Source organism: Pagrus pagrus, assembly GCF_965226575.1.
Source record: "Pagrus pagrus genome assembly, chromosome: 18".
NCBI classification, from domain to species: domain Eukaryota; kingdom Metazoa; phylum Chordata; class Actinopteri; order Spariformes; family Sparidae; genus Pagrus; species Pagrus pagrus.
The window spans coordinates 4,051,003-4,119,388 of NC_140202.1; the positions used below are offsets into that span (position 1 = coordinate 4,051,003).

General features: G+C 40.9%; 5 protein-coding genes across 5 annotated transcripts in view; 3 read left to right on the top strand and 2 right to left on the bottom strand.

Annotated features, from left to right (window-relative positions):
- Positions 1-1,754, bottom strand: part of mtres1 (mitochondrial transcription rescue factor 1) — a 2,455-nt gene extending 701 nt beyond the window's left edge. The window contains exons 1-2 of the mRNA XM_084381575.1: positions 1,602-1,754; positions 158-614 (exon numbers count right to left, since the gene is read on the bottom strand). Of these exons, the coding sequence (XP_084237701.1) occupies positions 158-614; positions 1,602-1,620 (476 nt within the window). The 5' untranslated portion in view covers positions 1,621-1,754. The remainder of the gene's footprint in view (positions 1-157; positions 615-1,601) is intronic.
- Positions 1,755-2,853: 1,099 nt separating this feature from the next.
- On the bottom strand, positions 2,854-8,017 carry LOC311273701 (transmembrane protein 151B-like). The gene is made up of 2 exons (XM_084380905.1): positions 7,471-8,017; positions 2,854-6,913 (listed from the first exon to the last, which is right to left on the bottom strand). The coding sequence occupies exons 1-2, from the start codon at positions 7,546-7,548 to the stop codon at positions 5,504-5,506; spliced, it is 1,488 nt and encodes a 495-aa protein (XP_084237031.1). The 5' UTR covers positions 7,549-8,017; the 3' UTR covers positions 2,854-5,503.
- A 7,269-nt stretch (positions 8,018-15,286) lies between these two features.
- Positions 15,287-22,802, top strand: utp25 (UTP25 small subunit processor component). Its single transcript, XM_084380499.1, has 12 exons — positions 15,287-15,468; positions 16,861-16,900; positions 17,009-17,192; positions 17,279-17,518; positions 17,686-17,774; positions 17,885-18,295; positions 18,724-18,940; positions 19,027-19,229; positions 19,488-19,670; positions 19,976-20,085; positions 20,924-21,169; positions 22,041-22,802. The coding sequence occupies exons 1-12, from the start codon at positions 15,368-15,370 to the stop codon at positions 22,294-22,296; spliced, it is 2,280 nt and encodes a 759-aa protein (XP_084236625.1). The 5' UTR covers positions 15,287-15,367; the 3' UTR covers positions 22,297-22,802.
- A 434-nt stretch (positions 22,803-23,236) lies between these two features.
- Positions 23,237-39,490, top strand: LOC311273718 (b(0,+)-type amino acid transporter 1-like; the record flags this gene model as incomplete). The annotated part of the gene is made up of 6 exons (XM_084380927.1): positions 23,237-23,935; positions 33,524-33,657; positions 38,420-38,549; positions 38,643-38,767; positions 38,881-38,968; positions 39,069-39,490. 6 exons carry the CDS (start codon positions 23,237-23,239, stop codon positions 39,297-39,299), a joined length of 1,407 nt encoding a protein of 468 aa, XP_084237053.1. The 3' UTR covers positions 39,300-39,490.
- Positions 39,491-44,403: 4,913 nt separating this feature from the next.
- On the top strand, positions 44,404-59,306 carry LOC311273716 (b(0,+)-type amino acid transporter 1-like; the record flags this gene model as incomplete). The annotated part of the gene is made up of 6 exons (XM_084380925.1): positions 44,404-45,120; positions 46,027-46,160; positions 58,384-58,513; positions 58,607-58,731; positions 58,848-58,935; positions 59,035-59,306. The coding sequence occupies 6 exons, from the start codon at positions 44,404-44,406 to the stop codon at positions 59,263-59,265; spliced, it is 1,425 nt and encodes a 474-aa protein (XP_084237051.1). The 3' UTR covers positions 59,266-59,306.
- Between the last annotated feature and the right edge of the window lie 9,080 nt (positions 59,307-68,386).

Genomic DNA, 68,386 nt, shown 5'->3' on the forward strand with positions numbered 1-68,386 from the left:
TGCATCCTGTTCAGCTTGGACAGCATTTACTGGATGATATCTTAAGTTGTTTTGACTGGGAATTAAAACATCTAGCCCTTGTTTCTTTCTGTTAAGCCAGCTATAAAGATATGACAGGGTTCAAATCTGTGAGAGCAGCCATCAGACAGTGACTTACTTGCGGGCAATGTCCAGGCCAGCTTTCATAATGACATCATAGCGAAATGACTGCACATATTTCTCCATGTCTTTATAATCCTTTGGTAGATTTGGGTTCTCATCCACCTCATCTTCATAATCACTGTCCTCAGGGTCTTTTTCGTCTTCATCTTCTTCCTCTTCCTCCTGTGCTGTTCTAGCAGCACCTTTCTTCTTCTTGTTGCTTTTAAACCTCAGATGATGGACAGACCATCCCCTGACAGCATCTCTGCCATGAAAAGCAGGCCTGTGACAGCCAAGTGTGGGGAACGCTGTGCAGCCCCACAGCTGCCGTGTGTGGATGGCCCTGGGACACCATTCAGTCTGCCCCAGTCCATATCCAGCAGCCAGCAGGTGGCGGGGGTTCAACCTTCCTAGTTGCCTCATGGCAAGTGCCTGCACCACCAAACTCTGCATGTTGGTGCTCAACCCAGTCACTAGAAAAACATGAATAATGGGGAATCAGTATGCTAAATTACTGATGTTGTTTTGAAAAATGTAAGTATAAAAGACAGTGTGTTGAAAGTATTGTGGTTTCAACAATATCAGTACCCAGATTAAAATAATTAATATGAATACATCATCAAAATTCAAGACTTCAGAATTACTGACAGAGCTATTGCCATCAGGTGTCTGTTGTAAATCACCTCGTAAAATTATTTGTCAGCGTCTGTTTACAAGAATAAACTGTCAAGCTCAATATTTTAGACTTGCTGTCACATAATGCCCTATTTTGCCATATAACTTCACGATTTATACCACTAATTAACTTATTAAATTAGATACATGTGATTTCTGTTCATTGATTGCTTTGTTAGGTTAAGACTATTTGCATTATAAATTCTGCAACACTTTCCAACAAATCAAAATATGCCAATTTCAAAATAAAAGCCTGGCTTTATTTTATAGCCACGAATTGTGTCGCCAATGCAGTAGCTTTTAACATGAATGTTGAACTAATTATTCTTTAGAATGAAAAGAAAGAAATGACAGAAAGAGAACTACAAACTGGAGCTCTACTGTTAAATGTTAAATTGCGTTTTTTGATTTTCCGGAAGTGATGTGTTTATGTCTGCACTTGAGCAACAAACATTTATGCTAGGATAAGGCCTCCCAGTTGAGGAATATCGTACTTTTTCTTTTAATGTTAGCTGCTGTATACCTTTCGTCTTAATTTAATGTAATGGCTGTCTCTGCTTGACTGCCATTGACATTTTAGAGGCTTAAGTTGAAACCGAGCTGAAGCAGAGACAGCAGCTAGCTTAACTTTTCTCCTGTCAACTCGTTGGCTCATTATTTCGATCCACTTGCGACCTACCACGAGCTTGCTAACACACAAACACAGTATGCGCAGCCTCAGTTCGCTGCTAAATGCTAAATATTAAGTTGTTAACATGCTAAATATTATTCTGCAGTCCACTCACCTATGGAATAACCTCGCATTGCTTCTTACTGTACTTCTTCGCCACTTCTGGGTCACTTTTGTACCAGCGTGATTGTGCTGCCATCTACCGTCCTGGAGGAGATTGACATTATTTGGCCAAGCTGATGAGATAGCAGTAAACCACAGTTGTTTTTTGTGCGTTAATGTAAAACATTAACCAGGATATTCTTTTAAAATTGACTAACTCCACTACGAATTATTAGTACATTACAAAGGACATACTGCCCTGCATGTTTTGAATGTTTCCCTGCTCCAACTCACCTGATTCAAATGAGCTCACCATCAAGCTCTGCTGAAGCCTGATAACGACCCATTCACTTTCATCAGGTGTGTTGGGGCAGGGACATAGGGCAGGGGGCCCCCCACGAACAGGACTGAAAAACACTGCTTTATACTATGGATTGACTGGTTATTGGATCTGATATTCATAATTTTTCTGATTATAGGCATCTGTGTTTTTATCTGATTGTTGATCAAATAAATATTTTTTATTCTGATTCAGCAGCAATCTGCAAAGTAACTAGTAACTTCAACTAAATGCATTGGAGTAAAAAGTACAATATTTGCCTCCAGAATGTAGTGGAGTAAAGTATAAAGTAAATAAATACAGTAAGTGACTGTATAAACATAAATATAAATATAAATATAAATACAAGTAAAGTACAAGTACTAACACAAAATAGAACTTAAGTACAATAATTGAGTAAATGTACTGTTTTTTTCCATACAGTGTAATCAGCTGTTTTTATAGTATGGAAAGACTAGAATTTGTTTTAATGTTAGCTGTCATCAAGGTAAATGGGTAAGCTTTTTGTAGTTTATTATTGTTATTATTGTGCCACTGTCAACATGATCATTTCCATTTCATTTCAAATATATTTTAACCAGTATTTTTAATATTTATCTGCAAGGGTTTTTGAAAAAGATTTTCAAGTAAAAGTGAGACACTGCAGAAAGATAAAATGAATATGGGCCTTTTCCATTGTAAACATTTTGACTTGAAAAACACAGGTGTTACTAATAAGATTGATAAATGGCTCTGTTCCACTCAGGTGTCCTAGTAATTTACATTTGCTTTTCCTACTGTGACATGCCAAAATGTCTGTGAAAAATATTCATTGGTGTCCATGAAGCTGCTCCTCCAGTAAACACACTCCTCACCCAGATTTTCCCAGCGACTCTGAGGATCAAAGCCAACAATGTGTTTCAAATATACAAATGTTTGCCCCAGACATTTATTGCAACTTTTATTCTTCCAGCATAAGATAAATGTAAATACATATTTTAAAAGGTAATCAAGTGATTTATACAGCCCATTTGATTATATTGATGACAAGAACATTTTAAACATTTTACAAGAAGCTTTCATTGGTCGTGTGTTGTTTTATGTCTGAGCAGTTAAGTAGTTGTCAATATATCAGTGTGAATACTTTATTACTTCAAGGGAAATTACATCAACATTCAGCTTCACTACAATTCATAATGTCTAGTGTCACTTCAAGTGCATAATACTGGTGTCACTAAGTCATCGAAAACAATGTAAAAACACAAGATGTTATTTGTCGGATGCATACAATAAGTTCCTGTTAGATGTTATAAAATAGTCAGCGTTATAAAATTTGTTTGATGTCCATGTGAAACCCTAAGTGCATTTACATCCTTGCATATACTGCCTTTAAACTCTACTCGAAAGAGTCAGAGATCCTCTACATACATCAAATGTCGACATCCAAAGTCTGTTCAGGAAACATGGTGACATGTTGTTATGTGCTGTGCTCTTTCACTCTGAGCATATATAGTACACACTGGACAGCAAAATCACCATTTTACAAATGAAAAATGGAGCATTACTCCTTTACCACAGACACATAATGGACATATACTACAGAATATCACATATGCTGGTGGTTTACATTCAGGTATGTTTCATGATTTTTAACACATTGTCTTAGCAGAAGGGACTCATGCAAATTTGAGTGTGGATTTAATGACCTTAGATCTGTTTGCAGTTATAATGGTTGTGACTGATGTCACATTCACCTGTTCAAATTATTTTATTGTAAACCTGTCCCAGTCTTTCCTGACCACGAGATTAATGTAATGACATGTATGTGCGTTGTTACCACAGTAGTTTGCAGGTTTGCAGTGGCAGTATAGAAAAAAGTCACATTCAAGACTAAATGTACTTAATTGATCATGGACATTACATTTTTCATAATGTGGCTAATACCACTAGACAGTGTTATTTGACAATTTCCAATATCTGGGTCAGTCAAGACAAACTGTGCATCAAGTGTTAAAGCAAAAACCTACAACAGTTTCATAATGGTAAGCAGAACAATGCTCTGATTCTGTTTAGCGGTTTGTAGTGCTGCAACGATTAATCGATGAATCATTAATTGATTTGTTTTCAGCCATTAAATTAATTGCCAGCAATTTTGATAATGGTTTAATTGATCTGAATACGTTTTTAAGATAAAAAAAAGTCAATATTCTCTTATGATTGAATATTTTCTCTTATTTTTTTTTACCACTCTATGAAAGTACATTGAAACCTTTTGGGTATTAGACAAAACAGGTCATTTGAGGACATGATTTTTCACCATTTCTGATGTTTTACAGACCAAAAACTACTCGGTTATTTGAAAACATAATCAACAGAATAATCAATAATGAAAGTAATAGTTAGTTGTAGCCCTAATGGTTTCTTATTTCCTTGTGGACCCCCAAAATATGAAGATGTGGCATCATATTGAGATAATTCCAACATGTTCAGTGAAGGTTTATAGGACAAAATGCTTTAAAAACATCAACTGTAAACATCAGGCTTAAGTGTCAGTCCATCAATATCCAAAAGAAAGGTGTGTTTCTCTCTGGAGCTGCCATATAGCACCAACAGTCAACAGTCGAACATGGAGATATCCATTGTAGAAGAAGCACATCATTAAACCACATTCTCCATCACATAGTTGCCTCAATAGACCAGAATGCAATGCAGCCAATACAGGTTTGTTACTATCTTTATGTCACTTTTCACCAAGACATAAAACCCACAGCTGAAAATAAGTTTATAGCTGTTTTTTTGCAATTGTCAAAGGCATTCTGGGAAATGCAGAAAGCCTCTAACTGAAGTAGAGATAGATTAGGCATGTTGATTTTAAAAAATGTAGGTACAAGAATGAAGTAAAATTACAACACTTCACATAAGTAATGAAAATGTTCAAACATCAAAAATTGGTATAACGGCAAGTGAGAGTATCTGAGAGTTCATTTGTTTCTCCTGGATCAGAGGTTTCCATATTGACCAGTGTAACATCGTGATATGCATAAGCACAACTGGATTGATATTCCTCCTTTTACTATTTCACTTGAGAAGATGGTACCTATTTTCACAGTTGTTGCAGTGATTAGAAGTAGGTTAATATTGTAAAAACCTTCTTGCCATTCCTTATGGTTAAACAAAATCTCCATCTTGGTCAGCTCTGATGTTTTTATGATTTCGAGATTTCACTGAATGAATGAGATGTTTCAACCTGCCCATCCTTTCCGTGGCCTCTGTAAAGGTCTTGTGAGGTAACTTCATTTTCAGTTTCATATGTACGATACATATGAAAGCTATGGCAATGACGTACAGTGTAACAGTCCTCGTCTGCTTGGTTTTCATTGTAAGCCAGACAGATACCAGTTTTGTGTCTGTTCATGAACAACTACTCTGCTCACATTAATCACTGTTATTGCTTTGGTGATTCACACATTCATTTGTTTCAGATAGTATGACAACACAGCATGAATCTCACATTAAGACTTGGTTACTTTGTTTCTGGTGTCCAAAGTGTTTGTATGCTACAGAATTGCCACTGTGTGCTGTCAGTGACTGCATAGTCATAAGGAAGTCTCCACACAGGAGCCGTTTCTGTGGAAAGACCTGTGGTTGTGGCAATTCTCGCTGCAGTGAACAATGAGCACTGGGTAGCAAAGTGCGTCCTCGTAGTCTGGGGGTCCCTCATCGTCTGTGGTGTGGCGCTCTGATAGGCAGCGGGTGTTCTCGCTGGGACTCTCCTGGTCATCCAAACTACCGCTCCTCCAGAAGCAGCTGCGCTGGGAGCCATAGCGTCGCGCCAAGGAGAACCGACTGCCGCTGAAGGGGATGCGGGAGCTGGCACCAGTACAGATGCTGAGGGCGCTCCTGGAGAACACCGAGGAGCAGCTGATGGCTCTGTGGCACCGCTCGCAATTCTGACGTAACCCGCTGAAGCTGGTGGGGCACTGGGCCAGGTCCATCAGGCCAGCCTCTGAGTAACTGGGCACCAGCTGCTGGTTGGAACGAATGTGCCACTCCAGTTCTGTACTGTCAATGGTGTTAACACGAGGGATACGGCGCCAATATGGCCGTTCATCACATGGGGTCACAGGGAGGTAATCATGCCCAAAGAGCTTCTCAACACGATAGTGGACATATGAAGTGTGATATTCTGTGAAGACTCTGAGAGGCCAGGAGAAAGTGAGGAATGAAGCAAACCAGAAGACATAGTGGGACAGATACCAGGGGTGGCGCTCTGGATCACACAGTACCATGACATACTCCTTCAGGTCAATGTTTTTCAGGTGCATGCCCTCCCTGGCTTCCATGTAGTCATCAAGACCCTCATTGTCAGTGAAAAACCGGGCTCGTTGTGTCAGGTAGGAATTCTCAGACTCAACGTTAGCAAAACTAAAGCACTTGGTGAACCGCATCTTTGTCAGAGCAGACTTCTCCAAGCCCAGCAGCTGTTTTGAAACATCTTTCACACCACAGTGACTGTAGTCAAATTCAGCTTCTGCCACATGGGTGTTGACACGTTCATGGTAAACCTGGGTACTGGTGTAAGCATCTCCATTGCGGTAACGTGTGACTTGTCGTGTTCGGCGAACATAGTGATAGCTGATGGCCTTCCACCAGATGCAGGGTTTAGCTTGCTGCATCCTTTGGATGCGCTCACAGATGCCCTCCACATCCACTTTGTGCTGCAGCTCATTCTTCACATGACAGTGCCAGCATTCCACAAGATAGACCAAATAGAGCATGCCCAACAGGGCCAGAGGGATGTAGATATAGCCATCAGTGCAGGGGCTTTCATGGTACATCATGGATTTCACTTTTGAGGCACTGTCAAAGGTGAAGCGGGTCACCTTGGTGACATGACACCAAACCATCACTCCCATGCAGCCATACATGAGAATGGACAGGAGCAGGCATTTCCAAAAGCTCTCCCGGCATAGGGACTTGCTCAGAGACTGCTTCAGGGGTCTTTGCTGTTGAGTCAAAGCACACACAAAACAAAAGAGGAAAAAATGTTACCACATCATTTATTACCTACTTGCTGGTTGCACGTCTGACTTATCACTGCAACATCTTCTGTACATTTAGAATTTTCAACAGTATTTAATGAATGGGTCATACAACCATAGTAGTAACACCCTCACATTAGGGTTAATCAGCCTGCAAGCAGTGGATTGAAACAAAAGTTCTATCAGCTCTTTGGACATGATTTATTTAACTGTTGGGGAGATATTAAAATGAAATCAGAGCTACTGGACCTCTACAGCAGATGATAAAAACAGGTGAAGATGCTAGCATTACCAAGCACGTGTCCAACCATCTTACTATGAAATATTAATGAAGGCTACAAGATCAAAAAAATGTGTGAACACAGGGAATCATTTGTAAGACCAAACCCTGGCTAATAATCCACCTGCAGTGTGTTACATCCTTCTCACTGTGCACATGGGTTCATTGAACCCTGCGTCAAGATATTACAAACACATCAGACCTCAAATGCATTTGCTCACATAAGGGATGGAAGTCATACCTCCTCCCTGGTGTCCTCCTCGAAGACGGTGGTCGTGCTGCTTTCACTGGCCGTCGCAGCGGATGCTGGAGGGGACATGGTGCTGGCCAGCGATTGATAATAATGACAGGGCGTGGAGTAGGAAGAGGAAGAGATTTCACTACCTCGCTCTGCAGAGTCCCTCAAGCGAGACGAGCTACTTGTCAGACGTGCAAAACATCTGTCCCCATTTAGAGCAACTCCACCCAAAGAAAAGCCCGAGACGAGTCGACGGAGGCATGTTCATCTGTGAAACCCGAACGAAGGGGATCCTTCCGGTGGCTGAAAATCCAAGAAAAAGACGGAGGGGGTGTCTAGTGGAAAGCCCGCATCCTGCCTTCTACGGTGTAGCTGTCAGTGCCGCAGTAACATGATCGTAGATTATTCTGTATTAGCCTGATAATTAGCCTGAAAATGAACGTGCCCTGCCCCGCGGGCCCCGCGGGGTGTTTATCAGGAGGTGATGGTGCGGTGAGCGCTCCACAGAGAGCTGGCGGGTCCGCTGTCCATGGTGCTGACTGAGGCAGGTGTACGGTGAGATGCTGTTGCATAAATCTGTCACTTAAAGGGAAAGTCCACCCAAAATCTGACGCTCAAAACAGTGCAGGTCAGGTGATGCTGTGGCAGTGAAGATCATATCTTCACAAATACAGACGAGTGTTTTGCTAAGATCAGGTCCATTAACACTGATTTATATGGTGATGACTGAACCTGTCTGCTGTCTCAGTGACATATTTTCTTACTGATGTGGCATGTAAAGTAATTTTACTGAATACAGAGTTCCTGGGTCGTTTAATCAGAAAATATGTTATGAAAAATCAACAGTGTTCAATGAGTTGCTTCAATGTAAAGGAAAAAAACGGTTTTTGATTTTGGGGTGGATTTTCTCTTTTAAACCTGACAAAACAAAATGCCCAACCCACTGAACACAGTAATGTTATCGTAATATTATAATGTGATGGTAACTTAAAGGATAAGTTCACCCAAAAATAAAAACATTTCTACTCACCCTCATGCCAATGGACAGTCAGGTGAAAAGAACATTTGTGGAGCTTCACAGCAAAACAGCATTGCAGCATTCTACACAACAACTAAAGTAGATGGGGACTTGTTTTAAAATGGGAAAAACAACTGATAGAAATACATATATAAGTCTCCTGAAGCCCTGATGTCTTTATTTACACCCATGACATGCGGTTGAGCTAGTGCACCCATTGCAGACAGGATGTGTGCTAATGCTTTTAGCTTAGCAGCTACCATGAAGATTTGGGCTTAAAGATGGGTGTAAGTAATTTATTTTCAAATCAATTTTGGATCTGAGGGCTTCCAGAGACTTGGATTATGCTGGGTGAGCTGTATGGAGCCTTTTTATTTAGAGTTTTTTGCTGTGAGGCTCCAGAAATGTTTTGTGAACTACGACACTTCACCCATATTTCCATCGGCAAGAGAGGGAAAAGACAAAGACTGCATTTTCATTTTTTGGATAAACTTATTTTTTAAACACATCAGAATCATCAAGACATTCGGTAATCATTGCTCCACTTCATGCTCAGAAATTAAGAGTAACCATAGTTTTGAGAAGTTCAGAAAATCAATGTTAAATGATACAAGTGTGCAGTGGTGGAGGATATCAGGTCAGGTAATAGCAATACCATAATGTGGAAATACTTAACTACAAGAGGTTCCTGCTTTCAAAGTGTTATATAAAAACACAGTAGAGCGGACCATTTGATAAAGGATTTTTAAGCACAAATTACCATGCTTCACAGCCTCTAAATTGTGGGATTTGCTGCTTGTCTTTGTCTTATAGTATAGTTTGTGTTTTGGACAGTTGGTTGGACGACCTTGGGCTTTAAGGAATTGTGATCAACATTTTTTAAAATGTCCTGATATTTTATAGACAAAACAATCAAACAATTAATGGGGGAAATAATAAAAATTTGAATCAATAATGAATGGCCCTAACCAGTACTCATTAAAGTCAGCATTGAAATGTTGTAGCCGGTGAAGGTGGAGCTAATTCTAACTTTTTCTGCATTGTACTTCATCCACTGATCATATGTTCTGTTTATATATCAACTCCAAATAACAAGGAAGTAAATGAATAATTGTAGGAGCGTAGTTTTACAGTTTGTAAAAACCATCATTAATAAATGGTGAATTTATAGTTAAGTAAACTTCAGTTAATAGTTTGGTGATGCTCTGAGAGCAGTGCTTCACCATTTTGGAAAAAAATACCTCAAGAAATTAAGTTTCTCATCACGTCATCTAATAAAGAGGTTGTTGAACAATCAAGAAAATAATTTCGCACCTCAGGATTGAAATCTTTATCATTATAAGGCATTTCTCTCTGGCAAAACCTCTATTTGAGTTCAACCCCGTCACAGACAACCTGTAGTCTGTTTGATCTGAAAAGATATGTAAAGAAATTCTTTAACGTTCTTATCATTTATATGTCCCTTGTTTTAGATCACCAATTCAAATTAGAAATAAGATTTTATAATCAATACTGAATGACAATGAATAAGATTTTTATTTTTGTTAACAATATATCCTGAACAATCGAGCATTTCACAGGGTTGAACACTGTGATGAGGTTGAACATGATAACAGAGTTGAAGGTCATTCAATATGACACCATCTATTATAATTCATTATTTAACAGTCAATAAAGGAAATGGACATTCAATTTAGTTGAAATTAGGTTTATTCAAACTGATAATGAGCTGTAGAAAACAAACCAAGTAAAAGTAAAGCGCTCATTTTGAATTTCATCATTAGAATTAGAAGAGCAGGCCAAAAGAAGCTGTTTGGTGTATACATTTTCAACACCATCCGGTGCCCCTTTGCATGACTGGCCTCAAAAAAATTCCGAGAACCTGCCTTGAAGCCTCTTTTCTCCAGCTCAGTGCTATAAAGGAAAAATACTGGGTACAAGGCCCATCACTGAAAAAGTGTTTCACAGAGACTTCTGGGTGTGTTGTTTGCAGGTGGTCCGGCACATGGTTCAGGTGTTCCCATATAGCTGCCTGACTTTTGTGCTTCGATGGAGATATCGTGCTGAAGCAGGTCGGCTATTGGTTCCCACCCACATACTGAACCCCTGTATGGAGTGTAGCCTGGACTCCAGAACCGTACTTGCAAGTAAACCTCTCTTCAAAATCTATGTGAATTAAGCACTCATCAGTCACCATACGTATGTTGACCGAATGCCCCTTTAACTTGCTTGGTTGAAGATTTTAGCTAACAGTAGCCATAACTCCACATTTAGCTAGCATTGTGGCACCACATGGCATCCAGCAGATCAGAGATCTCTTATATTAAGCAAAATTAATATTTATCATGGTGTCATGTTACTGGGTAATATTCAATGCAAAAGTGATGATGGTCAATGGGGACATTTGAAAAAGCTTGTATTATAAAGAAACACTACCCATTTTTATAAGAAATAAAATTGCATATTTTAATTTCTTTTGCAGTACATGAATGAATGAATGAATGAATGAATGAATGAATAGGATTAAAAAGCATTTTGGTGGTTTATTTAAATTGAAACTTTTAAGCGAGCCTCGGGGACTTAAAGGGCACCGACTTCAGAGAACCACCCAGTTATTTCACTATCACCAAACAATGAAATGCTTTATAAACAATTTATTAAGCAATTGTAAAACTTTATAAACTTTAAAATGACCATCCAAATAATGTTTATAAATGAACTAGACAGTATTTATTAACCATTTACAAAGTATTACAAACATCAGTTGCAATTTTACCATAAACTATTGATAAATTATTTATAAAGAATTTCATTGTTTTTAAGAGGAAAATAATTATTAACTTAATTAAGTTTAATTAACTATAAATTTACATGTTATTAATGTGGTAATAATCAAGTGTCTCCATATAAAGTAGAATAAAATGCAAATAAGTAAAGTACAAGTGCCTCAAATTAGCACTCAACTACTTGAGTAAATGTACTGAGTTACTTTTCACCAGTGTTAGTTGATTATTATGTAAAATCATATCCTTCACCGTCAGCAGCCCAAATTCTAACTTTACAGGCTCCAGGAGAGGCTTGATCAAGAGAACACTTTAAAATCACTTTACAAAGTGTTTGTGCCTGAATGAAGCCTTAAGCGACACCTCCAGCATAAGTATCACTTTCTCTCTATCTCTCTCTTTTCAGGTGAAATTAGCCCTTTTCATGTTAGGTGTTTGACAAAAACTGGAGTGAACTAGATAACAGCAGTGATCTACATTACTTTGTATTTGTTAATTTTCCCATGAAAAATCCTGGAAGCTGTGGACTGCAGTATTTCATGGAGAAAACAACCTTTCCATTACAGCTTTTGGAGTTAAATATGAATACCAACGCGTACATTAATAATGTTACACCATGTTAGACGGAATGTAAACTTTTTTCAAAAACTTTTCTTATTATTTAATACATGTAACAAACAAAGCAGCAACAGAAAGCAGTGAGCCTATAACAAACATAAAATATACTGCAATATAAGTATATGCACCTCTTTAAAGGAATGTTTAGGTAGTTACTATATACAGTATATATGTGGAATTATGGATAAGAAATATTATTCAGCACACTCAATCTAATACGAACATCTTTTTTTTTTTTTAAAAAGTACTTAGAAAAACATGCATGTTCACATAATTCAGCTATATGCCCACGAGAAACTACTAAATATCAAAATCATATGAAATTCTGGGTCACAATTATACTTATTTTAAAAAAAATACAAAAATCTTTGCAGAAACCCATTCAAAGTCTTAAAGTGAACTTACTTGTTTAGTTTTTTTGTTTAAGTTCCAACACCAGCCAAGTTAAGACACCAACCAAAGCATCATCTGCTATCTTTCTCCAGGAAGTTACATGTTGATGCTTTAACTGCTCTGTTACAGATTTAGATATGGTTCATATGAGATGTTTCAAATGTTGATAAATGTAGGAAATTTAAAAACAATTTTATTTGCTTACAATAACATTACACAGAGTTATATAATACATCCTCATCAGGGAGATGAATCTGAATCATATAACGTGAACAGACTGGACCACTGTTATTCAGTTAGGCTGTAGTCATTTTAAAGTAGTTGTAAAAGAAGACACAGCAGAGTTTCTTTTAACCATCAGTTGGTTCAGTTAAGTGAGTCCTGGAGTAGGCCAAATTGCAAGACAATCTTCAGCCACAGGGCTATATCGTCTTGTTGACCACAGTGTGTGAAACTGCTACATACAAACTGTTTACTCCTTTTCCCAGGGTCTCCTTTTCTGATGACGAAGGGAACCCTTAAAGGGAAAGAGAGTAAAGGTTATGACAAGACAAGCACCATGACCTCACCAAGGTCAGTTCTGTGTACAGAGTAGAGCTCGACAGATACTTGATTTCTGGAGCCGATCGCAATATTAGTGAATATATGTATATTTCAACCAAAATACATGCAATTTTGCAATGGTCCCTGAAATGTTGCCATTGAACACTTGTGACAAAGATATGTAACGTAGGCAGGATATTTTACAGTTTAACAATAATCCTTAATGTCTAAATGACACCATTGCACAGAAACAGTAAACTTAACTGGGAAATTGATCATCATGAATTATCCTAAGCATATTTTCTGCATTATAATATAAGAGAAATGTTGGCACATATCAGACAATATGCTGATACCAATATATCTGAGATAAGGTAATATTGGCCGAAAATATCGACAAACTGATATATATTAGTCGGGCTCAGTACAGAGATTCATAGTTCTTGATAATATTAAAATCTGAGATGGCCACTTGGACTAAAAAACAAAACACAACCAGAAAGATAACAAGATAAAATGTTGAGCTACTTACAGAGTACATGTTGGAGAGGTTGTTGAAAAGCACTTGGCCTGCGCTCACTTTGTTCCTCACTCCTCGTATGGTCCCATTCTTGCTGCAGATATTGATCCGTTTGTTGCTGAACAGCATCTCTCTCTTGGCACTGGCATACAAAAGCAGGTCATCAGGTTCACAGCCGTTCTCGTCCTGACCAGTTTCCACCAGTAGACCGTTCAGATGGCTGTTGGCCTCGCTGGTGGGAGTTGGGCTCCCCTGCTCTGCCTCTGGGCTGCTGGTGCAGTCTGAGTCCACAGAGTCCGACACAGAGCTGCACCAGGCCGTTTCATCCTTGAACACCTCCGCCAAGACCCGGCCGCTGTTGGCAGATGCTACTCTGAACCGGACTGTTTTCCCAGCCTTTTCTTTCTCCTGTTTCAGTTTTGGCCCCTCCATTGAAATACAAGAATGTCTTACATGTTTCACAGCCCATTCAGAAAAGCGAGACACGCTCTCTCAGCCTAAGCCATAGTGGTCTGCAATTATCAAACAATAATATCCCCATTGACGTGTCAAAATGAGCTGAAAATACCCTGAGTAGAAAAACTAGACACCCAAACTGTTAATAATAGATGAGCTTGTGCCATGGTAACAGCTAAAGCAGGCAAACAGTAAATTGATATTCCTATGTTCAATAATTGATCAAGGTTAGATTTCAAACAGCAGATAAACTAGAGACATGAGAAGCTACTGAGGAGCGAGCAAGGAGTCAATCAGGAATGGATTGCGAATAAATGAATCTTTAATGAGTAATTCCTGAATAACTGTGAATCGAGTACTAAAGATAATGATACGTTAATAACACTGGGAGATATTACATTGATAAAACATTTGCTAATGATTAGTTCATAAACATCTGTGAATCAACATACTGACCACTTTCTTCATGAGTGGTTCCTGGTTAGCAGGCCACTGATTGGCACAAACTTGTGACCACTCATTTATTACTAATTACTTTATCACAAGTTACTCTTTTTGTGCCCCATCAACTAAAGTGATATGTAAAACTGAGCAGTTACTAAGTCGTCCCTCATTATTTCATAATCATGACAAGTAGCTACTGAGGTTTTCCTGGAAGTTACAATTAGTTTCATAATAACAAACCAGAGAAGGCAGAATTCTTAAAAAATATTTGAATCATTTATCCAGACCACATAAACATTCACATCTATGTCATATTCTGTAGCATTAGTGCTGCTGAAAACTTAGAAATACACTTGGGACGGACCTCACTTTGACGAGTTTTCACGAGTTTGTGCCACATTACATACATTATCTAACGTCTTCTGCATAAAGGAACCCATGGGATTCCTATGCCCCGACAAACTCTTGAACTGCTCCTGCATTTCAGCAAACAGAGCAGATGTTTTACTTTGTTATAGAAAGGAAAGATTCTTCCTCACCACGAAAGCCCATTTCATATTTTCATAGCAAAGTTACAAAAGGAATATGTGAAAAAGTCATTATTTCGCACACAAAGAATGGGAGGTCCAGAGACGTGTCTCTACTTAGGGATTTACTAAAGTATTCTGGGTTTTCTGTGATTTTAAATGTATTCTTGTATTGTATTTTTTTTATTACAGTTGAATAGGAAGACACCTTTTTGCCATCTGTTTGATCAGATCATTCAACTTTAGAACTCCAATAGCTGATGACCTAAAACTAATAATCTGTGCAAAATGAATGGTCGTGGTCAGTGTTTTGGTGGTACATTGGAAAATGTATATTGTACAGTCTGCAACGGCTTTACATGCAATGACATCGCTGTTTTTTAATGACTCTGTCCCTGTTATTAAAATTAATATATCTCTAAAAACTTCAACAAGTTGATCCATTTAATATACAGCTATGAGCATAAATCCCTACCGAGCAGAAGCAACCTGCAAACCTGTAGTCGTCCCCCGAGCCTGTAGGGGGCAGTGATACCACTGCTGATTCACCACAACCACCAAAGAAGCCGGACGACCACACGTGCAGCACAGTGTCAACATGGGGAAAAGAAGGCAGAATAAACAGCTTTTCACTAATTTATCCAAGAAACAGAAGAAACACTTGAAGGAGTTTGGAGAGGAGCATCCATTCCATGATGTGTGAGCAGTACAACACACTCCGGCTTTTCTTAAAGGAACAATGAAGCTACTTTTATGTTAGCAAATTAGCTAAGTTACATTCAGCCCTGGTCACAGTGGGTAGCCTATGTTAGCTATAATTATGTTCGTCAATTGTACTTTTAATGCTGTTCAAAAAGTATGGACACAGCTCCTTAAGACGAGAAGAAATGCAAACAGTAAGGTTTTTGAACGTTTTGAAGGTACCCACAGCAGATACACACATGCGTGCATTATCAATCTAAAACCCTGTGTTTTATCCATTACCCATCCTTGATATTGACTGTAAGCTGCATTGAGAATGTCAAACATGTAGATGTACTCGATTCAAAGGAAACAAGCCTTTGTCCAGATGGATCTCTTCATGGGAACACATCTCCTTCAGTGACAGCATTTGGGTTATCTGTCATTAACAACTGTGTGTACGGTACAGAGGAAAAGTTGATGCAGAGACACACATCTTTACTGTAATGTTAGTAATTGGCGAGACCTATGACTTCTCTGCTCTGTATGTTCTGTTAAACACAGAGATGTCATCCTCTATATGAATCAGCAACATTGAACCCAGAAGCATGGTGATAAACCTGATGCTCATTTCTAGGATTTCTTACTTATTCCCGTCCTCAACACTTCCATGGGCATGCTTCCTCTATTAACCCCAACTCATACCCTAGTTGTCATGTGCAAAAAGCTCAGAGCTGTACTATGTACTCTAATATCAATAGGTCAATAAATAGCCCAGCCAGAGACCTTTGTTAGATTAGTCTCTAAAATAACTTTGCGTATTTTCAACCAGCTTTGTATCACATCCATCCATTTATCTTGAACCCAAAGCCCCCGCTCTTTTACTGGTAAAAATCTGGCAGTCTCTGGGGATTTTGCATCAACTACAGATTGCTGTTCCACAATTTGTATGCCTCCATCCACAGACACAAATAGTATAGTCGGATTGAGAGAGAGAACCGGCCCTTACCAAACTCCAATCAAACTGTCTAAACTAGGCAGTGATGACAAACTATAAACCACAATTCTTTTACTACATTGTCTTATCTATCGCCTAAAATGTTTTCAGAAACATATTTTAGTGCACTGTTAAGCTGTGTATTGGTCCACGTGGCACAGTGAATTCTGGTTGTTGTAGGTTTTCTACCTTTTGAGCAAAAGGGAACACCAATGTTTCCTCTGGTCCTGTAGCACCAATTATACATACATATAAAATAAAAGGTTTGCATCTTTCTGCTGCGTAGACAGCCGAGTTTTATGCAAGGGCCATCTTTCCAGCAGTGAAAAAATTCTGCAAGATTCCAGTTCGTATTTTTCCAAAGCACGTTTGTTGTCTATGTAGCTACATTTCCCTATGTGTTTTTTTTACAGAGTCGGTGCAGGACCTGAAAGAACTGAAGTAGTTGAACTGGTGGGTAGCTCTGTACAACTCCTGATGGAACAAGTCATAAAGCCAAATTTCTGCAATATGAGATTGATGATCAACTTGAAGGATGTTCTGTCCTCACCTATGTAACAGCCAGCAAGCCCAGAACACTCTGATGTTGAGTCTGATGAGCTTGAAGAGGAAGAGGAGGAACCAGAGCAGAAAACAGCCTATCAGAAACTGCTTTCAACTCTCAGCCAACCAACCAGTAACGACCAGAGTGAAGAGGAGAGCACTGATAATGAAGAGGAGGAAGAAGAGGAGCTTCTTGGTGAAGGTGGGTTGTTTATTGCCAGCGTGCTGAGGACAGTAGAGACCAAAATATTGCAGTCAGCTGTATATGGTTGTGCTTTTTTAATTTAGGAGACAATGATGGAGTTGGTGATGACAGTGAGAGTGGTGAGGAAGATGAAGGTGGAGAGGAAGAACCAGAGGATGCAGATGAGGCTCTGACTGAAGCAGTAGAAGGAGAGGAGAAAGACCCCGGAGCAGAAGAGTTCATAGACAAGGAGAATGAGTCTCAGTTCTGTCTGGAGACCAACTTCATGGACGAAGGAGGACCACAGGACACCAGCAGCACTGCCGAGCATGAAAACGGCAAAGGTAAGAAAAAGTTCAAATTACAGTTTTTCTTATAGTTTTGTCAAATACATCACCCAACATTTCTTACTCATAAGAGAGTTAAGAGATGTTTTTTTATGTCATTTTAGTTTCCAAATGTAAATCTCAGAATATGATTTGAATCAAGTGTTTTTTTTCTGTTTATGCAGACATGTTTTTACAGCATTTGGACACTGAACTTGCTGAAGAGGATGTGCAGAAGATCACATCTGGCAGCAAAGCCAAGGCTCAGATTACGGTATTAACTGCACAAAATTGACCTGTTTTTTTTTTTGTTTGTTTGTTTGTTTTGTTTATTTTTCCAGTTTTTTCTTTCACTTGACTGTCTTTGCTTTTTCTCACATTTAGCGGCCAAAATTGGGCACTTTACTCTGCACCCATCCCCTGGAGAAGTTTGGATCCATCGGCCCACAGAAAGACACAAACCTTCCAGTTTTCCACAAACTTTTGGAGACTCGCTGGGAGGCTCTGAACCAAGCCTCAGATCCTAAGGGGGTTGCTGAAGAGATCAGCCCATTACAGCTAGAACTGCTAGGTCTTATGGGCTCCTACAAGGACCTCTACCACCCAGAAACTTGTCCTCTGAACCAGGGCCCTCAGGTTCGATCTGCATACTGCCTCCACATTCTCAACCACGTGCTGAAGGCCAACTCGCAGGTCCTGGCTCACAACGCACAGCTAAGAGAGCAGAAAACTCAGGCTAAGGCTGGAGCTGAGCCACAGGACGAGCCCAGAGACCAAGGAATCACCCGGCCCAAGGTGAACTACTGAATATATTATATTTGGCTTAACAGAGCTCTTTTTAACATTTCTAAACATTACCACTATTTGTAATAATATAGAAGCAATTAATTTATAGTTTGTCTTGTGAAGTACCCATTTTTGAGTTGTCATTCAGTTGCAAATTGTGCCTGTTTTAGTCTCAAATACCAAGAGTACTTTGGTAGTAAATGAAATGTTGCTTTGGGTGCAAATTCGGTGTTCTGTGCAGCTGTCTCAGGCTGGATCACACTTTAATACATGTTATTTCATCTGGAATCTCTCTAGAATCCCCTAGGGTATTTATGTTGTCTGGTTAATTAATGCTATTGTGACGTTTCTCAATGCTTCCACTTAGCCATAAATGATCAAAACACAAAAATATTTTTCTTTCTGCTCTTGTGTAACGATTATTCTGAATGTGTCAGGTCCTGATTCTCGTTCCATTCCGAGGTGGAGCTCTGCGAGTCATCCAGACACTCATCAGCCTCCTGGAGACCAAAGGCAGGAAGATAGTGGTCAACAACAAGAAGAGGTTTAAGGAAGAGTTTGGAGAAGAGGCAGAAGACAAGCCGTCCAATCTGCAGAGACCAGACGATTACAGTGCCATCTTCTCAGGCAATGTGGATGATCACTTCAGGATAGGTACAGTTTAACAAACACAAGTCAACCCACTTTTGGATGACATCCTAAGTCTTTCTGTCTGAGACCTTGCCCTCTCTCCTCACCAGGCATCTCCATAGTGAGGAGCAGCATGCGTCTGTACTCCCCTTTTTACTCATCAGACATCATCATTGCGTCTCCGCTGGGCCTCCGCACGCTGCTGGGAGCAGAGGGAGAGAAAAAGAGAGACTTTGATTTTCTCTCCTCCATTGAGCTACTGGTGGTGGACCAGGCAGATGTCTTCCTCATGCAGAACTGGGAACACCTCTTGGTACACACACCTGTTCGACATGACCTGTGACTGGTCGATGGCACTTATTCAGCAGACTGATGTTTTTTAACTGCTGAGAAGGAAGTGGCGCCATCTGCTGTTTAATAATATACATTTTTAAATATAAACTGTAGCATGTAGGTAGACACTTCTGGAGCTTTGGCAGAGTGTCTCAGGTTAAGATTTGATTTGTTTGTCATTATGAATTTTGATACTATTGCTGACTTACATAAAATCACATGGTCCCCCCCTCTACAGCATGTGATGAAGCACATGAACCTACAGCCCCTGGACTCCCATGGAGTGGACTTCTCCAGGGTGAGGATGTGGAACCTGAACAACTGGGCCAAATACTACCGTCAGACACTGGTGTTCAGCTCCATCCAGGACCCACAGATCAACAACATTCTCACCAAGCACTGTGCCAACTACCGTGGACAGGTACTGTACACACTATTTTACCCACTCCTGGGACTGAGCATTCATTACAGGCTGCGGTTTGGTCGTACACATGACTAAAAGGCAGAAATGATCTCACAGATGGAGAAAATCCTCAGTGGTTGGAGTGATAGCAACACTAAGTTGTTTACTGTGGTCAGCTGGATATCCCAGAAAAGCTCTGGTTAGACTTTTTCAGATCAAGAGGGTAATCAAGCAGTTTGTATCTTAACCAGGGTTTCTTCATTGCCATTCGATGATGTGTTTTTTTTATTAAAAGTTAATTCTCTGTCTATTTTTTGTCCCAGATTGCCATTAAGAACATGCCAAAAACGGGTTCCATCTGCCAGGTGCTGGTTCAGCTGCCTCACGTGTTTCAGATGTTCTCCTCTGACAGCTTCATGGACCATGATGCTCGGTAAGGTCCTCCCACAGGTGCCATTTGATTCTCTAAGATAGACAAGGGGGTTTTAAAAGCTTTGGGGGAAATATGATGTTGCCATTGATTCAGCGAGTTACAGCTTGAACACTGTTTGTTATTGTCTTTTATCTAAAAGCAGTACCTGTTTTGCATCCAGGGTTACAATTCAGACGGCTATCACAGAAGAAAACCTACAAACGTGATGATTCGAGTACAGAGAGGCACTCACATGTGCTAACACACACAAAATAAAAGAACAAAGATGCTCAGATCATGTCACGCACAGAAGGAGTGTCACATCATCCTCTGTTCAGGACACCACTACTCCACTGCAAATAATCGTTTGCAGTTAAATTAATGTTCCAAATACTATTTATTTAATCTATAAACAATTATGTTCAGCTCCTTAATTTGAGTGCATCTCGTCCCGGGAGTTTGAGATTTGAGTTAACAAACTTGACTTATTCTACTTTTTCCTTTCGCATGAAAACATGCACTTACAGTATACAGTCCTCCTGAACGTATCCACATTTATATCTCTCACAGAATTTCTTATCCATATTTAGATTATTTGGTTATATGGCTCCTTTTATCTGTTATACAAATCAGTTGTGCCAGTCGTCTAAATTGTTTTTATTTCTTATGAGGTGTTTTTTTTAATCAGAACCTTTGTATGTTACGAGCACATTGGTTTCCTTTGGTGATTTGAATTAATGTCTAAATAAAAAGTAGATCATAATGTATATAACAGCTCAAGAGATCTTGAGAAATGTTTGTTTGATCCTGACAACATTTAAAGCTATTTTATCTCCACTGTTCCCCACCCCACCTGTAGATTTCAGTTCTTTTTAGATAAAGTGCTGCCGCAGTACAGGGACTCCATTATGTCCCACACTCTGATCTACATCCCGTCTTACTTCGACTACGTCCGGCTACGAAACCACATGAAGAAAGAGGAAATCAACTTTGCCAGCATCTGCGAGTACTCCAGCAAGTCGGAGGTTTCCAGAGCCAGGCACTTCTTCCAGAAAGGGGATAAACAGTTCCTGCTCTTCACTGAACGCTTCCACTTCTACAAGAGGTCAGTTCTGTTTAATGTTTCTTCAGGTGGTCCCTCATGTGTCAGGCTGGTTGTTTAATTTGAGGGGGATTTTGTCTTCTCCCCAAACAAAAAAGTTCAAAGTACAGGGTCAGTCAGCTATTAAAGCTGTCTAAAGCTGGTTGTTCAGTGGATCAAACTGGAACTTTACAACCAGGAGTTTTACTTTAATCACTGAATGTGATGAGTATTCTCTTGATGTTGATTGAGTCACTACCATGCCAGTCAAGGGTTTAAAGATGGTAATCTTTATTACCTTTTTAAGAGTTAACATATCACCAATTGCTATAGCACATTGAGGAAACAGGTGTGATCCTTTTTACAAAGTGCAAAAGTTAGACCTCTGACTTCAGCTGTTTATTTGTAAAGAGTCATGCCTCTCTCTGTAGTTTGTTAATGTCACCACAAGATTAAATATTATTTTAACTTCTATTATGTAGCCTATTTAAAAAAAAAAAAAAAAAAAAAAGAATAACAGAGATATATTTGTAATTTAACTAAAATTGTACTTCAAACAATAATGTAATTTGTCATACTTTTCGAAAAGTCTGCTAATAGAATAATGATTACACTGGCAACAACACCTTGGTTAATTTCCATTCTATGTACAGTTTCTGGTAGAAGTAGTAGTGGTAGTACCGGCAGTGTGTCAGGAATGATTATATACAACTGGAGGTACTGAAAAAATGTGATAAGATAATAAATATCTTTATCGTCCCCACTGGTTTCCCATCATACTTCATTCTCTGCCTGGCTATTATGTTTGTGTAACAGGTATTAAATAGCATTTTATGTAATAAGAAAATTGTCTTGAGCCCTGCAGAAACCCTGATCTGTGACTTCTTTTATTAAGGTACACCATCAAAGGGATCCAGAACCTGATATTTTATGGATTGCCCTCCTTCCCCCACTTCTACAGCGAGGTGTGTAATATGCTGGCAGCGGGGGGTCAGGGGGAGGAGGCCAGCTGGACCTGCACTGCCCTCTACTCTCGCTATGATGCCCACAAGCTAGCCGCCATCACCGGAGCCCAGCGAGCTGGACAGATGCTGCACTCCAACAAGACTGTTCACCTCTTTATTACAGGAGGGGAGGATAAAGCCTCCTGATGGAGCACGACAGACAAAAAAGGGACCTTGGTAGATATCCGCTGTACATAAATTCAGTAGGAGGAGGTTGGATTGACTGTGTCAAAAAAGATGTTGAATGCAGGTCTAGTGGAAGTGGAGTGCCATCACATCAGAGAAGTGTGCCACTTCAAAAAGCAGAAATGCTTTCCATTATATTTGGACAGTGTTACATTCACTCATACATGTACCAAGGAATATGTTAATGGTTGAAAACATGTTTATCGGCTTTGTTTTATGGGTTGTAGATGGAAGCCATCCAGAAACAATAAGCAACAAAGTGAAGAGATCATAAAACACTGTACGGTTTTGTAAACATGATCACTGTGTTAAAAATATCACTCACTAGTTGGATGTGCGTTTTCAGATTCAGAATACAGTATAGATATTTTACAATTTGATTATCGTGTCTATTCTTTTAAAGTAAATTTTTGTACCAATATCAGTTTCTATGGTGGTGTAACCAATACAAAATTGTTGAAAGTTGATCAAGAATGTGTTGCCCTTGTTTTTCTGTTCAATAGTTTAGGAATTATTAGCCAGAAGGCTTAAAAGTAGTGCTTCTGTGTATGAGTGTGTGGGTATGAAACACAAACGAAGAACAATGTCACTTGATAGACTAGCAGAAGAGCGTCTCACAGGTCTAATTTAGGACTTCTAAGTCCTGCTTGCTCAGGTGTACTGCATCTCTGACCTCGTGCTACAAAAGAAAGGAGCACAGCTGACAAAGATATGACCTACACTGCATACAGCCTACACTGTTAAAGTTAGAAAGCCAAACAGGCTCATATAAATACAATCAGTAGTATGACCAACCCACATAATTATTAACTCCATGAGTTGCTGCAAGAGTGACTTCGGCCACAGAATTGCAGTGTTTTGTCCACAGGCAGAGGTGTTTCAAATCAGACAGGCTGTGATTATGGATAACAAGACACAGAAGCTCAACCTGAAGCGGGAAGTAGGGCTGTTGGGAGCCGTGTCCCTCATTGCAGGGACAATGATTGGAGCTGGAATCTTCATGACCCCGCAGACAGTGCTCTACTCCATCGGCAGCCCCGGAGCCAGCTTGGTGGTGTGGGCTGCCTGTGGTGTACTGGTGATAATGGTGTCTTTCTGCTACGTTGAGCTGGGCACTGTTATAAGAGAATCAGGTGGGGAGTACATCTACATCCTCAGGACTTCAAGTCCAGTCCTCGCCTTCATGTTAATCTTCAGCTCTGTGACATTTGTTAGACCTGCTGGTGTTGCTGGCCTGGCGCTGGGTTTTGCTCAGTATGTCGTGGCTCCTTTCTACCCAGACTGCCCCCCTCCGATCCTGCTGGTGAAGTGCATGGCTGCAGCATCAATTCTAGTGCTGGCCGTTGTGAACTGCCTGAATGTTCGCCTTTCCATGTCAGTCCAAGTGTTTTTTATGGTGGCCAAAGTTCTGGCCCTGGCAGTCATCGTAATTGGAGGTGTGGTGATGCTTATCAGAGGGCACACTGAAAACTTTGAAGACTCCTTTGAGAACACAAATGTAGGAATAAATCCAATTGGCATAGCTTTCTACCAGGGACTGTGGTCCTATGATGGCTGGAATAATCTCAATTATGTTACCGAAGAGTTGAAACGCCCAGAGGTAAGTGAACAGGTGTTTGGGGTTTTATTGCACTGCAGGTTATGTGGTTGGACCAATTACACAGTCTATGTCACAGTGACACTGACCTTCTGCCCAGCGATCACCGTAAAGAAATAAAATAATATATTTTTTCTTCTGAGGTGAAAAACTAAGTGCTATTCAATGAATGTTCAAATGTTTATCTCCACTGCCAACATGACTTGGTACAGTACACAGGACATGAGCAAAGAACAGGGGAGTCTGCAAATATGCTGCATCCAGATGACAAGTAAAATAATAAAAATAATTATATTTTGCACCAGTGTGTCTGAAAAAAAAAAAGAAAAAGCAATACCAAACCTACTTTCCTCGGTGACTTCAAATTCACAACTGCTACTAAAAGTGTTGACGTTGCCAAATCAAACAAACCACTTTCAACTGTGCCATCTCTTATCTTGTACTGACTGTACCAATAGGTAACACTTCATATCCCATGGCTCTGGCTACCAGTTAATCATTTCTGGGAAGAGAAATATTTCATCCTTAGTTGTAGCCCTAACTTTTGTCACAAAAACAAAATTCTAAATGGCAATGTAAGCATGTAGCTGAGGAAGGGAAATGAAGAAAAAGGGGGGAATAAAAAGAATTTTTAAAAAGGCATAGGGGGAAAATGAAAACAATATGTATGTTGATGTGTATATATGTGGGCATGTATGAACAGAAAAAAATCGATAATTCCAAATACTTAACCCATCCCCCGAAAGTTGCCTGCAATGCATCTAAACCCAAACATATCACGCCCTCCATTATTTTCACTTTTCATTTTATCTTCTCCATTTCTTCCTCTTTATTTTCAGTTATTTTTAAAATTATTGTGTTCATTTCTTGTCAAAATGTCCCCTGTTTTTGTTGTTTCCTTTTATGGTATTGTTGACTTTTTAAGCCAGCAATACAGTTTAGCGTCAGCTTTTCAACATCCAGCATTCACAAAGCAATTTATTTGAGAGATTGCCTTCTCTAGTCTGTCACTGTATTTGTATTTGTAATTATGTCCACATTGTTTATATGTGTATGCACTAATTGCTGCAATAGCCGCACTGAATAACAAACTAAATTAGCAAACGATTCCTAAGTGCTGTATCGTAGACAACTGGACTTGTTTCAGTTTCTTGAAGACGTTTCACCTCTCATCCAAGAGGCTTCTTCAGTTCTAACTAACTGGAGGGGAGTTTGCAGTCTTTTACTCTATGTGGGTGTGTCCTTACAGAGTCGTTAAGGACACGTGTGAGCCCTGAGATTCATTTTGAATTAAATGAGGCTTATGAATGTTTCCCTTACTGATGCCAGAGTACAGTGCATTACAGTAGTCGAATGAATAACCTTTCCTAAATCTGAAAAAGAGATAAAGAGTCTAACCTTAGAGATCAGTCTAAGCTGATGGAAGCAAGACTGTAAAACTTTTGACCCCTGAGTATTAAAAGAGAGACCTGAGTCCAAAACCACACCAAGGTTTCTGGCCACGTCTTTTACATGGATAGATTAAGGGCCTTAACCACACAAACTGATGGATGTCTTCCAAGAATTGGATAAACATAAAGTTGGGTGTCATCAGCATAGCAATGTTAATTAATGTTGTATTTGCTGATTATCTGACCCAGTGGGAGTAACCCTAACCCTATAGAAAATGGCAAGGGACCTAAAATGGAACCAAGTTGACCAGAGGGGTGAGGGAGGTGCTTGACGAAGAGGACTCACTGATTTTAACAGAAAATTATGTTTTTGTTAGCTAAGAAAAAAACCAATCCAATGCCACATCACAAATGCCAACAAAAGACTCTAGACTGTTGATTAAAATGTTATTGTCGCCTGTATCTAAAGCTGAGCTAAGATCAAGAAGAATTAAAACCGAGTAAAAACCTGCATCTGTATTGAGCAGTATGTCGTTTGAGACCTAAATCAGAGCAGTCTCTGTGCTATGGAAAAAATGAAAACCTGATTGGAATGTGTCAAAGATGAGATTAGCATTCATAAAGGAGGTCAATTGTAGACAAAGAACAAAGACTATTTTTTCTAAAGTTTTTTGATAAAAATGGTTGCTTGGATATCAGTCTACAATTGCCTAAAACATTAGGGTCAAGGGAAGGTTTCTTAAGAAGGGGATAAACAGTTGCATGTTTAAAATTGGAAGGAAATTCACCAGTGGATAAAGAGCGATTTACAATAACTAAAATATCCGGACCAACTGTCTCAATAACTACCTTTAAAATCCACATAGGAAAACAGTCAGCTGCGCAGGTGGAGTTTAGAACTCCAATGGTATTTTACAGAGTTTGCAGAGAGATTTGATGAAAGTGGGTTAAGTGAGAGGTACGACAAGAATATATGTCAATCTCTCTAGAGTCTGGGAATATAAATTGTCTAATCTGTGAAATTGTATCAGTGAAACAGTTGAGAAATTCCTCACATTTTTCAGGGCATGCAACAATGGAATAGTTAAATGAAGGACTGACAACAGAATTGTTTGTCTTGAAAAGGACTCTGGCGTTGTGACCCTGGTCAGAGATGAGATTTGAGAAGTACTGAAAACCAAGTGTTTTTGACAGCAACTTGGTCAGATAACATTAGATTTTTGAGAGATACATGAGAGTCAGGAAGTTTATCTTTCTTCCACCTGTGCTCTGCTCTTCTGCATTGCCTTTTTAAAAGCCCCACACCCTCATTAATCCAGGGCAGAGAAGGTGGTTTAGCTTTTTTATATTTAAAGGTTGCTACGGAGTTTAAAATGGTCAAGCTGGTGCTGTTGAAAATGTTTGAAATTGTATGAATTGAAGCAATTGACATGTATAAATCACTATTTATTGGTTATATGTGAGCAGATTGTAAGGTGATGTGAAAAATCTGATTTCCCCATCTCTCTTGGTTGCCTATACAACCTGTGGACAATTTGTTTAAGTTGTTTAATGTTGCTGGACTGTAAATTTCAAAGGATAGGACTAATGCACTAACCCTGCTCTGTTAACAGAGAGCAACGGTAGCTAACGTTGGAGTCCACATACATAAACTAACAACCGGCTTCCAGCACCACACAGAAGTTCCACAGAGCCCCTTTAAAGATAATTAAAAAGATTTGACTGCAGTGGGCAGATCATGAAATCCTTTTTTAAAATCATATCTGCAGGTCCATAATCTGTTCTTCAGCAGCCCATCAAAACTTTATGATTTATATTCTTGAACAACAGGCAACCCCTATGGTCCACACCACTGCAGCCTTAATGCACTACCCACACTCAGGTGAATGGGTGGACTGGTATTGTGCTCAAACATCTGATATGGTCTGAATAACTGTTGTCATGAAGAGAGAGCTAGACCACAAGGCGAAGCCCTCAGTTATCAGTCAATTTACACTCCGAGTATCACCTGTAGTCATGACCCAGTGGCTTGTGACCTTAAGAATGACGTCACACGTACATGAGGGGGCGCCCCAGTAGCTTAGTTGGCAGAGCACTTGCCTCATGTACAGATACTGCGTCCTCGCACATCTTGAGTCTGACCTCCGGCCCTTTGCTGCATGTAATCCCTCAAAGTAATGATAATAAAAAAGCATCATAAGGAGCAGTTTTATGTCAGGAAACCATAGCAAATCAATACTAGGTGTGTCCATAGCTTAGACAACACACATTAACAATCTGTGGAGACCTGTGTTTCTAAGTAAGGCCTTAAGACTGGAACAATGTCATTTTTGGAGTAACCTGACATGTGCATTGATTGTCAGTGGATCTCCTGGTGTCATGATTGTATTAGCATGGATTTACATTACTATGATGTGAAAATACATTATAATCCTGGTGTTCCAAGGTATTACATAATGTGTTAGTAATTATTTATGCATTTGTATTAAGTTGTTTCTGTTCACTGTGAAGTTGGGGAACATTTCAGGTCAATAGGCATACCATTCCTAATATTATGTTTTCAATGTGTCTTTGTCTTGTTAATGGTTTAGGGATAAGCAGGAGAATCTTAAAGTTGGTGGTCTGTCAGCTAGAGTAATAGCTTCATAACAAGCACGCACTAAAAAAAAAATGCAACTTGGGTTGTTACTGTCAAATATGGAAAAACACAGCACTGGGTTAATCTGACCCAGAGTTGGGTTGCAGAAACATCTCAGCTCAATGGTAAGTTATGCTGTAAAAATGGAAAATGTGATTAAGGGAAGTAGTGAGCAAGGTCTAAGACCAAAACCACACCTTGGTTTACTGTCTGTTGAAGGCTGATTCCAACTCCAACATGGCTCTAACATTACCTAACAGTGGCCTGTTAATCTGTAGCCAGTTCAATTAGAGCATGTGTATGCATGCCTCACACTGCGAATGTCTCCGAGCAAGTAGCAGCTCTCAAACAATGGAGAGTGACAAACAGAGATTCAATCTGAGGAGGGAAGTGGGGCTTATAGGAGCTGTGTCATTCATCGCTGGAACCATGATTGGATCTGGGATATTCATATCTCCCCAGTATGTGCTGTCAGCTATCGGGAGCCCTGGGGCCAGCTTTGTTGTATGGGCTTGCTGTGGGTTGATAGCCATGCTGGGGGGACTCTGCTATGCTGAACTGGGCACAGTCATACCAGAGTCTGGAGGAGAGTTTATCTACATTCTGCGGACGGCAGGGAAAGTGGTGGCCTTCATGTATGTCTTAACCTATGTCATCATCATGAGGCCTGCCAGTGCCACAGGAATTGCTCTGAGCGCTGCTGAATATGTTGTGGCCCCCTTTTACAGTGGCTGCACCCCTCCACAACTGTTAGTGAAGTGCGTGGCTGCAGGAGGTATCATGGTGTTGGCTATAATTAACTGTCTGAACGTCCGCTCAGCCACCGCCATCCAGGTGGTGACCATGGCAGTCAAAGTGCTGGCACTGACAGGGATCGTCCTGCATGGTGTTGTGATGCTGTTCCAGGGACACACTGAGAATTTTGATAAGTCTTTTGAGGGAACAAATGTTGATGTCAGCTCAATTGGCCTTGCTTTCTATCAGGGCTTGTGGTCCTATGATGGCTGGAACACTTTGAATTTTTTAACTGAAGAGCTGAAACATCCAGAAGTAAGGGTTTCAGTTTTTATTAATGATATATGATGAAAATACAATTATGATTTAGAAAATATTAAAGTGGAAACAGACAACTTTCCCACTTCTGTAGCATTTCCAATTGGTCTTATTGTTGATACTGCTGTCACAAAAACAACCTGGTTGCTTTTTAAACAGCAACTACCAACAACACGGGACAAAACATTAGTTGAGTTTATTCATTAATGTGGTCTATAATGATTTATAAATCAGATTGAAAGGATTCCAGGCTGCCATGGATTGGTTCTCCAGTCACTCTTCGTTTTCACATTGTCATCGGGCCTGGTGGCAGACAACATTGATTTAATTGGAAACCAGTCTAAACGCCAATGGTGTCTATTGTCTGTTTAAATTGAGAGATTAAATACTTATGCAGTCAATCAGGCTATTACTACATTCAAGATCATACATCTTTTTTATAAATCATTATTTTATTGATTCTGTTGGCCAATCACTGATTGAAGTACACAATGAGTTAAAATGCCATTGTAAGTGTTTGAGTGTCGGAATAGAGCCTCCACTGCTGTATGCAACAAGAATGATCACTTCCTGATAAGTGATAACAGGATATGTTACAATGTGAGTGAAGAATCAAGATCTAGATTTACAGTATAAAGATTTACAAGCATTAGACTGGAGTTAATATTCAATTCAGTACTGTATATTGTGGAAACTATTTTTACTTGTTTAGTCATATGTTCATATATACTTCTTTATTCTCATTCTTATATAAATGATCAAGTTCACCCCAAATTCAGTCATTTATTTTCTGTTACCCCAGAAGAGCAGATGTGCCTCATAGAAAATAATGGAAGATAGGGAGGCACTGTCCGGATCTTGATATTCGTTCTCATAGAGAGTAACTCAAGGCCATGAGATATCAGCGACTGAGGAAGGTGGACATGCACTGAACCAATATATATATTATCGGTATCGGTCCAATGTTGGCCAAAATTGACTGGAATGTATATCTGAGAGGGGAAAATGTATAATCCGATCTGATTTATTAGCCTAAACTCTCCCATAAATGCGGTGTGTGTCACGTGACTAGCTGGAGCGAGCTTGAGTGAGACTGTCATCATGTCAGCTGTGTGGAATTACTTTAAGCTAGAGGAAGAAAGAAGTGTGCAATTTATTAAATGCAAGTGTTTTGAGGGGTGGCAGCACCGCTGGAAACTTCAACACCATGAACTTGATAAAACACTTGCAGTAACACCATGGGAAGGAGTTTGGGGAATTGTTTTACGGGTGACAAGTACCAAGAAGAAAAGTGCATCGCAACAACCAACCTGAGAGAAAGATGTTTTTAAGTGTGTTAAGCTCTCAGTACTTTTGTAGCTTCTAACTGAATCTCTTTAGTTTCTCTTGTCCTGTTTGTTCTTTCAAACATCTGCTGTGTTTTACTGTTTCATCATGTTTACTTTAAGCTGTTTCAGGAGTCGTTTTTAGTTGCTGCTGGTGAAAACACGTTTCCTTTAAAGCTTTTAAAGCTTTTATTATCAGTAGATGTAATGGAAAAATGGCATAAGTGTGCAAGTTCATTTCTGAATATTTGGGAAACGCTGACAATGTTGGTTTGACAACTGACATCTGGGGCTCAGACGTGTGTCCATTGTCATTATTAAATCTCACAGCACAGTGGATAGATTCTAGTTTTACTTTGCAAAAAGCAGTGCTGCATGCTAAGCAGTGGCTTGTGGCTCACACAGGAGAACCCTGCAGCTTGCTTTTGCTATGTCATTGAGGTATAGGCTACATTGAGTGTTGAGTTATATCCCGTATTTTACACTGTGATTAAAACACCTGAATCATAAATACTCAAAAGCTAAAAGTTCTGTGTGCAAAGAAGTCAAAATAACAAGAAGCAGCACTACTGCAGAACTGATTCATGATGTAGTCTATGTATTTCTTCCTTTAGAGAAGTAGAATATTCCTTCTACAGTTTAAACATGTTTTTTTAAATGGCTAGGTTAAGTAAAGTGCTTCCATGCACATGTATTATCTAAAACGTTGTTGTTTAAGAGAGGGGGAATGCTGTATCGGATTAATATCGGTATCGGCAGATACTCAATCTTGTCTTATCGGCATCGGTATCAGACATGAAAAAGTGGTATCGAGCCATCCCTAGTTTTATCTAGTCCCATGATATATAAATAGTTGCGAGTTAACATGTCTCTTAAGAGGAAACATTCAAGGCCATGAAATATTTATTTTAAGACTACAGTTAATCAGTGTACGTTACGAAGCAATCATTTGTAGGTGTGTGTTTCTTAGAGACTCCCACAGAGGGATGGGATCAGCGTATGCTTGACTGTGTACGTTTTTACAGCCTCTTGTTCAATTTCTGTGTTGCAGGTTTAATGATTTGTACAGTCATCAAGTGTATGCCCACTTCTTCAGTATCTCTTCTGTGAGGGTGAATAACAACTTCAGTACCTTCGTCTTATGACTTTGGATCTATTTAGTCATGGCGGACAAAGAACCACAATCCCTGAAAATGAAGCAGGAAATTTGGTTGATTGGCGGTGTAGCATTTGTTTCAGGAACCATGATCGGCTCTGGTATATTCATGTCCCCACAGTTAATATCGGCCTTCGTTGGAAGCCCAGGAGCAAGTCTGGGGATCTCTCAGGAGTTGTAACTATGTTTGCAGCACTGTTCTATACCAAGCTTGGAACAGTCATTCCTGAATCTGGTGGGGAGTTCATCTACCTACTGAGGATCTATGGTTCATGTCCTGCTTTCTTTGCAGCATACACTGCTACCATAGTTTTGAAGCCATTTGGGGCTACTGCAGCGGCATTGAGCATTGCAGAGTACGTGATAGCACCCTTTTACCCTGACTGCCATCCTCCTCAGCTGGTAGTAAAGTGTGCCGCAGCTGTGACTATACTGGTTGTTACCATAGTCAATGTCATGAATGTCCGGGTTGCCATCAGAATCCAAGTGGTCTTTTTGGTGGCCAAAGTGCTGACGCTGACATTCATCGTAATTGGAGGGATAGTGGAGCTTGTACAGAGCAGCAGTGTAATTGTGGAGAATTTGAAAGTTGAGAATGCATTTAAAGGCACTCAGTACTCTTTGAACACTTTAGGAATGGCTTTTTATCAAGGACTGTGGTCTTACGCTGGATGGTACAACTTGAATTATGTCTACAAGGAGCTGAAAAGACCTGACGTGAAAATGTATATCTGTATTATATTATGTGTTATGTATTTTATTCAACAGTACAACAGTTACTCTAGTCAGCAGATGCCTTGTTAAATATTTAGCCAGATCAGTGTCTTGATGCCAAATTGGGAAACAAAACCCAAAAACTAATTTTATAACTTCTTTTTTATCAGCTTTCATCGTGCTTATTTCAAACCCTGTTCACCAATCTGTTGACTTTTTATCAGTTCGGAGAATGCTTTAAAGTTTCTGCATGCACCATAAAGATACTCAAAGTGTGTTTTTATTGCTGCAATTGTGCTCTTATCTAACTGAGACAAATGTGAGTGCTTGCCAGCGTTGTTATCATGTGCATGTGTGCAGTAATGATAGTGATGTGAAAACACAACATCAAGCTGCAAATCAAAGAATGTTTTTTGGCAGAAAAAGCAGCTCACATTGGCAATTTTCAATCAAGGCTGGCTTTAAGTAGTTAGGTAGTTATGGATTTTTTTAACTCCCTAAATTCTTGACCATTTCTTGTTGGAAATTGATTTTTGTGAAATAATGTAATTTAAACTGGCAATAGACAAGTTTTCTGCTTCAGCATGTCATTATAAAGTTAAATAACCCTAGCCCTTACCCTTACAATTGGTTACAAATTTTTCTGCCACTAGGCACGCAGTCACCGGGAAAAGGAAGGTTAACTGGTGATCTTTGCAACAGCTGTGCCAACAATAACATCATGGAAACACTAAGGGGGAAAAGTTGTCTGTTGCCACTAAATGATATCATTAAAAATAGACCATGTAAGACAAGCAGTGACTATATAGAATCACAGGTCAGCAAATGTGATCAACAAAAACCTTTTACAAGATAACACTTGCTGTTCGAACAGTTCAAACAGATTCACATATTCCTTTAAAACACTTTTGATGATGCTTTACAAAATTAATCTCTTACTCTAAAATAAAAACAAAGAAAGAAAGTGAATAAAACATTCACTTCATAGCTGACAGATCCTGAATATTTTATTTAGAACTTGGAAGATGTTTTATTCCTTAAATGAATCATTGTCATACTCAGTCATTGTGTTATCTAGTCAAATCCACATCTAACCAATGCCCATTTTTCTCAGTGTGAATATTGTGTGAAGGGTACATAGGTGGTGCATTGTCAATTTTTCTGCTTTCCAGCTTCATTGGAAGTTTCTGTACAGTTTTGTAAATTGGGGCCAAAAGTTTCTCAGATTTGGTTGGTCGAAGCCTAGATCATGTCAGCTGTTCATGTTTATATGTTTACCACAACATCAAAATGGTGTCGCCTTCTTTCTTTCAGGTGAATCTTCCTAGGGCAGTTATCATAGCCGTTTCTCTGGTGACTGGCTTGTATCTGCTGGTGAATGTGAGCTATCTGACAGTGATGACACCAAATGAGCTCATGTCCTCCAGCGCAGTAGCAGTAACCTGGGGGTAAGACAACGCTTCATGTTGTTCACTTTATTTTAAAAGAGTAGATCTACCCACCCCGATGACACTGTGGAAAAAGTATCAAAACTGATGCAGCAGAATATTGTCCTTTTTATTCTACACCTGAACTTGAAAACATGGCACCCACATTAGCCACATTGTTACTCAGTCATCTAGAGTTTAGTCTGAGTTTCAGGTGTTTTGTGTTGTGCTAGTTGTTATGTCCGTTCAGGACGAATTAATCTGTGTTCGTTTGGTGATGCCTCGCTGCATGTTTAGGATGCAGCTGTTTTTGTCTGAATTTGTTAGTCTTGCTTTGATCGAAAGTAAAGAGAGTTGCGTGCATAAACCTCTCGTTCAGCGTCCTTTTTATACACAACATATGGCGACAAGGATGGCTGAATTTTCTCTTCCTCCCTCACCTCCTTTCCTCGCACTTCCCGGTGAGCCTACAATACCGTGGAATCGCTGGCATCAGTCTTTTGAAATGTACCTTCAAGCTACGAGACTTGCCGACGTGAGTGCAGTTCAGAAAACAGCATTGCTGAAGCACTGTTTAGGAGTCAAGGGACAACGTGTGCTGGAAACGTTAACCGGCAACGGGACTAATACAGACTATGCAGGGACAGTGAAATTTTTAAAAGACCAGTTTGCTGCCCCACAGAGTGCTTTATTGAGACAGTTTGTGTTCAGGTAAAGACATCAACTCCCTGGTGAGTCCGTCCATCAGTACGTCTCCAACCTGAAAGGTTTAGCCAGCCATTGTAAATTTGGCGCATTGACAGAGGAGATGATACGTGATCAACTGATTGAGCACACTGCATCTCCTAAAATTAGGGAGACGTTGCTACTTGAATCAGAGGATTTAACACTGGCTAAGGCTGTTGCCATTGCATTTCAAATTTAAAGTGCAGCTGAATGTGCAGCGAAATTAACACGGTCAGAATTATCATTAAGTCAAGCAGTACGCATAAGTGCACAGTCACATGAGCAGCAGCAGCAGCAGCAGTCATCTAGCACAGGTTTGGAGGTACCAGAGACGGCCCCAGACCCAGTCATGCATCTCACAAGACAACATGGGCTGCATCAGCGTCAAAGGCAGCTCTCCTGCGGTAACTGTGGATCAAGCACACATGCCACCAGAGCTCAGAACTGTCCAGCTAATGACCAAACATGTCATAACTGTGGAAGAAAAAATCACTTTGCAAAAATGTGCCGCTCTGCCCCCTCCAGATCGGATGGACACACCTCCTGTGGTTCACCCACCATAATTCGCCATGTAACATCGGGGGCCCATGCAGTTCAAGTCATGTACAGTGAATATAAATGATGTGTGTATTCCCCTGCTGCTAGACACAGGCGCAAGTGTCTCCCTGCTGTCCACGCCCACTGCCGACCTACACAGGTATGGTGACTCAAAAATTAACCTGTTGGGGTCCATAGTCTGTTAGCTATGGCACTAGGGTCTTGCCCTCCTTTGTCTTCAATGTGGCCCGACGAGGGGCAAATTTAATGGGGCTGGATCTGTTCATGGCATTGGGATTTTCACTCATCGACACAGGGGGGGCTGCCATCATGACTGTCGCTGTCGGACCGCATCAGAAGTGGGCATCACTGTTTGAAGGGCTAGGCTGTCTTTCTGCTTTCGCCCATCAACCCCTGATTGACTGCTCTGTGACTCCGTTTGTCCAGCCACTGCGCCGTATTCCACTGGCCCTGAGGGATGGAGTGTCCGTTGAGCTGCAGCGGCTGCTGGATGCCGGTATCATTGAGCCGGTTGATGCATCACCATGGATTTCAAATTTGGTTGTTGTCAGAAAGAAATCAGGGGCTCTGCGCGTCTGTGTGGACCTCCGCGCAGCAAACAAAGCAGTCATCCCAGACAGATACCCGCTACCCACGTCTATGGAGCTCACTGCACAATTTCATGGCTCCACGGTCTTTTCAAAACTGGATCTCAGAGAGGGCTATCTCCAGGTGCCTCTCTTCCCTGAAAGCAGAAACCTGACGGCCTTTGTTACACACCTCGGTGTTTTCCGCTACACAAGGATGCCGTTTGGCCTAAGCTCCGCCCCGTCCTGCTTTCAAAAGGTCATGACCTCAGTGCTTGCAGGTATACCAGGTGTCGTTATTTACCTTGATGATGTGGTGGTACATGGTGCTACTACTGCTATCCATGACAGTCGCCTGCAAAGTGTGTTTGAAGCCCTGGCCAAGCACGGCCTAATCCTCAATGGCAGCAAATGTGTTTTTGCTGTGCCGGCCATTGAATATGTAGGCTTCCGACTTTCCACTGAGGGCATCTCTCCCCTTCAATCCAATGTGGAGGCCATCCTCTCCATTCCCGAACAGACCTCGGCTGCCCAGCTCGCTTCATTCCCGGGCATGACAGGATACTACATGAAGTTCATGCCTCAGTATTCAGCCATAACAGCCCCACCACGCCAGCTGCTTCAGAAAGATGAGCCGTGGGTCTGGTCTCCAGAATGCACCAAGGCAGTGCAAACTGTTAAAGCCCAACTTACCATCTCCTGTGTTGGCACATTTTGACATATCCAGTCACACCCTGGTTACCTGTGATGCCTTGGCCATGGCAATAGGGGCTGTACTATCACAGTTACAGAAAGGCATGGAGAGGCCTGTTGCTTTTGCCTCCCGGGCTCTGAACCAATCCGAACAGCGATACTCAGTTGGGGAGCGGGAGGCACTTGCTTGTATGTGGGCTTGTGAGAGATGGCACCTCTACCTTTATGGCCGCCAGTTTACGCTGAGAACAGACCACCAGGCCTCGACTTCTCTGCTCTCCTCTACTGGCACCGGTCATAAGCCACTGAGACTGCACCATTGGTATGACCGCCTTCGCCAATACAACTACACTCTGCAGTTTACCCCTGGCCGGGATAATGTCGTTGCAGACCTTCTCTCTCATTCAGTTCCTGCCAAGGCCCCACCCACCAGCGTCAACCACATCAAAAGTGAGATTATTCACTTGCTACACACTCCGCTCGAGTCCACGGTCACTCTACGGGACCTGAAGGAAGCCTCAGAGCAGGATCCAGTCATCTCCCAGCTCTGCACCTACATTCATCAAGGATGGCCAAGGGAATTGCCAGAGGAGCTGTTAGCCTTTTCTCGTATCAAGCAGGAGCTCTCTTGTTGGAATGACACGTGTGGCATGGGGGCTTTGCACTGTGATTACAGGGGCCCTTCGCGCCCGTGTGCTGGCCATGGCACATGAGGGCCACCTGGGCATAGTGAAGTTTAAACAGAGATGCCGCGACCTGGTGTGGTGGCCAGGCATAGACCAAGACATTGAGGCCCTTGTAAAAGAATGTCCAGCATGCCTTGTGAGTGGCAAAAGGGGCAGCCAACCCCCGCCACCCCTGCAACCTCTGGCCTGGCCCTCAAACCCATGGGAGCATCTGCAACTAAACATATGTGGCGAGATTCACAGTGCCCCCCACTATCAGCGATTCTTGATCGTACTATATGATTTACACTGAACTGACAACCACCGGCTCCATCACCTCTCAGGTCATTGTGGACTTCCCTCTTCTCCCGCTGGGGCCTTCCACAGACCATTACCACCGACAATGGTCCACAGTTTATATCTGTGGAGTTCACTTTATACCTGGAGAACAAGGGGATTCGACACATCCGCACAGCCCTTTATCACCCACAGGCAAACAGTGGGGTGGAATGCTTCCATCAATCCCTAAAAAATGGAATCAGAGCACATCAGGCCCAGGGCTGTTCATTTAAACAAGCCATACGTCTGACACTGTCACACTACCTAGCTACCCAGCATTCGACCACGGAGGTTTCCCCAGCCTCTTTCATGCTAGGCAGGGAGTTAAACCTACCACTGGACAGGCTCCGCCCTACCGCAGCCCAGAACTCACTCACACCAGTCAAGGCCTCAGTCACCCGCCGTCAGAAGCAGATGAAACAGTGGTTTGACGAGAAAAAGAGGATATGGGTGCCAGATATCACTGTGACAGACTACTAGAGCTCGCCGACCACACAGGGAGAACAAGATGGCATCATTTTGGTCCACTCCACAACAGGTGGCCCGCCAACTGGGCCCAGCCACATACCTCCTTGATGATGGCACCTGCTGGCACACTAGCTGCCTTCAGAAGGTGCAAGCACCTCCTGCAACGTCAACTCAGAGCAGCAGGGACATGATGCCACCCAGAGCGGAGCAGGGGACTCCATACCTCGATCAGCCGCACAGTCTGAAGATACTCCCTCGTCATCACACCCAGGGCCCCCATCACCATCGGCGCTGCCCCAGTCCCCAGCCCCCACACCACTGTTTGCCTCACCTGCAGCTGTGTGTTCTCCACAGCCAGTGCGTGTCAGGGCACGGCCTGATCACCTGAAGGACTTTGTGTCTACCTTTCATATTTGAACCCCCCCAGAGAGGGGAAAGTGTTATGTCCATTCAGGATGAATAAATCTGTGTTCATTTGGTAATGCCTCCAGTATGTTTAAGATGCTTTTGATCAAAAGTAAAGAGAGTTGCGTGCATAAACCTCTCGTCCAGCGTCCTTTTTGTACACAACACTAGTAGCAGCTAATGTAGCCTCAAGCCACTAGCCTTAAAGGGACAGTTCATGCCAAAATAAAAAAAACAATTGATTTGTTGTGTCAATCATCCATCTAGATTGTTTTGGTGTACATTGTTTTGGAGATATTGGCTGTAAAGAGCTCTGCCTTCTCTCCAGATCCATTTTTTATGAACTTCAGCCTTTTTCCACAGGAATAAGGTGTTAGGGAGCTGGGGCTGGATCATGTCTGTGGCTGCAGCATTATCTGCTTTTGGTTCACTGAACGGGACGTTCTTCAGCGGCGGTCGTGTGTGCTTTGTTGCTGCCAGGGAAGGACACATGGTGAGAATCTCTCTTCCTCATGGAAATGTGTTATATTATTCAGTATAAGATGGTTGTCACATAGTTTCATCCAAACTTGTGTTTGTTTTGTAGCCAGATATTCTGGCAATGGCTCATGTCCACAGACTGACTCCTTCTCCAGCCCTTATCTTCACCACCATTATCTCTCTGCTGGTGCTTATCCCCGGAGACTTCCAGAGTATTGTCAACTACTTCAGGTGAAAGCCCAATCTGCTTGTCAAATATTTAGTATGACACTTCTTCTTTATTACTTGTATTGAGAATAAATAACTTGTTTGCATTTGTCTGACACTCTTCTTCACTGTTGCAGTTTCACTGCCTGGTTTTTCTATGCCATCACCCTGTCTGGACTCATCTACCTCAAGATAAAGAAGCCAGAGCTTCCCAGACCATACAGGGTCAGTTTCACACACATTCATCATCATTATAAAAACATATTTGTATATAACATATAAGTTAGACTGGAATCAGATGTCCTGTCGCTTCCTTTCTCCACAGGTCCCCATTATACTCCCCATACTGGTCGTCCTTGCAGCAATATTCCTGGTGCTGGCACCCATCATAGACGATCCTCAGATTGAATACCTCTATGTGACTTTATTTATCGTCAGTGGAGCTATAATATACATACCCTTCGTCCATTACAAGCTCTGCCCAGAACTGTTGACCAAGTTAACAGTGTTCCTGCAGCTGTTCCTAGAGGTTGCCCCAGCAGAGAAAAACCTCTGATTTAGTAGGTTTGCCGATTGTGCTTTTTTTCAAACATTGCAGCTTCAAGATGTGTGAAACAAAAAGAACCAAAGAATCAAACTGCAGCATCCTTTGTCAATAACTTGTGTACTGTTTTAAATACTATGTGTTCTAATTTTAAAAGAACTGTATGTGACTTATGACTTCAATAAAATGATGCAGAAACAACTGATTTTCTGAACTGTACAGTATGCGAGTTAAAATCTGCTTGTTGAGCCTTAAGTTAAAAAATAACACACAGATTATGTGAATTTAAAAAAAGTTAAATAATTGTTATCTGCCAAAAGGATAAAAGGAGACATGGCCAAATCATAGTGCAACTTTCACATGACAAAAGATTGTTCAACACAAAACGGGAAAGAGCAGGGAAGGGAGAGAGGTGTTTATGTGTGTAAATGTACTGGGTAAGCACACAGAATGAATATTTGTATGACAGTTATCATACATTCAATCTCATCTCTGGTGTTTTGGTTTGTTCAACATCCCTACTCACAGCTCACCTTCGACCACAGGTTACAGCACGGTCCAAAACTAAAAAGATATTTTTAAGTTTACGTGAGTAATTCTTAATTTGTGTGTGTCTCTGTGTGTGTCTATGTGTGCGTATACAAGAGTCCTTTTGTCAAACTCCAGTTGAAGAATCACTCAGCTCCAGTTTTCTTCTCTGTGCTGTTAGAAGCATTTGACTGGCTTTCAGTTGCGTCTGCACTGCTCTGCTCCTCTGTCCCACTCCCGCCTCCCTGTGATGACTGGTGGTACAGCATGTGAAGTCGCCCTGCGTTTATGTCTGCATCCTCCGCCCCCTCACAGCACCTTATCCCCGACTGAGGAACTGCCTCGATGCCATAGTGGGCCCCAGCGATGGCCCCTGCCATACAGGCTATGGTGTCCGTGTCCCCTCCCAGGGCCAGGCTGTAGGCTCTTGTCTTTTCCAGGCCACCGTAGTTCTCTGGAAGGAATTCCCAGGACTGCAGGCAGTGGAGGACGCAGAAGATGGCAGTGGAGACTGGACTTTCTGGCTTTTCACTTGTTAAAATGTTGGTTTTTTTTATGTTTAAATATCTTGTGGCTTTGGCCTGTTGGTTGGATAAAACCAGCGATGTGAATAAGTCAACTTGGGTTTTGGGAAACTGTGAAGGGCATTATTTCCAGATACTATATAGATCTGCATTGCCTTTTTAAAGCCCCACACCCTCATTAATCCAGGGCAGAGAAGGTGGTTTAGATTTTTTATATATAAAAGGTGCTATGGAGTTTCAAATGGTCGAGCTGGTGCTGTTGAAAATGTTTGAAATTGTGTAAATTGAAGTAATTGACATGTATAAATTTTTTGACATTTTTATGTGAGCAGACTGTAAGTTGATGTGAAAAATCTGATTTCCCCGTCTCTCTTGGTTGCCTATACAAGCCTGTGGACAATTTGTTTAAGTTGTTTAATGCTGCTGGACTGTAAATTTCAAAGGATAGGACTTAATGCACGTTCTCAAGTGCCTCGTCTCTGTGCCTCTCTCTGCTCTGTTAACAGAGAGCAACAGTAGCTAAGGTTAGTTAAAAATGGAGTCCACGTTCATAAACTAACAAATTTTGCTGATACATTGTTCTCTCAAATACTCTCTCAAATATCACATAATGAATATGTGATTTTAATAACTATTGAAAGTGTGACTGCTGATAAAGAGAATACTGCAGAAAGTCATGAAAACGGGTATGCTACACCTTGTGTCAGTTTGACAAGATCATGTCAGGCGCCTGACATTAGCCTAAACTGTTAATCTAAAGCCAATGCAATGGGCTTGTCCAGTATCCACTTAAGATGCCTTTGGGGGGGGGGATTGTTGGGGCATTGTTGTAAGAGAATCAGGTGGGGAGTACATCTACATCCTCAGGACTTCATGTTAATCTTCAGCTCTGTGACATTTGTTAGACCTGCTGGTCTTGCTAGCCTGGCGGTGGGTTTTGCTCAGTATGTCATGGCTCCGTTCTACCCAGACTGCCCCTCTTCGATGCTGCTGGTGAAGTGCATGGCTGCAGCATCAATTCTAGCGCTGGCTGTTGTGAACATGCAAGTGTTTTTTTACGGTGGCCAAAGTTCTGGCCCTGGCAGTCATCGTAATTGGAGGTGTTGTGATGCTTATCAGAGGGCACACTGAACACTTTGAAGACTCCTTTGAGAACACAAATGTAGGAATAAATCCAATTGGCATTGCTTTCTACCAAGGACTGTGGTCCTATAATGGCTGGAATAATCTCAATTATGTTAACAAAGAGTTGAAACGCCCAGAGGTAAGTGAACAGGTGTTTGGGGTTTCATTGCACTGCAGGTTATGTGGTTGGACCAATAACACAGTCTATGTCACAGTGACCTGCCTAACGATCACTGTAAAGAAATAAAATGAGAAATGTTTTCTTCTGAGGTGTGTTAAGTGCTATTCAATGAATGTTCAAATGTTTATCTCCACTGCCAACAAGACTTGGTACAGCATACCAGAGGACATGAGCAAAGAACAGGGGAGTCTGCAAATATGTTGCAGCCATGCTGGGGGGGCTTTGTTATGTTGAACTGGGCACAGTCATACCAGAGTCTGGAGAAGAGTTTATCTACATTCTGTGGATAGCTTTATTGCTGAAACATGTATTGCTTAGGGCAGAAATACTGTCATCAGCGTTGGAGAGGAAAGCAGGTGCTTTGGATCAAGGGCATGCAGATTTTGAGACAATTTGTCTTCAACCTGACCATCCAGGGAGGAATAGAAATTAGTCGGAATAAGAGCTGGGCTAATCCAGCTTGCTTTTAAGTCTGCTCCTGGCTAATGCCCTGTCACAGGAAAAGGACAGAGGGATTCAGGCTGGCCAACAACGTTGAATCAGAGACTGTTGTGTCCACAGACTCTGTGGCTGTGATGAGAGCTGATACCGATATTTGTTTAGATGTTACTGCAAAGTTTTGTCCCTCCATTGGTTTGGGTCAGTCATTCAGTTCATGGTATTTCTAAGTGGTATGCAAAGGCAAGAAGGTAATAGACTACGTGCAAAAATTGTAAAAGGACAAAATCATTGATAGACCACTCTATTACCAACTGTACCCTGGGAGAGTCACCCCATGGACTCCCCAAGTCACACAAAGAAGGAGCCCCGCTAAGACCAAGCAGCATCAACTCTGTTACCTAAAACATTTCACACCTAGCTACTATCATAGCCCTCTCAGCAACAGAGGGGAAGGAGAAGGAAAATAAACATATCAGGGAAGCACTTAAAACCTGTGGCTACCCAAATGACAAAATCCCAATTTCTACATAATGTTGCTTTAACAATTCTAAAACTCTGAATTCACATGTGACCTCAATGACTCTGTAAGGGTTAACACCCCCACATGGTTTTATACCTGTGACTTCTCACTAGTCAGTCAGAAATGAGGGAGCTCTTCAAGAAACTCAAGCAAGTCCAGTTGCCTTCGCATAGCACTTAGATATATCAAGATCTTCACTGCATACACACTTGGATGACTGCTGCCAAGTGTAAAGTAGATGGAAAGCTAATCAGTGCCAATGGTGTCTATTGCCTGTTTAAATTGAGAGATTAAATACTTATGCAGTCAATCAGGCAATTACTACATTCAAGATCATACATCTTTTTTATAAATCATTATTTCATTGATTCTGTTGGTCAATCACTGACTGAAGTACACAATGAGTTAAAATGCCCTTGTTTGAGTGTCGAGTAGAGCCTCCACTACTGTATCTGATTTATTAGCCTAAACTCTCCCATAAATGCGGTGTGTGTCACGTGACTAGCTGGAGCGAGCTTGAAACAGCTGAGTGCAATTTATTTAATGCAACACCATGAACTCGATAAAACACTTGCAGTAACACCATGGGAAGGAGTTTAGGGAATTGTTTTACAGGTGACAAGTACCAAGAAGAAAAGTGCATCGCAACAACCAACCTGAGAGAAAGATGTTTTTAAGTGTGTTCAGCTCTCAGTACTTTTGTAGCTTCTAACTGAATCGCTTTAGTTTCTCTTGTCCTGTTTGTTCTTTCAAACATCTGCTGTGTTTTACTGTTTCATCCTGTTTGCTTTCAGCTGTTTCAGGAGTCTTTTTTAGTTGCTGCTCGTGAAAACACAACGTTTCCTGTAAAGCTTTTAAAGTGTGCAAGTTCATTTCGGAATATTTGGAAAACGCTGACAATGTTGGTTTGACAACTGACATCTGGAGCTCAGACGTGTGTCCATTGTCATTATTAAATCTCACAGCACAGTGGATAGATTCCAGTTTTACTTTGCGAAAAGCAGTGCTGCATGCTAAGCAGTGGCTTGTGGCTCACACAGGAGAACCCTGCAGCTTGTTTTTGTTATGTCATTGAGGTATAGGCTACATTGAGTGTTGAGTTATATCCCGTATTTTACACTCGGATTAAAACGCCTGAATCATAAATACTCAAAAACTAAAAGTTCTGTGTGCAAAGAAGTCAAAATAACAAGAAGCAGCACTACTGCAGAACTGATTCATGATGTAGTCTATGTATTTCTTCCTTTAGAGAAGTAGAATATTCCTTCTACAGTTTAAGCATGTTTTTTCAAATGGCTAGGTTAAGTAAAGTGCTTCCATGCACATGTATTATCTAAAACGTTGTTGTTTAAGAGAGGGGGAATGCTGTATCAGATTAATATCGGTATCGGCAGATACTCAATCTTGTCTTATCGGCATCGGTATCAGACATAAAAAAGTGGTATCGAGCCATCCCTAGTTTTATCTAGTCCCATGATATATAAATAGTTGCGAGTTAACATGTCTCTTAAGAGGAAACATTCAAGGCCATGAAATATTTTTTTTAAGACTACAGTTAATCAGTGTAGGTCATGAAGCAAACATTTGTAGGTGTGTGTTTCTTAGAGACTCCCACAGAGGGATGGGATCAGCGTATGCTTGACTGTGTATGTTTTACAGCCTCTTGTCCAATTACTGTGTTGCAGGTTTAATGATTTGTACAGTCATCAAGTGTATGCCCACTTCTTCAGTATCTCTTCTGTGGGGGGGAATAACAACTTCAGTACCTTCGTCTCATGACTTTGGATCTATTTAGCCATGGCGGACAAAGAACCACAAGCTCTGAAAATGAAGCCGGAAATTGGGTTGATTGGCGGTGTAGCATTTGTTTCAGGAACCATGATCGGCTCTGGTATATTCATGTCACCACAGTTAATACTGGCCTTCGTTGGAAGCCCAGGAGCAAGTCTGGTGATCTGGGCTCTCTCAGGAGTTGTAACTATGTTTGCAGCACTGTCCTATACCGAGCTTGGGACAGTCATTCCTGAATCTGGTGGGGAGTTCATCTACCTACTGAGGATCTATGGTTCATGTCCTGCTTTCTTTGCAGCATACACTACTACCATAGTTTTGAAGCCATTTGGGGCTACTGCAGCGGCATTGAGCATTGCAGAGTATGTGATAGCACCCTTTTACCCTGACTGCCATCCTCCTCAGCTGGTAGTAAAGTTTGCCGCAGCTGTGACTATACTGGTTGTTACCATAGTCAATGTCATGAATGTCCGGGCTGCCGTCAGAATCCAAGTGGTCTTTTTGGTGGCCAAAGTGCTGACGCTGACATTCATTGTAATTGGAGGGATAGTGGAGCTTGTACAGAGCAGCAGTGTAATTGTGGAGAATTTGAAAGTTGAGAATGCATTTAAAGGCACTCAGTACTCTTTGAACACTTTAGGAATGGCTTTTTATCAAGGACTGTGGTCTTACGCTGGATGGTACAACTTGAATTATGTCTACGAGGAGCTGAAAAGACCTGAGGTGAAAATGTATATCTGTATTATATTATGTGTTATGTATTTTATTCAACAGTACAACAGTTACTCTAGTCAGCAGATGCCTTGTCTCAAAGTGTGTTTTTATTGCTGCAATTGTGCTCTTATCTAACTGAGACAAATGTGAGTGCCTGCCAGCGTTGTTATCACGTGCATGTGTGCAGTAATGACAGTGATGTGAAAACACAACATCAAGCTGCAAATCAAAGAATGTTTTTTGGCAGAAAAAGCAGCTCACATTGGCAATTTTCAATCAAGGCTGGCTTTAAGTAGTTAGGTAGTTATGGATTTTTTAACTCCCTAAATTCTTGAACATTTCTTGTTGGAAATTGATTTTTGTGAAATAATGTAATGTAATTTAAACTGGCAATAGACAAGTTTTCTGCTTCAGCATGTCATTATAAAGTTAAATAACCCTAGCCCTTACCCTTACAATTGGTTACAAATTTTTCTGCCACTAGGCACGCGGTCACCGGGAAAAGGAAGGTTAACTGGTGATCATTTCTATTATAAACTAAATGATTGAATAAACTCACATTTCTTCCTGTGTTGTTGTTATTTGCTACTCTGAGGGAAATGGAAACGATCCAGTTGTCTTTGCAACAGCTGTGCCAACAATAACATCATGGAAACACTAAGGGGGGAAAGTTGTCTGTTGCCACTAAATGATAACCTATGCCCATTTTTCTCAGTGTGAATATTGTGTGAAGGGTGCATAGGTGGTGCATTGTCAATTTTTCTGCTTTCCAGCTTCATTGGAAGTTTCTGTACAGTTTTGTAAATTGGGGCCAAAAGTTTCTCAGATTTGGTTGGTCGAAGCCTAGATCATGTCAGCTGTTCATGTTTATATGTTTACCACAACATCAAAATGGTGTCGCCTTCTTTCTTTCAGGTGAATCTTCCTAGGGCAGTTATCATAGCCGTTTCTCTGGTGACTGGCTTGTATCTGCTGGTGAATGTGAGCTATCTGACAGTGATGACACCAAATGAGCTCATGTCCTCCAGCGCAGTAGCAGTAACCTGGGGGTAAGACAACGCTTCATGTTGTTCACTTTTTTTTTAAAAGAGTAGATCTACCCACCCCGATGACACTGGAAAAGTATCAAAACTGATGCAGCAGTACCTGAGATATTGTCTTTTCTATTCTACACCTGAACTTGAAAACGTGGCACCCACATTACCCACATTGTTACTCAGTCATCTACAGTTTAGTCTGAGTTTCAGGTGTGTTGTGTTGTGCTAGTCGCAGCTAATGTAGCCTCAAGCCACTAGCCTTAAAGGGACAGTTCATGCCAAAATCAAAAACACATATTTTTGCTCTTTCTTGTTGTGTTAATCATCCATCTAGATTGTTTTGGTGTACGTTGTTTTGGAGATATTGACTGTAAATATATCTGCCTTCTCTCAATGTAATAGAACTAGATAGAACTTAGCTTGTAGTGCTCAAAGCCCCAAAAATACATTTGAATAACTTAACAGCAGTGTCTCTTTCCAGAAATCTTGACCCAGTTACTCAAGATACTCCACAGATCTTGTTGTTAACAGTTTGAACATTTAGGAACCATTTTCTGTAGTAGTGTTCAGACCCAACCAGTGTTGACTTCTGAAGCCACAAAAAGGTTAATGCAACCTCTTTCACATGTGCAGCAGTACACTACACGACCTGTAAACAGACTTTTATCAGTTAAATCAGTGAAGTTTATTAACCTTCAATCCGATGAGACGTTTTCTTTCTTTTTTTTTTCTACGATTTTATTTAGCTTTTTCAGTACATACAAGACAAGACAAACAACCACAGGCTTGACAATTGAACAAAACAAAACAATAAAGGCCAAGCCAAAAATAAACTAAAACAAAACATAACTAAACAAAAATACACTACAATTGCTCCACACATCTAACCAAGGGTTCAATATCAGTGTCGTCATCTAAACTTTCAAAACAGGTAGGGGTACATTTGCACCAAATATCATTCCTCTTTATGAAACACCCACATCTCAAGACCAATAAATTGATTAACTGATAAAAAATTAAAAAGGTAAATAAATGAAGTAAATAAATAAAGATCATGTCACCTCCAAAATATTAGGTCTAAGAATTCAGTGCCCGTAATACTTCCACCCATATGCTTTCAAATTGGGTCAATTTATTCTTTTCTATGGCGATAGTTTAGAAATGATAACACATTTCTCTTTTCCAGTGTAGTAATGTGGGAGGGTGTGGGGATTTCCAATGTTTAAGGATCAGTTTCTTAAAAACGACTGATGAAAAAGAATAATCCAACTCAGTGGGTACCTCACTGTGCCCTGTGACATGTCTTGGAGTATACAAACTGATGGATTAAAGTTAAATCTAGCCTTAAATATGTCCGATAGCCAATTGTCTATATTAACCCAGCTGAATTTTGCTGCAATCCCCATATGCGTGGATTAATGAATCTGAAGTTCCACATTTAAAACAGGTTCCTGATATATGTGGATTATATTTATGTACTTTATTCCTTGTGCAGTAGGTTCTATACATAATGTTTTATTGAATTAAACGTAAATTTTCGTTGACAGTAATATCTCTTGTTAAATTCCAACAATCCCTCCATCTTACAGTACGTCAGTATCCTCCCATTTTAAATCTTGATTCCACAAATTTATTCTTGACTGTAACAAACTGAATACGATTTCTGCAATAGTCTGTAGACTTTACCTATTAAATGATCGCCTGTTTCTGAATCAAATACAACATCTTCTAGGTTACTCTGCTGTCCAAATGAGTGTAGATCCAAAGTTTGAAATAAGCCTCTGAGTTGCATGTACCTAAAAAATTCTCCATTAGACAAACCGAATTTCTTTTGCAGATCAGCCCATGAACTGAGTTTGTTTCCATGCATTAAATCATTCATAGTTTCTATACCGCTATCTCTCCATGTAGACCAGCTTAATGGTGAGTTTTGAAGAACTATCCAAGGATTGTTCCATAAAGAAGTATTTTTGGGGGCTGAAATTGACTCATTCAAAATACCTTTCATTTTTCTCCATGTTGTTGCTAAAGTTCTTACAACAAAGTTAACAGAGCTTTTTTTGTGTGTCACGTGACCTGAAAGAAAGATGGCTGCGTCTATCTAGAGGTTCCTGCCCTGCTTCCCCAAAATGTTTAAATAACTACAGTTTTTGGCTTTTTCTCTTCATGCGATGCACTGACATTTAATTTTTAAATACCCCGGAGTATACAGCAACAAGAACTTTTTTGTTTCCCCCCTTAACAAACGAGCGTCAACTTGATTACACATCGACCGGCCACCAACTCAACACACCTGGCCTGCATCATGACTCAAGAGGCTATTGCCATCACCGAAGCTGTTGAACTAGCTCTGGCCAGAAACAGACTATTTGGACGAGAAATTCAAAGAACTAAGCGACACTCTCACCAAGATCCGACTGGATGTTGATGTTGTTACCCACGAGGTGACGAAATTGCAGGAGGTAACTTCAGCTATAACCAAACGCACAGACTCCACGGAAAAAGTAACAAACAATAGCCGACGGAGAATATGTGATTTGGAACAAAAAATAGCGGATCTTGAAGACAGAAGCCGACGGAACAACATACGGATACGGGGTGTCCCGGAGGGAGCAGAGGGCGAAAATGTTTGCCAGTAGGCCTATGTTTCAAAAACTCTCCCTAAATGGCTGCCCAAGCTGAAAAGTCCAAAACCAGAGATCATGAGAGCACACCGATTGGGACCGGAGAGATCAGACAACGCTGGACCGAGGACGATCATCTGCTATCTGCTCAGATTCACCGACAGAGATCGCATTCTTCAGGCGGCCCGAGAGGCTGCACGCGGGGAGGAAGGACCACCGAGGCATGAGAGCGGCAGCGCTGACCACAGCAACTTCACCACCTCGCGGCGACGAGACTTTTCTACAGCTATGGATGAAGCAAGAAAGAAGAGCTACCAAGCTTTCCTTTTGTTTCCCGCGAGGCTGAAGCTGATCAAAGGATCCGCCAACTATATTTTCAATACCCGCAAGGAAGCCGAGATTTTTTTAGGCTTGGAGAAAGAGGACACAGCGGGGACTGATGCGGCGATATCCAGAGGTAGTACCCCGGCGGACTGAGTGCGCGTATAATCGGCGCATCGCCGGGTAACCTACTGGTAGGCAAGTGCACTCAGACTTTTTGTTGCTGCTGTTGTTTCTGTTTTGTTTGATTTTCTTTTGTTTACCAAGTTGAATCCTCTTCAACATGATAATATTTGATTGAATTAATATGAGTAGGTGAACTGGGTTTTCTCCCTCGTTTTTCCCTCTTTTAATAGACTACACATTGATTACAAGATGTGAGTTGTTTTTTGTTGTTTTTTTTGCTTATTTTTTTGTTTTCTGTTTTTTTTTTTTTTTTTTTGTATTATTTTGCCATGAGAATTTTGAGTTAAAAGAGGGACAGAGACGTAACCTAAGAGATGGAGGATTAAAAAAAAACGGACTTCATATTGGCAAATGTTAGAGAGATGAGTGAACTCTTTTTTTCTCCTCCTTTATTTCTTTCTTTCTTTCTTTTTTTTTTTCTTTTCCCCCTCCCCGCCTTGAAATAATCACTATTATTGAAATGATAGAAGGGGTGGGTGGAGAGGGAGAAACAATTGTTAAAAAGAAATAAATAAACAAATAATAAAGAGGGGTAAAAACCCTAGTGAATATGCAAAGAGAAATATTTTTGTTTTATTCTTATTTACAGAAAAATTGTTATGATGGGGTTGGGCATCAACCGCTGGGCCTTGCCAACTTTCTCAGTGTCAAGTGTCCAAGTAGTTAGGATTTTAGTTTGTTGTTTTGTGCCACTCTATAGTCGAGTGGCTATGTTTTGTTGTTGTCTTTTTGTTTTATTTTGTTTTGTTTTATGTTTTTTGGGAGGGGGTGGCAGCAAGGGTGGGAATTGTTTATTTGTTGATGGGCGTATACACAGACAGGTGTCTGTTCTGTTTTTGAAAGCCTTGAACAACTTACGGTCCCTTTACATCTTCCTGCATTTAGAAATGATATTTTTAAAATGACAACATTACAATTTGCCAGCTTTAATACCAATGGGCTAAACAATCCTGTGAAGCGCACTGCTTGCTTAGACCTCTTACATCGGCAGCAAGTAGATGTGGCGTTTATTCAGGAATCACATCTAGGAAAAAATGATGTTAACCGTTTTAGTAATAAAACATACTATGTAGCAGCCTCTAGTTTCTTTTCATCTAAATCTAGGGGCTCTCTAGTGGTGCTAAAACACAACCTGTCACTTACTGTCTTGGAAAACTATGGGACTGATGACGGTCGTATAACATATGTTTAAACAATTCTATCAGGCATAAAGGTAGCATTCTTATCCATTAATGCTCCAAATGTTTATAGTGCAGACTTTTTTACCTGCTTAATAGATTGTTATCCAACATGCACGATTTTGCTTTAATTCTCGGTGCGGATATGAATGCCACCTACCTTACAATAGATCGTTCAAACCACCTAACTCAGCACTCAAACAACGCTTCCTCAGACAGTCTTACTAAACTTTTGGCTGACTTCAACCTCATTGACACTTTTCGTGTAATCAATCCAACATTATCTCCATATAGTTTTTACTCTAATAGGCATAAATCATACTCTCGTATTGATTATATTTTTATTTCTGCCTCGCTGATAGATAAAATCCATAGCGCAGTGATTCTACCTACTTCTCTCTCAGATCATAATATTGTACTTTCTAAGATAACTCTTAAAAACACTCCAAAAAAAACCATACGGTGGCGTTTTCACTCATCTCTGCTTTGTAATGTTGACTTTTGTCAGTTTTTTAAGGATGAGTTACAAAAATTTACAAGCATAAATGAAAACTCTGTTAATGACCCGCGTTTTTTTTGGGGTGCTTTAAAGGGATTTATACGTAACACTACAATATCATTTTCAGCCTATCAAAACAAAACTAGATTAGAGAAAATTAATCAGTTAGAGACCAAATTATTTGATTTAGAAAACACACATCAAAATTCTCCTTCTGATGATATTAAAGTGAGCCTGGATGCCACACGCTCTGAGCTAAACTCACTGCTGAGGCAAAGGGCAGAATTTTTAATGTTAAGAGCTAGAAGAAACTATTACTTAAATGGACCTAGGCCCAGTCATCTACTTTCCTTAAGGATCAAACAAAATGAAAAACTTTCAAATATAACAGCTATCAGCTCCTCGGAGGGGATATTAACGGACCCACAAGAAATAAATGCAGAATTTCGCAACTTTTATTCAAATCTATATAGCTCAGAGTTATCATTAAATATGTCGAAATGCAGTGAATTTATGGAAAATCTCAATCTCCCTTCCATAACTCAAGAGGAAGCAATCAAGTTGGAGTCCCCTATTACACTAGATGAACTTAAAAATGCTGTTCTCAATATGAAAAGAGGAAAATCCCCTGGATGGGATGGCATCCCTCCAGAATTTTATGCTATGTTTTGGGAAGAACTTGGACAATATATGTTAAATATGATATTAGCGTCAGTTAAAAATGGTTCTTTCCTTAAAGATGTAAATTTGGCTCTACTGACTGTTCTTCCTAAACCGAAGAAAGATCTTTTATTTTGTAATAACTACAGGCCCTTGAGCATCCTGTGTACCGAAGTGAAGGTGTATGCCAAAGTATTAGTGTCACGAATAGAATCTCACTTAAAAAAGTTAGTACATCAAGACCAGACCGGTTTTGTGAAATCCCGCCTAGCAGGTGATAATATACGTAGGCTACTACATGTGATACATTTCTCCCAAGATATCGAGGACCCCTGCGCAGTGCTGTCTCTCGATGCCGAGAAAGCTTTTGATCGGCTCGAGTGGCAGTAGCCTACTTGTGGGAGGTCCTTAGTAAATTTGGCTTTGGGCAGGGTTTCATTGAAATGGTTAAGGTTCTATATTCTAACCCTACAGCTGTAGTTACAGCTAACAATATACTGTCCACTTCTTTTCCTATTTGTAGAGGTTCACGCCAAGGCTGCCCTCTTTCCCCACTCCTTTTTGCTCTTTCTCTGGAACCTTTGGCTCAGACTATTAGACAACACCCATTTATTGAACCTATCACCTTTTGTAATACGCACCACCACATATCTTTGTTTGCTGATGACATTTTGTTATATGTTAATAATGCTTCAATTTCTATTCCCAGCGTTTTGGAAACTTTTGCTCAGTTTAGTACCCTCTCTGGTTATAAGATTAATTGGACTAAGTCTCATCTAATGTCTTTAAATCCATCTGTTAATTTATCTACACTCCCATCTCTTATCCCGGTGGTTAACTCTTTCAAATACCTAGGTGTTGATATTTATCCCACCTTACCAGCTATTTCTACCAAAAACTTTCAACACATATTTAAACGTGTTGGGGAAGATATGGAAAGATGGACACAATTACCTATTTCAATGTCAGCAAGAATATCCATAATTAAAATGGATGTTCTCCCAAGAATAAATTTTTATTCAAATATGATTCCTCTTGCACCTCCCAAAAACTACTGGGACAATCTGAATAAGATCACTTCAAACTTTATATGGGGTGGTAAAAGACCACGTCTCAAGTTATCTACACTACAAAGGAGCAAAAACGATGGGGGCTTAAATGTTCCAAATTTTAAATTGTACTCCTGGTCTTATATAATTCGCCCAATATCTGTTTGGTTCGATCCATCTATGGTTGTCTCTTGGAGACCGATTGAAGAAAATTTGGCTTACCCACATAGGCTACAGGACCTTGTTTTCTCTGCTCTTCCTTCTAAGAGTGCTCAACGCCAGCTTGGGCCTATTATGTCTTTTTTATTGTCAACATGGCGAGCAATAGAGAAACAATGTCAGATTTCTTTAAAATGGCACACTCATAGCCCTCTTTTCAACAATTTTGACCTCACCACGGGAGGAGCCCCTTTTAAGCTCCCTCAATGGTCTACTAAGGGAATCAATATATTAATGGATGTTTGGGAAGAAAATGGGATGAGATCTTTTGATGATATATGTTCCCTATACAATGTCGCTAAGAGTTCCTTTTTCTTCCATCTTAGACTCAGACTAGCTATGCGCACTTATGGCGTTCCATGGGGCGAAAATTTGGCAACTCATCCACTTTACTCTTTACTTAATGTCAGAGGCAAAATTAAAGGTCTAACATCCAAAATGTATGCTCTTTTAAACTCTGTTTGTAAATCTTTAAATATAAAGTATATTTGGAGCAAAGATCTTGATATTTCTGAGAAAGATATATGTTGGGCAACTGTTTGGAATAATCTAGATCATGTTTCCAAAAATCCCAATCATAAATTGATACATTTTAAATTTTTACATAGGATGTATCTTACACCTAGAAGACTCCATCTAATGAAACTTGTGTCCTCCCCAAACTGTGATCTCTGCACAAATCGTGATGTTGGATCTTTCATGCATATGTACTGGCATTGTCCACAAGTCACAACTTTTTGGGAAATGGTATCTTCAACACTGACTAAACTTTTTGATGTATTAATCCCGTACTGTCCCAAATTGTTCTTATTGAATGACACCTCTGCTTTAAATTTACCTAGTTACCATTACTCTGCTTTATTTGCTAGCCTGACAGCTGCCAAAAAGATGCTAGCACTTCGCTGGCAACCTCCTCATTCTCTTTCTTGGACTCAGTGGCTACTCTCTTTGCTAGATATCCTGTACATGGAGCTGTCAGTAGCCAGAATGCACAACGCAAAGCAAGCCACAATCATCTCCTGGACTACTTCAATAGAAAAAATTAAGAACTTTTTGTGTCCCCAAACTGATCTTTAGAGCCTTGTATGTCTGTGTGTTTTTCTCTGTTCTTTTTCTTTACAATAACTTTATATTTTATTTATTCTACTTTTTCTTAATTATTACTTACTTCACTCTAATTAATGTTATTGTTACACTGTCCAAGCATAGTCTGATGTTCTAAGCCTGTCCTTGTATTAATGAGCCCTTGCTGCCTGGGATGGGGTGGGAAGGGGGATGTCTCTTTTTTTTTCTTTTTTTTTTGTTGTGTCCTGTGTTTTGTTTTGTATTTATTTATTTATATACAGTACAGACCAAAAGTTTGGACACACCTTCTCATTCAATGAGTTTCCTTTCTTTTCATGACTATTGACATTGTAGATTCACACTGAAGGCATCAAAACTATGAATTAACACATGTGGAAATATGTACTTAACAAAAAAGTGTAAAACAACTGAAAATACGCCTTATATTCTAGTTTCTTCAAAGTAGCCACCTTTTGCTCTGATTACTGCTTTGCACACACTCTGCATTCTCTTGATGAGCTTCAAGAGGTAGTCACCTGAAATGGTTTTCACTTCACAGGTGTGCCCTGTCAGGTTTAATAAGTGGGATTTCTTGCCTTATAAATGGGGTTGGGACCATCAGTTGTGTTGTGCAGAAGTCAGGTGGATACACAGCTGATAGTCCTACTGAATAGACTGTTAGAATTTGTATTACGGCAAGAAAAAAGCAGCTAAGTAAAGAAAAACGAGTGGCCATCATTACTTTAAGAAATGAAGGTCAGTCAGTCCGACGCAGAAAAGGTGAACGGATGGACTCTACATGCCTGGTTCCCACCGTGAAGCATGGAGGAGGAGGTGTGATGGTGTGGGGGTGCTTTGCTGGTGACACTGTTGGGGATTTATTCAAAATTGAAGGCATACTGAACCAGCATGGCTACCACAGCATCTTGCAGCGGCATGCTATTCCATCCGGTTTGCGTTTAGTTGGACCATCATTTATTTTTCAACAGGACAATGACCCCAAACACACCTCCAGGCTGTGTAAGGGCTATTTGACCAAGAAGGAGAGTGATGGGGTGCTGCGCCAGATGACCTGGCCTCCACAGTCACCGGACCTGAACCCAATCGAGATGGTTTGGGGTGAGCTGGACCGCAGAGTGAAGGCAAAAGGGCCAACAAGTGCTAAGCATCTCTGGGAACTCCCTCAAGACTGTTGGAAGACCATTTCAGGTGACTACCTCTTGAAGCTCATCAAGAGAATGCCAAGAGTGTGCGAAGCAGTAATCAAAGCAAAAGGTGGCTACTTTGAAGAACCTAGAATATAAGACATATTTTCAGTTGTTTCACACTTTTTTGTTAAGTATATAATTCCACATGTGTTAATTCATAGTTTTGATGCCTTCAGTGTGAATCTACAATTTTCATAGTCATGAAAATAAAGAAAACTCTTTGAATGAGAAGGTGTGTCCAAACTTTTGGTGTGTGTGTGTGTGTGTGTGTGTGGGGCGGTAGAATCGTGTCATAATGCGTGCGCACCTATCAACTGAACGTGTCACACGCGCGTGCTTTGACGCCTGCGCAGCAAGCAGCGCCTGACGTGTAATGTAGTTTCCCCATTGACTTATAATGGTCCCCCGTTCACACGCACGTTCACGCGTATGACTGCTGCACGCCGGTAATCACACTACGCGTAGTGACTACGTGTAACATTCATGCGTTTTTATGCGAACGCACGCATTAACGCTCGCATGAAGATAATTGAACATTTTTGTCACACGCTCACATGTAGGCGGAAATGACGTGCGCAAACTATGTCACGCGTAACAAGATGCTGCGTGCGTACGAAGCAGCGTGCGCACGTCTGTCTGTCACTGTTTGACAAATGTTGTCACGCGTTCACACACGCGTGCGGTCGCAGTTTCTGATGTGCGACCGGAAGTTGATCTGCACCGTGCGCAACACACCGCGTACGTGAACGCCTCGCGTAGTCGGCCTTTTCATTTTATTGAAGTGTCGTCAACCAGGGGAGGCAGCAGTGAGCCAGACACTGCTGCCAGCATCTCAAAAGAAGAATGAGAAGGAGGAGAAGTGTTTTTTTTGTTATATATATATGTATGTATATATATATATATATATATATATATATATGTATGTATAAAAAACGCTGCTGCTCGAGTCCTCGGTGGGACCAGGACGGTGGATCATTGATAAAAGTGCGTGCTTCCCCCGCCCCTCCCAACAAAAGTCCTGGGAGTGTGTTGCAGCTGTTCAGGTGCACAAACCTAACGCACCTCTCCAGCGGTCCCAGCAGTTCTCAATGAAGTGATCACCTGCGGGGGGCGTGGTTAACTTACAAATGTTTGTCATTGATTTTGTGTCTTATGTGAGAAACAAAGTAAAAGAAACAGCAACAGAACTCTTTCTCTGTCTTCATGGAACAAATGAATCATGTCATGTAAAAGTCTGTATGTCTGTATCTTGTATTGGATCGATTGCGCCATCTACTGGATGAACATGGAACACAGAACAACCACGCGAGGCGTCTAAGTACGCGTTGTGTTGCGCACGGTGCAGATCAACTTCCGGTCGCACATCAGAAACTGCGACCGCACGCGTGTGTGAACGCGTGACAACATTTGTCAAACAGTGACAGACAGACGTGCGCACGCTGCTTCGTACGCACGCAGCTTCTTGTTACGCGTGAAATACAGTCTGCACGTAACAACGCACGCACGCACGCACGCACGCATAACAAAATTCTCATGCATGCACACACCCGTTGCTGCGCATCTCTCTGGTTGTTTTGACATTGATATACCTTCATTGTGTGTGTGTGTGTGTGTGTGTGTGTGTGTGTGTGTATGTATATGTATATATATATGTGTGTATATATATATATATATACATATATATACATATATATATATATATATATATATATATATATATATATATATATATATATATATATATGTGTGTGTGTGTATATGTATATTTGTGTATATGTATATTTATATAAACCCAGTGGGCAACCCTGTCTAGTGCCTCTCTAATGTAATTTCTTCTTTTGTTTGTAGGTGTCTGTTTTTAATAAACCCAGTTTGATTCCTATGTATCAGATCTGGTAAAGCCTTTGCTGATCTATTACTTATAAGTTTAGTCAATATTTTATTATCACAATTAATCAAAGTTATGGGTCTAAAGTCTGAGGGAGATTCTCCAGACTTGCCTGGTTTTAGTATAACAGATATTATGGTTTGATACATAGATCTAGGAAGGACTAGGTTATTTGACATATATGTAGTCATTTGAATGAATAAAGGAGCTAGTTTGCTCCAAAATGTTGAACAAAATTCAACAGGGAATCCATCCATACCAGGGGCCTTTTTGAGGGCAAATGTTTTTATTGTTTGTACTATTTCTCCCTCAGATATTTCTGATTTTAATTGAACGTTTTTTTCGCGGGAAAGTTGTTTCAGTTTTACTGTATCCAGGAATGAATTTGGGTCTAGTAGCTTATTTTTTTCTGATTTATATATATTTCCATAGAATGATTTAAATGTGTCATTAATTAGTTTATTATTCCTGATTAATGCATTTGAATCCTTGTCTTTCAAAATTATACTTGGTTTCACATGTATTCGTTTTACAAGAGCTGCTAACTGCTTACCCGGTTTATTTGCTATTAAATAAAACGCTTTCTTGGAATTGAATCTGTAGTTATTTACCCTCTGTAAAAGTAAAGATTCATGATCTTGTTTGAGTTTGGACAGTTTACCTTCCAGCTCTTGTAAAGATTTTTTATGAGACCTTTCTAAAGCTGCTATTTCTTTTTTTCTTTTTCTTTAATTTGTAAATCTAATTCATTCTTTTTCTTTGCTGAGAATGAAATTATCATTCCTCTTATATAGGCCTTAAAAGCATCCCATATCATTTCTGGAGTTGGTGTATCCTCTTGTTCAACCTCCACATTTGTACTAATAAAGTTATCTATTTTGTCATCAACATATCTTATAAACTCTACATCTTCTAAGTGAGCTCTATTCATTCTCCATATTCGATCGCTTTTTTTATTTTCGAATGGCACAATTTGACAAGATACTGGAGAATGATCTGATATCACAATTTCATGAATTTTAGAGCCCAGTACATTGTACAGTGCAGATCTGGAAATAAAAACATAGTCAATTCTAGAATAGCTCTTCTTGCTCTGTGAGTAAAAAGTATAGTCTTTCGTCGTAGGAAATAGTAATCTCCATGTATCTTCAAAGTTATTTGTTGAAATGAAATTTGTCAACTTTTTTGGAGGGTCTTTGTGTCTTCCTTTTTTTAGACTATGTTGGTCACGTTTGTCAAAGGTATGATTGAAGTCACCCCCTATAATTATAATTCCTGTCTGACTGTTATATTTGGCATGAACACAATTGAAAGTCAGACAAAGAAGTTTTCCCACAGGAATAAGGTGTTAGGGAGCTGGGGCTGGATCATGTCTGTGGCTGCAGCATTATCTGCTTTTGGTTCACTGAACGGGACGTACTTCAGCGGCGGTCGTGTGTGCTTTGTTGCTGCCAGGGAAGGACACATGGTAAGAGTCTCTCTTCCTCATGGACATGTGTTATATTATTCAGTATTAGATGGTTGTCACATAGTTTCACCCAACCTTGTGTTTGTTTTGTAGCCAGATATTCTGGCAATGGCTCATGTCCACAGACTGACTCCATCTCCAGCCCTTATCTTCTCCACCATTATCTCTCTGCTGGTGCTTATCCCCGGAGACTTCCAGAGTATTGTCAACTACTTCAGGTGAAAGCCCAATCTCCTTGTCATATATTTAGCATGACACTTCTTCTTTATTACTTGTATTAAGAATAAATAACTTGTTTGTATTTGTCTGACACTCCTCTTCATCACTGTTGCAGTTTCACTGCCTGGTTTTTCTATGCCATCACCCTGTCTGGACTTATCTACCTCAAGATAAAGAAGCCAGAGCTTCCCAGACCATACAGGGTCAGTGTCACACACATTCATCATCATTATAAAAACATATTTGTCACTTTTTTAAGTTAGACTGGAATCAGATGTCCCTGTCTCTTCCTCTCTCCACAGGTCCCCATTATACTCCCCATACTGGTCGTCCTTGCAGCAATATTCCTGGTGCTGGCACCCATCATAGACGATCCTCAGATTGAATACCTCTATGTGACTTTATTTATCGTCAGTGGAGCTATAATATACATACCCTTCGTCCATTACAAGCTCTGCCCAGAACTGTTGACCAAGTTAACAGTGTTCCTGCAGCTGTTCCTAGAGGTTGCCCCAGCAGAGAAAAACCTCTGATTTAGTAGGTTTGCCGATTGTGCTTTTTTTCAAACATTGCAGCTTCAAGATGTGTGAAACAAAAAGAACCAAAGAATCAAACTGCAGCATCCTTTGTCAATAACTTGTGTACTGTAATAGTTTAAATACTATGTGTTCTAATTTTAAAAGAACTGTATGTGACTTATGACTTCAATAAAATGATGCAGAAACAACTGATTTTCTGAACTGTACAGTATGAAAGGAGAAAATCTGCTTGTTGAGCCTTAAGTTAAAAATTAATACTCACACAGATTATGTGAATTTAAAAAAAGTTTATTAAATAATTGTTATCTGCCAAAAGGATAAAAGGAGACATGGCCAAATCATAGTGCAACTTTCACATGACAAAAGATTGTTCAACACAAAACGGGAAAGAGCAGGGAAGGGAGAGAGGTGTTTATGTGTGTAAATATAGTGGGTAAGCACACAGAATGAATATTTGTATGACAGTTATCATACGTTCAATCTCATCTCTGGTGTTTTGGTTTGTTCAACTTCCCTACTCACAGCTCACCTTCAACCACAGGTTACAGCACGGTCCAAAACTAAAAAGATATTTTTAAGTTTACGTGGGTAATTCTTAATTTGTGTGTGTCTCTGTGTGTGTCTATGTGTGCGTATACAAGAGTCCTTTTGTCAAACTCCAGTTGAAGAATCACTCAGCTCCAGTTTTCTTCTCTGTGCCGTTAGAAGCATTTGACTGGCTTTCAGATGCGTCTGCACTGCTCTGCTACTCTGTCCCACTCCCGCCTCCCTGTGATGACTGGTGGTACAGCATGTGAAGTCGCCCTGCGTTTATGTCTGCATCCTCCGCCCCCTCACAGCACCTTATCCCCAACTGAGGAACTGCCTCGATGCCATAGTGGGCCCCAGCAATGGCCCCTGCCATGCAGGCTATGGTGTCAGTGTCCCCTCCCAGGGCCAGGCTGTAGGCTATTGTCCTCTCCAGGCCGCCGTAGTTCTCTGGAAGGTATTCCCAGGACTGCAGGCAGTGGAGGACGCAGAAGATGGCAGTGGAGACTGGATTTTCTTGCTTTTCACTAGTTAATATTTTATGTTTTTCCTCGATCTTCTATCATAGTAGAGTTAATATCTTGTGGCTTTGGCCTGTTGGTTGGATAAAACAAGCGATGTGAATATGTCAACTTGGGTTTTGGGAAACTGTGAAGGGCATTTTTCATTATTTCCAGATACTATATAGATCTGCATTGCCTTTTTAAAAGCCCCACACCCTCATTAATCCAGGGCAGAGAAGGTGGTTTAGAGTTTTTATATTTAAAGGGTGCTACAGAGTTTTAAATGGTCGAGCTGGTGCTGTTGAAAATGTTTGAATTTGTGTAAATTGAAGTAATTGACATGTATAAATCACTTTTTCATTGGCTATATGTGGGCAGATTGTAAGGTGATGTGAAAAATCTGATTTCCCCGTTTGTTTTGGTTGCCTATACAAGCCTGTGGACAATTGCTGCTGGACTGTAAATTTCAAAGGATAGGACTCAACTGGCACTATTGTATCTTTAAACACAGGAACCTCAGAAACAGTTGTAAATTCTGACTTATATTTAGACTGCTTCTCTCCCATCGACCTCCACCAACTAACTTCGATGGTTTCTTCATCTAGACCAACAACTTGTCTCCTAGACCCCATCCCAACTAGGTTGCTGAAAGAAACTTTACCTTTAATTAGCACATCTCTACTAGAAATGATCAACCTGTCTCTATTAACAAGATACGTACCACAATCCTTTAAACTAGCTGTAATTAGACCGCTTCTTAAAAAGCCTAATCTTGATCCAGAAGCTTTAGCCAACTATAGACCTATATCCAACCTCCCTTTCCTCTCCAAGATCCTTGAGAAAGCAGTCGCCAACCAGCTATGTGACTTTCTTCAAAAAAATAGTTTATATGAGGATTTTCAATCAGGTTTTAGAGCACATCATAGCACAGAGACGGCACTGGTGAAAGTTACAAATGACCTCCTAATCGCTTCTGACAAAGGACTTGTCTCTGTCCTGGTCTTACTAGATCTTAGTGCTGCATTTGATACCATTGATCATCACATTCTACTACAGAGACTGGAACACTTAATTGGCATTAAAGGACCCGCATTATACTGGTTTAAGTCCTATTTATTGGATCGATTTCAGTTTGTACATGTTAATGATGAGTCATCCCTGTATACCAAGGTTAGTCATGGTGTTCCTCAAGGCTCCGTGCTTGGACCCATACTATTCACCTTATATATGCTCCCTCTAGGAAATATAATTCGGAAACACTCCATAAACTTTCATTGTTATGCAGATGATACACAGTTATACCTATCAATAAAGCCAAATGAAACTAATCAGCTTACTAAACTCCATGCATGTCTCAAGGACATTAAGACCTGGATGACCTGCAATTTTCTGCTGTTAAACTCAGATAAAACCGAAGTTATAGTACTTGGTCCTAAACACCTTAGAGATGCATTATCTAATGATATAGCGAGTTTGGATGGCATTAACTTGGCCTCCAGCACCACCGTCAGGAATCTGGGAGTTATCTTTGATCAAGATATGTCCTTCAACTCCCACATAAAACAAATTTCAAGGTCTGCATTTTTTCATCTACGTAACATTGCAAAAATCAGGCCCATCCTGTCTCAAAAAGACGCAGAAAAGCTAGTCCATGCATTTGTTACTTCCAGGCTGGACTATTGTAATTCTCTATTATCAGGCTGCCCTAACAAGTCTCTAAAGAGTCTCCAGCTGGTCCAGAATGCTGCAGCACGTGTACTGACAGGAACTAAGAAAAGAGATCATATTACTCCTGTATTGGCCTCTCTGCACTGGCTCCCTGTAAAATCAAGAATAGAGTTTAAAATCCTTCTCCTAACTTACAAAGCTGTTAATGGTCAGGCACCATCATATCTCCAGGAGCTCATACTACCCTATCACCCAACTAGAGCATTACGCTCCCAGAACGCAGGATTACTTGTAGTTCCTAAAGTCTCCAAAAGTAGAATGGGAGCCAGAGCCTTCAGCTATCAAGCTCCTCTTCCGTGGAACCATCTTCCTGTTTTGGTCCGGGAGGCGGACACCCTCTCTACCTTTAAGAGTAGACTTAAGACCTTCCTTTTCGATAGAGCTTATAGTTAGAGCTGGGACCAGCTCTTAGTTATGCTGCTATAGGCCTAGTCCGGGGGACAATGACACACTGAGCTTCTCTCTCCTCCCCTCTCCTCTCCTCTCCATCTGTATACATTATGCCTGTATACATGCCCCATCTCTGCATGTCACTGACTTACTTCTTCCCCGGAGTCCTTGTGCTTTCTAGTCCTACAGGCTCCCATGGATCCTGGCCGCGCCCGGGTCGTGGATCGTGGATGCGACAACTGCTATGGCCCTGCCTGATCGTGGATGCGCCCACTGCTATGGCCCTGCCTGATCGTGGATGCGCCTACTGCTATGGCCCTGCCTGATCGTGGATGCGCCTACTGCTATGACCCTGCCGGATCGTGGATGCGCCTACTGCCATGACCCTGCCTGACACCCACCACTACTGTCGCTAATATTAGTCACATCTGTTACATACGTTCCGCTACTATTATTGTAATGCATTACTACATACTATCCTTACCATTAATCACTACTACTGTTATCACTAGTAATCACATTTCCATGTGCATTTCATTATTATTGCTGTAATACATCTTTATGTACTTTCACTCCTGTCAACCATCGCTTATAATTGAATACATTGTGATCTCGTTGATCTGCTCTGTACATGCGACATCTGTTGCACGTCTGTCCGTCCTGGGAGAGGGATCCCTCCTCTGTGGCTCTCCCTGAGGTTTCTTCCGCATTTTTTTCCCTGTTAAAAGGGCCTTTTTTTGGGGCAAGTTTTTCCTCACTCGAATCGAGGGTCGAAGGACAGAGGGTGTCGTCTCTGTACAGATTGTAAAGCCCTCTGAGGCAAACTGTGATTTGTGAATTTGGGCTATACAAATAAAATTTGATTTGATTTGATTTGATTTGACTTAATGCACGTTCTCAAGTGCCTCGTCTCTGTGCCTCTCTCTGCTCTGTTAACAGAGAGCAACAGTAGCTAACGTTAGTTAAAAATGGAGTCCACATACATAAACTAACATCCGGCTTCCAGCACCACACAGAAGTTCCACAGAGCCCCTTTAAAGATAATTAAAAAGATTTGACTGCAGTGGGCAGATCATGAAATCCTTTTTTAAAATCATATCTGCAGGTCCATAATCTGTTCTTCAGCAGCCCATCAAAACTTTATGATTTGTATTCTTGAACAACAGGCAGCTTATAATTTTGCTGATACATTATTCCCACAACTCTCAAATATCACATAATGAATATGTGATTTTAATAACTATTAATAACCACTAAAGTGTGACTGCTGATAAAGAGAATACTGCAGAAAGTCATGAAAACGGGTATGCTACACCTTGTGTCAGTTTGACAAGATCATGTCAGGCGCCTGACATTAGCCTAAACTGTTCATCTAAAGCCAATGCAATGGGCTTGTCTAGTGTCCACTAAAGAAGCCTTTGAGGAAACAGTGGTAGTGATGGAGAGTGACAAACTTTATCTAAGGAGGAGAATGAGGCTTACAGGAGCTATGTGAGATAGCTATTATAGGAGCTGTGTCATCCATTGCTGGAACCACTGGATCTGGGATATTCATGTCCCCCCTCATGTGCTGTCTGCTATCGGCAGCCCCGGGGCCAGCTTTGTTGTATGGGCTTGCTGTGGGTTGATAGCCATGCTGGGGGGGGGCTCTGCTATGCTGAACTGGGCACTGTTGTAAGAGAATCAGGGGGGAGTACATCTACATCCTCAGGACTTCAGGTCCGGTCCTCGCCTTCATGTTAATCTTCAGCTCTGTGACATTTGTGAGACCTGCTGGTGTTGCTGGCCTGGCGCTGGGTTTTGCTCAGTATGTCGTGGCTCCTTTCTACCCAGACTGCCCCCCTCCGATCCTGCTGGTGAAGTGCATGGCTGCAGCATCAATTCTAGTGCTGGCCGTTGTGAACTGCCTGAATGTTCGCCTTTCCATGTCAGTCCAAGTGTTTTTTTACGGTGGCCAAAGTTCTGGCCCTGGCAGTCATCGTAATTGGAGGTGTGGTGATGCTTATCAGAGGGCACACTGAAAACTTTGAAGACTCCTTTGAGAACACAAATGTAGGAATAAATCCAATTGGCATTGCTTTCTACCAGGGACTGTGGTCCTATGATGGCTGGAATAATCTCAATTATGCTACCGAAGAGTTGAAACGCCCAGAGGTAAGTGAACAGGTGTTTGGGGTTTCATTGCACTGCAGGTTATGTGGTTGGACTAATTACACAGTCTATGTCACAGTGACCTGCCTAATGATCACTGTAAAGAAGAAAAAGAAGAAATGTTTTCTTCTGAGGTGTGTTAAGTGCTATTCGAGGAATGTTCAAATGTTTATCTCCACTGCCAACAAGACTTGGTACAGCATATCAGAGGACATGAGCAAAGAACAGGGGAGTCTGCAAATATGCTGCAGCCATGCTGAGGGGGCTTTGTTATGTTGAACTGGGCACAGTCATACCAGAGTCTGGAGAAGAGTTTATCTACATTCTGCAGATAGCTTTTTGTATTTGTTTTTCATTTTTGTTTTTCAAACATATATATTTTTTTCAGCTTTATTGCTGAAACATGTATTGCTTAGGGCAGAAATACTGTCATCAGCGTTGGAGAGGAAAGCAGGTGCTTTGGATCAAGGGCATGCAGATTTTGAGACAATTTGTCTTCAACCTGACCATCCAGGGAGGAATAGAAATTAGTCGAATAAGAGCTGGGCTAATCCAGCTTGCTTTTAAGGCTGCTCCTGGCTAATGCCCTGTCACAGGAAAAGGACAGAGGGATTCAGGCTGGCTAACAACGTTGAATCAGAGACTGTTGTGTCCACAGACTCTGTGGCTGTGATGAGAGCTGATACCGATATTTGTTTAGATGTTACTGCAAAGTTTTGTCCCTCCATTGGTTTGGGTCAGTCATTCAGTTCATGGTATTTCTAAGTGGTATGCAAAGGCAAGAAGGTAATAGACTACCTGCAAAAATTGTAAAAGGACAAAATCATTGATAGACCACTCTATTACCAACTGTACCCTGGGAGAGTCACCCCATGGACTCCCCAAGTCACACAAAGAAGGAGCCCCGCTAAGACCAAGCAGCATCAACATGGTTACCTAAAACATTTCACACCTAGCTACTATCATAGCCCTCTCAGCAACAGAGGGGAAGAAGAAGGAAAATGAACATATCAGGAAAGCACTTAAAACCTGTGGCTACCCAAATGACAAAATCCCAATTTCTACATAATGTTGCTTTAACAATATGAAACTCTGAACTCACATGTGACCTCAATGACTCTGTAAGGGTTAACGCCCCCACATGGTTTTATACCTGTGACTTCCCACTTGTCAGTCAGAAGTGAGGAAGCTCTTCAAGAAACTCAAGCAAGTCCAGTTGCCTTCGCATAGCACTTAGATATATCAAGATCTTCACTGCATACACACTTGGATGACTGCTGCCAAGTGTAAAGTAGATGGAAAGCTAATCAGTGCCAATGGTGTCTATTGCCTGTTTAAATTGAGAGATTAAATACTTATGCAGTCAATCAGGCAATTACTACATTCAAGATCATACATCTTTTTTATAAATCATTATTTCATTGATTCTGTTGGTCAATCACTGATTGAAGTACACCATGAGTAAGGGAACAGCCTGATGCTCCGAAACACCTCCATTGCGAAACCCCTCCATTCCGACACACCCCACTCCGACACACCGCTGTTCCGAATCCGACTTTCAACTTCCAATTACTTCCCAATATGGTTAGGGTCAGGGGTTCCACAATAGCCTTTTCGGAATAGCGGGGTCTTTAGAAAAAATGGGAAACCACGGCATTACGATGAATGGAAGTCTATTTTCTGAACAGCGGGGTTTCGGAAAAGTGGGGTGTAACCGAACCTTAGTTAAAATGCCATTGTTAGTGTTTGAGTGTCGAGTAGAGCCTCCACTACTGTATCTAATTTATTAGCAAAAACTCTCCCATAAATGCGGTGTGTGTCACGTGACTAGCTGGAGCGAGCTTGATTGAGACTGTCATCATGTCAGCTGTGTGGAATTACTTTATTACTTTACTTTTGTTCTTTCAAACATCTGCTGTGTTTTACTGTTTCATCGTGTTTGCTGTCAGCTGTTTCAGGAGTCATTTTTAGTTGCTGCTGGTGAAAACACAACGTTTCCTGTAAAGCTTTTAAAGCTTTTATTATCAGCAGATGTAATGGAAAAATGGCACAAGTGTGCAAGTTCATTTCAAATATTTGGAAAACGCTGACAATGTTGGTTTGACAACTGACATCTGGAGCTCAGACGTGTGTCCATTGTCATTATTAAATCTGACAGCACAGTGGATAGATTCCAGTTTTACTTTGCAAAAAGCAGTGCTGCATGCTAAGCAGGGGCTTGTGGCTCACACAGGAGAACCCTGCAGCTTGCTTTTGCTATGTCATTGAGGTATAGGCTACATTGAGTGTTGAGTTATATCCCGTATTTTACACTGTGATTAAAACACCTGAATCATAAAAACTCAAAAGCTAAAAGTTCTGTGTGCAAAGCCACTCTTCTCCCAATCTGATGCCTGCGCCCGGTCCGCTGCTCCTCCCTGCTGCCTCTGTCGATCTTCTGGCGGCCCTCCTCGACCTGATGACCGCGCTTCCTCCTGGTCTCCTCTGAGCGCGCCAAGGCGGCGTTGCGCACACAAACCTCCGCCCGCTGAGACGTGCTGCAGCCTTGACCACCGTGACTCCTCAGGTCACACTGAAGATGGCTTTAATAAATGCTAGATCGCTAGCAAACAAAACGTTCCTGTTAAATGACTTCTTCACATCCCGTGAGCTGGATTTTATGTGTCTGACGGAGACGTGGATACACGCTGGTGAGTCCATATCTTTCTCAGAAATTCTCCCTCCTGGCTGTACTTTTCTTAGCTCCCCGCGGAGCACTGGAAAGGGTGGTGGAGTAGCCTGTGTGTATAAATCCAGCTTCCACTGTCGGCAGATTCCATCAGTCACCTTTTCCAGTTTTGTGTACACGAGATCTGTAGCAGTGCTTGCATTTCTGATCACCTGCCTGTTTTGTTCTCGTCCTGCTGCTCGTCGTTACCGTGTTATAAACTCGGACACTACACTGATGTTTTCCAAGGCTTTCGATGAGTTTGTAAATTCATCTATGGATGAGTTTGTTTCCTTTTGTCCTGAAGAGCTTGTCGCTCTTTTTGACTCAAAATGTACTAGCATCCTGGACTCTATTGCTCCTATTAGGAACAAGTCCTCCAAGGCTCCTTCTGAGCCGTGGATAAATGACTCTATCGGAGCTCTTAGGCGCTCCTGCAGGCGTGCTGAGAGGAGGTGGAAGAAGGACAAGTTACACGTGTCTTTTGGAAGGTTACACCCCGCCTTTCCGAAACCCCGCTGTTCCGAAAATAGACTCCCATTCATCGTAATGGCGTGGTTTCCCATTTTTTCTAAAGACCCCGCTATTCCGAAAAGGCTATTGTGGTACCCCTGACCCTAACCCCTAACCCTAACCATATTGGAAAGTAATTGGAAGTTGAAAGTCGGATTCGGAACAGCGGTGTGTCGGAGTGGGGTGTGTCGGGATGGAGGGGTTTCGGAATGGAGGTGTTTCGGAATGTCAGGCTGTTCCCCTTTTGGAATATTGCGGGACTGTCTACTGGAATATCAGAATGCTTTAAAAGCCACCAAAGCTGGCTACTTCTCTAACCTGGTCTCAAACAACATCGATAGGCCAAAGGTTTTGTTCAATGCTCTGGATTCCCTTGTAAACCCATGTATAACTGATCCCATTGTACCTTCACCTGTTCTTTGTAATGATTTTCATGATTCTTGACCCATCTATCCTCTCTAACTTTCGGCCTATCTCAAAACTCCCCTTTCTATCAAAGGTGTTGGAGAAAGTAATGACCACCCAGCTGCTATCATTTCTAGAGAGTAATGACATTTTTGAAAAGTTTCAGTCTGGTTTTAGACCTCGGCATAGC

Bases quoted from the DNA above. Each gene is read 5' to 3' on its own strand.
- LOC311273701 (XM_084380905.1), bottom strand. From the start codon at position 7,548: ATGTCCCCTCCAGCATCCGCTGCGACGGCCAGTGAAAGCAGCACGACC. The intron at 6,914-7,470 runs GTATGACTTCCA...TTGACTCAACAG, and splicing joins AGGAGGACACCAGGGAGGAG to CAAAGACCCCTGAAGCAGTC.
- utp25 (XM_084380499.1), top strand. From the start codon at position 15,368: ATGGGGAAAAGAAGGCAGAATAAACAGCTTTTCACTAATTTATCCAAG. The intron at 16,901-17,008 runs GTGGGTAGCTCT...CCTATGTAACAG, and splicing joins GAACTGAAGTAGTTGAACTG to CCAGCAAGCCCAGAACACTC. The intron at 21,170-22,040 runs GTCAGTTCTGTT...TCTTTTATTAAG, and splicing joins CGCTTCCACTTCTACAAGAG to GTACACCATCAAAGGGATCC.